This window comes from Ambystoma mexicanum, chromosome 6p (assembly GCF_040938575.1).
Source record: "Ambystoma mexicanum isolate Mex_15411 chromosome 6p, UKY_AmexF1_1, whole genome shotgun sequence".
Taxonomy (NCBI): Eukaryota; Metazoa; Chordata; class Amphibia; order Caudata; family Ambystomatidae; genus Ambystoma; species Ambystoma mexicanum.
The window spans coordinates 1,384,871,861-1,384,943,949 of NC_090935.1; the positions used below are offsets into that span (position 1 = coordinate 1,384,871,861).

A 72,089-nucleotide genomic window follows, 5' to 3' on the forward strand; every position below is an offset into this window, starting at 1 on the left:
TCAGGCTAATGGCAAATAGCCCTGACAGACCATGCCAAGGAGAAAACTGCATCATCAACCCCAGCAGGCCTCTACCAGTTTAAGGTTATGCCTTTTGGATTAAAGCATGCACCTGCTACATTCCAAAGGATGGTCAATCAAGTTTTGAATAGGATGGAGGACTTCTGCATGGCATACTTGGATGACATTGCAGTGTTCAGCCCTACTTGGAAATAACATGTTGATCACTTAGGATATGTTTTGCAGGCTCTTGAGCAGGCCCATCTGACCATAAAGGCAAACAAATGTCAAATTGGTCAGAGCAAAGTCGTCTACCTTGGTCATGAGGTAGGAGGTGGCGAAATAAGGCCATTGCCCAGCAAAGTGCAAGCTGTACAAAACTAGGCCACCCCTACTGCTCAAACCCAAGTGAGAACTTTTCTAGATCTCACTGCATACTACAGGAATTTCATAGAGAACTATGGGTCCATAGCTTCTCCCTTAAATGTGATCTCCTCTCCAAAATTCCCTAAAACGGTTAGATGGAATGAGGAGTGCACTAAAGCTTTTGAAAACCTGAAGAAAGCCTTTTGTCAAGCTCCAGTCCTAAGAGCTCCTGATTATCACCAACCCTTCATTGTGCAGACAGATGCATCCAATCCAGGTATAGGTGCAGTCCTTAGTTAACTGGATGAGAAAGTTAGGGAGCACCCCATTTTCTTCATCAGTAGGAAATTGAAGGAACCAGAAACAAGGTGGGCAACCATAGAGCGTGACTGTTTTGCCATTGTGTGGTTTTTTAAGAAGTTTAAACCATGCTTGTATGGATCTACTTTTGTGATTCAGATAGACCACCAACCCATTGAGATGGTTAATGCAAATGAAAGGGGAGAACCCAAAACTTCTAAGATGTTCAATCTGCCTGTAAGCGATTGATTTCACCATTGCGCACAGGTCAGGATGTCAACACCAAAATGCTGATGGTCTCTCTAGGATGTTTATAACCGACTAGAGTGAAGGGATTAATCCAGTAGTGGATTAAATCCTCCTGTCCCTTAGTCTTGGGATCTGGGGGGCGAGTGTTAGGGGGAATTCTCCAGAATGGCTAATTTCCCTTACCTACTGAGTCCCTCAGCAGCTTTGCTGGATTTCTATGATTTATTTTTTTCATCTTGTAAGAGTGTGAGCCTTTTTTTCCCACTCTTACATGTGTTTTGCTGTGTGTGTTCAACATTTTTGTGTTCATAGACTGTGGAGCCTCACCTACTCCATAGGCATCATCTTTTTACTGTGTGTTACACAGCACCTTCAGTTCAGTGACACAGGGCTGTCTTTTTCAGATTTCCCACTTTAAACTCCATTTTCTGGGACTGACTACTGTCTCCCAGAACATGTAAAGTTGCCATTGACTGTATTAGTCTTTTTAAAACCGCAGACCCAGTACAAACTATCTTACATAAAGTTCTGGAAACAGTTAATAATTATCCCTTTTTGTCTGTTTCTCATTGAACATTATTTTGTTCCCTTTTCATTAAGATTTGGCTGGTGGCAGTGTTATCTACCCTACTTTTCCTACCGTAGGCTATCTTAGTAGCCTCAAACTTAAACCCGCTGGACCACAATTACTTTTATTTTGTTCCGGCTGGGCTTATTCGCCATTTCTTTTTGTAAGTCTTTCTCGTGTTTTACTCTGCACGCCAAACCAGGTTTGGGTCCTTTGTTTGCCAACCTTTTTTAGGCTTCTGCAAAGAAGCCCTGCGTAGGCACCTGAATTTCTGAAGGGGACAAGATGTGCTGGAGGGGTTTGACACTCCCTGCACAGGGTCTCCTTGGAGGTCCATGTCGCACTCTGTGTGATTGGCTGTGCTGACTGCCCCACAGGGACAGCCACCCTGCTGTGTGATTGACAGCCAGGCTGTGTGAATGGGGGAAAACTGCATAAAAAGCAGGTCACTGGGACTGAGAGGGCAGAGTCGCCACTGGATCGAGAGACCCGAAGAGAAGCTGAAAGAAGAGGACCTCGACCACGACTGAACCTCCCGGTGAAGCCCTGCTGTGGGTCCGAATCTCCAAACTTTGACAACAGGTAAGATCTGCAAGGAATCTTCTCCCCTTGAGCTGGGGGGATCAACCAGTTCGACAAACTACAAGCCAGACCTCCCTCCTCTGGTCGAATTAGCTATGCAAAGTTACAGTGAACCGGATAGCCAGGAGGATCGGACCCTGCTTGGGTTTTAAGGAGCGCACCTTTGATTCATTGCCCTTGCTCTGCTGCTGGTTTCTTCCCTGGGCAGTGCATGATCCTCCAGTCTTCCTACTTCGTGTCAGTCTGACAATCACTTCAGGAACCGTGAGCCTGCAGGACCTGCCAGGAACGTCTGCCTCAGCTACAGCCTTCTTCTTCATTTAAAGTACTGTTCAAATCTGGTTGTTCGTTCCGTACGACCGGGATAAAAGTGCTTCAAATCTTTTGCCAATCTGAGGGCTTGTCCTTCTCTATTCTTTAAAGTAACTTTTCGTCCGACCAACTTCGTTCTGAACTTTTGGCAAAGAATTAACTGCAAACTACTCTGAACTGTGTGATCCTCTGCAAAGACTTTGGTCCAATGACTTTGGCCCTGGCCTCATGATTTGATTTCCTCACTGTAGATACTTTTTCTAGTTGCTTTGCTTACTTTTTTGTTGGTGCTGCTCAACTTTTGTCTAACTTTGTCTTTCCCTCCCTTTTAAATTACTGGAGTGCCATTTTGCTCACACTTCATATTGAGCTTAACTTGTCCAGAATCTATTTGGTGTGGTGTAGTGGCTAAGATCGTGATTTTCAACTGCTTGATAATAGTGAAATGTTTTTATAACTAATGTGTAAATAAATGTATATTGTTTTACTCAGAAACCTTGAGTCAGTGTTTGTTTGAACCATAGTAATTGCTGTCCTTTGTGTAACTATTGATACTGCTCGCTTTACTCTTGAGATAAGTCTGGCTGCTCAGCCAACACTACCACTTTACTGTGTAGTACAGGCTTGTACGAAATGTGACTTTGTACTGTCACTTGTAGTCTTAATTGTGTGTGGTGTTCCCAAAGGGTACTGCATATGATTCTGCCAAACATCCGCCACATGAGATCCCGGTGCCACCTGGACATTACAAGTCCCGGTGGCCCAGGATATCAGGCAGTGGAAAATGTTGTCCCCCATTCCCGTGGAGTCCCATATGATTCCATGTGAATGTGTGCACGGAAGCACCAGCACTGTTGTCAGCGGTGCCAGTACTTCCATGGCGACCCTACCTACTGGGGCCCAGGGGCGTTGCTGGGGGCGGGCTAAGGGGGCTATAGCCCCTGATCTTTTGGTTGTAGCCCCGGATAGAATCTCAGGAGCTACAGCCAAAAGACGAGCTAGCCCCCAGTCCCAACAGTTCGACATCAGCTTAGCCCCGGGTCTTTTCCAGATCTAGCAACTCCCCTGCTGGGGCCGATGCACCCGTCAAGTTAGACCAGAGTTGTAGTCTGCTGGTCCGGAAAGGAAACCGGTACGTTGCTACCCTTGTTTCGGGACCGGTTGACTCGTAATGAGGCCATTGTATTGATTGCTGAATAGGCCTTCCACCTTTATTGCAGCACTAAATAACTTTTGTCAAAACAATGCTGATGCATGGATTTGTGTGGTTAAGTTTGGATTTTCCACAAAAAGCACATACCAGTTGCACCAGCCTGACAAATAGAAACCAGAACACCTTCACAAGATTGTTCTTATTTTGTAAACACTACAAGAATGCTGAGACTGTGAGGGAATATCAAATCTAACGGGAGGTCATGTGTAATCTGAACACTGTCTGGAGTTGATGTAAATCCAGAACAGAACTGTCTTTTACTATGTTTTCCTGTCTAACCATTGACGGTTAACCTGTGTTGATCTCTTTTGATCTATAAACGGTTCCCACACATTTCGTTATTGAATGTGAGCCCCATTCCATTCTAGCTCTTGTAGATATTCAACTAACGTATCTAAAGTCAGATAAAGCACACCATTTTTGTTAACACAGTGTGGATAGTCCTTTACTCAATATTTTAAAGTGCTGCAAATAACCTCCCAATAGTTTTCCCTTGTCTGCTCGACCACAGCTTCCTTAGGAATGTCGTGGTCTTTCAAGGCGCATCACATCTTGCTAAATGCGGGGAGGAACCTCCGATGCAAATGAGCAGCCTATGGAGAGGTTCCTTCCATCAGTAGTCACCTGTTTGATTTAGTGGGTTTTTATAACTGCATATTTCATTTGTTAACATTAATGTCCGGGCCCGACCTTTCATTACAGATGGTACAGAGCAAAAGCCTGCCCCATTCTGAATACAGATACACAAATAAACATGGCCGCAGTACACAAAAAAGGGCTTTGGTCAGAAATAAAATTACACTGCACATCAAATAATGCTTTAGTTGAGCAGCTTCCACTTGCCCCTTAAAACACTATTGTTCTAATGTGTTCAGAAACCTTCCACTATTCTCAAGACTAAACATACATGATAGCCTCATGTTACAATTGAACACATTCTCACTTTGTTGAGTATGGATGACACTCATTGGTCCTCCCTCCCTACCTGCTTCCCTCCCTACCTGCTTTCTTTCCTTCCTCCCTTCCCTTCCCTCCCTCCCTCCCTCCCTCCCTCCCTCCCTCCCTCCCTCCCTCCCTCCCTCCCTCCCTCCCTCCCTCCCTCCCTCCCTCCCTCCCTTCCTTCCTTCCTTCCTTCCTTCCTTCCTTCCTTCCTTCCTTCCTTCCTTCCTTCCTTCCTTCCTTCCTTCCTTCCTTCCTTCCTTCCTTCCTTCCTTCCTTCCTTCCTTCCTTCCTTCCTTCCTTCCTTCCTTCCTTCCTTCCTTCCTTCCTTCCTTCCTTCCTTCCTTCCTTCCTTCCTTCTCAGCTTTACACGCGCATACAAACGGAATGTACATGGAGCATGTCAATTGACAGCCCCCATGTCCTGTGTGGGATCCTGGTCATCGGTCACCTCTCAATGTCCCTCTCTTTCTAAAGCATCCTGAACCATCTCTGCTCCCTTTCAATTACTGTGCTTTTGCACATCTGCGTATTAGTGTCCTGCCCCCTCTCTTTTTCCCCTGATCACCTGCATGCACTGTTTGCTTCACGGCTTCCACCCTACATGCAGTCTCAGGACACCCTACACCTTTCTTCCAAGGACGTGATGCTTCCGACCAGGACTGGAGTTCCAAAGTCAGTGACTCAGTCCAAAGACACCACCCCCAATCCCCCCCATTGCCTGTGTATCCTGAATATTGCTCTTGGTGAACAACCAGTTCTTCGACCTCACTTTTTGACTGCAAAGTCATCTCCAACTTGCCTGAGAAATCTGCTGACTTGAGTCCCCCTACAATAGTCTTCGAGCTTCAAGTCCTTTTGATCTTGGAGAAACGAAGCCCCTTTCCTCCTCCCCAGTGACATTATATCATTGCTTTTTTCCTAATTATTCAGCTCATGAGAGACTTGTTCCATTTCTCCTCAAATTGCAATGTATATGTATGTATGGTAAATCAAGGGCCTTCCCCTTGGAACGGCAAGTAACACATGAGTAACCACCTGATCCTTGACTGTAAACTCCCCCTGGCTTCGAAACATTGCAAAGCATTTGGAAAATCCTGCAAGAGTGGTGGCACGGTGGTGCGAATTTTTACTTGTTTTATAGCCTCACACCTGTATTTTAATTAGTGGTTATACCTATTTATTATTCCTTCTGGAGACGAGGTTGCCTGGGTCATCCTTGACTATTGTGGAGAAACAGGTGATGTAAAATTGCAACGAGACGAAATAATTACCGCTGCTTGTAATGCGTGCATCCTTAGCCGAGCTCCAATGGTAACACGCTGCGATGAACAGAACAGGTCACATAGATGTATAATAACTTCTCCTGAGTCATCTCACTGTTGGGGGGGGGGGTGAGTGTGTGCCATCAATAGCATTTTATATTGACGACAGCTACAAGAGGCAACCTGTCCAATGGAAGCTAAATCACAGCAGTGCAGTCCTTTACCATCTATTAGGGTGACAACCCCACAGATGCTAAAATGTGAGAGTGCTTACAGATCACATATTACAGTGTACGAATGCTTTGCAGGATCCATTATTGTCTGGTAAGCATCTGCTGCTGAGCATCACTTACATCCATTGTGTTGCTCACAGCTTTTGCTGCATTGCTATTCTCTGATTCCTTCTGAAATGCTGGGAAAACGTACTTTATAAATTTATGAAACGAAAATCGTATATGTATGCAATTTCTTCTGATTAACATGCTCAAGAAACAAAATTAACAATCAAAAAATAGTATCCTTCAATGTGATTTTTGAATGTTTAGTACATGTGATAATGTCCCGGCAAAAAGGCTGTGTGGCAAAAAAGTCGCTGCAATAAGGCTGTGGTTTGCGGCGACATTATCACTGTGAACCTGCGGGGAACATGACTGCAACCCCCGTTTTAAATTTTTCTCCACACAAATGGTCACCATACATAATGTGGCCACAGCCTTTTCCCGGTGACTATTGTGTAGGGCTAATATTATTGGATACCCTAATTGCTACATTATTCAACATTATATTTAGCGATACACTTTGGTTAACGGGACATTATGGGGAATATCAATTTAAGAAATATTAAAATCCAAGATAAAACCTTGGTAAATCGTTGTTTTGGTTGCTGCATAGAAGAGAAAAACCCTACTTTTCGCCAGTTATAGTTTCTAAAACAACCATAACTTTACCATAACCACTGTAAAAGAGTACAAACTCGCCAAGGCCCCTGCTCCCTGATGAAAAAGGGCATGGCAAGCGACCAGGCCTCGTGGCCACTTTGTGAGAAACAGGTACTTTGATCCTGCCTGGACCATAGCCAGATGCCTTATCATCCCCACAAGCACACAAAGAATACAATGAAAAAGTGCTTCTCTTATACTGTGTCAGACGTATCGATATCTAAAGGGTCGGTATCACCGACTACAAGTTTTACTCATCATGTTATGGGTTAAACTGATATTCAGAAAGTGCATACTTATGTATTCATTAGCTGAGCATTTTGAGCAGACATGCTGTACATGAAACTTAGTACTACCTGCAAACTAAAAGCCTTATTAGTGAAGAGTGGAACTGAGTGAAACAAGCACACTTATTACATATGTACTAACAAATGATCAAAATTAAAGACTACGGTGATCTCATGATATGCAATACTTGTCAACAGCATCTGTTGGATTTAACTGGTGATGTACCCTTTGCTACAATATGATACTCTGCATCCCAGCGCACCACATCCCACAGTTAACAACATGTGTTCTCTGATGTCCATATGCCTAAAAATAGGAATACCTAAATGCACAGTTCTGCTCTTTCCGCATTGTGGCCGTGCATGCAATGCACATTGCTCATGCACAAGGTTTTAGCCATACCCAACATATTGCATCATCTACAGTACTGCAATGTGGGCACTCATTGCCACCTTCAAGATGGAGACAGAAACATAGTGATGGATCATTGTGGGTCAAGTTTATATACACATTTTACATCTTAACCAAAATAAAAACAGCATTTCGTAATCCGATAAGCTTTGCATGTGTCTTATCTTCAGGAAATATTTGTGATGGCATATTGCATGCAATGATGTGACATGCTGTGTTCAAGCTTATATGTACATGGTCTATCTTCACAGGCAGGCAGAGAAATGTCAAGAATGGGAAACACTTTGAAGAAAGGGAGCAGCACTGGCAACTCAGTTCCAAACTCACTGCCAGTGCACTACCCTTTAAAAAAACTAAACGTGTATGAGTTAAAAAGGCATAAAGTGCACAAAATAAAGTACTATTATTACTACTACTACGAATAATATGAACATTTGTACAAAACACAATTTTACATCTTGACCATTGAACTAAGAAACTGGGTTCTAATATCTGCACCAGTGCACTTTTTCCCTCTTAGTTTCTTGAATGACAAATAAGTACCTATTATAGCAAACAATGATCTCAGGGAACATACTAGAACATATAAGCTACATGTTTTATTGGCTCATAAAGACACATCGTCGACGCCAAATTCATAAAAACCATATTAGCACCCGGGGAAGGGCGCTCAATCAATCAGGTGGCTGGATGTGCGGGTGAAAACCCATTGTTTACCACCCGCATTTTCCATGCACCCAATACCCTTCTCTGTATGGTGCCATCTTCATTGTGGGAGGCAACATAGACCCTCTCCCTGTTGCCTCCACCTGCTCCCACCCCCCTCACATCTCAGAGACGTCCAACACTCTTCCCCCACACCCTTCTCTCCCTCCTCACTTACATGTTGTAACAGAGCTTTGTGCTCTGGTCCAGGCACTCTTTGCCGTCCTCGGTACCCACCATTGAAATAGAAAAGGGACCAAGCCCCTTTTCTATTTACTACGCTGGGGGCCATCTTGAGCAGAGCGTGGTTCTCTCCATGAAAACAAACACATACAATCTATTTGCTGCCCGGAAGGTGGCCTGGGGTTCGATTCCCTATAACCCTCTTGTCATAGGGTGTACATGAGTAGTAACAGCGCACAGCCTTCGCAGAGTCCCTCACTTCACTCAGGCCTACCTATGCTCGGGCTGGCAGGTTATTACCGAACATGTACATTGCACGATGCGGAGGTGATAGCCATAATCTTTAAAATTCATTTTAAAATGCATAGATTACTAATTAGCACAAAAGCATGTATCTTCACGCATTTAATTTCAAATAGCATCCACAATAAAAAAAATCAATGAATTTCTAAACTATGAATGAAGCTTACATTTCTCACAAAACAATTCAAGAAAAACAGTAATAACAAAACCAACCCAGTGTTTGACCAAAAGATATTATACATAAAAATGACCACTATTAAGCAAAAAAAAGTTAATATTCTGCAGAGAATTCATAGAAAAAGTACTCGGTCTGACTGTATTTCTAACTGGTTTTGACTTCATCTACAGCATCACTGATCCCCATGAACTGGGGGTTAGCATGATGTCAATGCACGGCTTCAGAATTTACTTAAAGGAAGGTACCCAATGTATAACTGAAAAAGAGTCAAATAGTCAAAAACAAGGTTCGCAAAACAGGCAACATCTGCAGGAAATGGAGCCAGGATTAAGACCTGCTTAGCTGGGCCACATCAAATGCTGTATTTTTTTGCAGAGGAGACCATGAAATTCCGGTGACAGCCTAAGTGGGAGTGCATTAGATGTAGGTTTTGTACAACCAAATCAATCAACCTTTGCAGTCGTGAAAAGACAAGGATCATGTTAAAACAGACCCATTGTAAGGGGTCAATAACAGTGAGCCCATGCTGTGGTAATGTCATTCTGAGATAACACTCTCTTCTAAATCTTAAGATACAGACACGCTCTATGAAGGGGGACATTTAAAGATACTCAGGGGGGTCGATTCATGGAACAAACGTGTGCCAAAAATCCCAGCGCAAGCCGGCGCAAGGTGGCGCAAGCGTGAGAAATCAAGCGCGATACAAGGAAGGTGCTGCACCAGTTTCCCGCTGGTCGTGCACCAAATCCAGGCATGTCGCACACGGGCACACATGTCATCAAACGGTGTGCGCTACGCACACAGCAAAAGCGCACATAGCGCGGCACACACAACAAAAGTGGGCGGAACAGTGGGTGTAACACGCGGAACGGGGAACAACGTGTGAACAAGAAGGCGTAACTGGGGAAGTACTGCAGGGAACTACACGGAACGCCCACACGCACGCGAACAACCCGTATTCATGGATTTGAATGTGGGAAACCAGCGCATGGCAAAAGACGCGCACAGGCGTCAACGCGTCCGTCACACGAAGGCAGGCGGAAGCTTCCCCGTGCACAGTATAAAAGTGTGCGCAAACAACAAACACGTATATACAGCTACGATGAATTTGTCGCAGCACTGATCGTGGGACACTGCAGGAGGAGCAGAATAGCCAGGGCACGCATTTTCTCACCACAGAAAAGCCTTTTTGGGATGCCTGATGACCAGGTCTACGGCAGGTATAGGTTTCCACCCCTTATCATCCTAGACCTGGTCAGGGGGTGGGAAGATGACCTTACATCCGCCACCCTTTGCTCCCAAGCATTGAGCCCCTTGGAGAAGGTGCTCAATGTCCTGCATTTTTTGGCCACTGGGTCATTTCAGCAGACCACTGCCATAGTGGGGGGGTCTCACAGGCCACGCAGTCACGCTGCCTACACCAGGTCTTGGCAATCATGACAGCGCGCCCCTCAGTCCGCAGGCACATATACATGCCCAGAACACCCGCGGAAAGGCAGGCCATTGTCCTGGATTTTTACAGGGTGGCACACTTCCCCAAAGTGCTCGGTGCCATAGATTGCACCCATGTGGCCCTACGTCCACCTAGGGCCACTGAGCACATCAGGTGGTATGCGATGCAAAGGGAATCATCACCTCTGTCTATGCAAACTACCCTGGCTCCACCCATGACAGGTTCATATACAGAATGTCCGCCCTGAGCCGGGCCCTGGAAGCTGGGCAGCATGGTGACACATGGCTCCTAGGTGAGTACAAATGCCTTTGCACATGCATGCAAGTCACACACAGACAAATACCCAAACCCTAATAATCTCAACTATTATCACCTCCCCAGGGGACAGTGCCTACCCTCTGAGCAACCACATGATGACGCCAATCCGGAACCCCACCACAACACCCCAGGTAAGATACAACGCTGCCCATATTGCAACCAGGGCCATAGTGGAGCGCACATTCGGAGTGCTCAAGTCACGCTTCCGCTCCCTTGACCGCTCTGGCGGGCAGCTACTCTATGCACCCCCAGTAGTGTGCAGGATCATTGTGGCAGCATGTGTCCTGCACAATGTTGCAACACGGCAGGGCGTACCGGTGGACATGGTGGTGCCCCCACATCTCCAACCACAGGCACAGGTGCTGCCCATGGGAGGGGATAGGGCACGTGGCGAGGAAGCCCGGACCCAGCTTGTGGCCACATTTTTCACCTAAACTCCCACCCCTGCGAGTGCACACAGGCCTGGCACATACCAGGTGACAATCAATGATGACAAAGAGACAGTCAACTGTCACAACCTTACCACCCTGAGATTGTTGCCATGGAAGTGCCACCACATTGTGTGCATCCCTAGCTACTTAAACACAAGCTATCCTGTGTGACCAAAAGGCACACATATGATATATGATATGATATGATATGGCATTTGTAACGCGCCTATACACAAGTGTTGCAAGGCGCGACGAGGCAGGGAGGGGGGAACAAGGGAAGACAGACAACGATCCTACTAGGCCAGGTGTCATTTAGATCGCGCAAGTGCAGGTGTAGGTGGAAGGGAAAAGTGCAAGCGGAAGGGGAGGGGGGAGTGCAGTACAGGGTACATAGAATAAAGAATGAATAAATAGGCCAGCTGGTGGCAAGTGCAAAGGTAAGTGCAGACAAGTGCCGGGAAGGGGGGGCTGTAGGGATACAGAGACAGTCCCGCAGTGCAGGGGTTGCCAGGGAGGCAGTGCAAGTGGAGAGTGCCTGGGGCAGGCACCGAGGTCAGTGAGAGTGGCCCAGTTGCAGATTCAGTGCAGTTTCAGTGAAGAAATTAGCAAGGGAGAGGGAGAGAGAAAGCAGAAGCAAAGAGGAAGGTGTTGAGGTGCTTCCTGAACCGGAGATGGTTCTCCTCAAGTTTCAGGGAGGCAGGAAGGCTGTTCCAGAGGGAGGCCCCTGCCACGGAGAGAGATCTATCCCCAGCTTGTTGCTTCAAGAAGCGGCTGACCCTGACATGCAAGGTGTGAATCACACACCTGCAAAACAGGCCATGACCATCACCCTTATGTCACTCAAACCCTCCCAAACCACAACATGACATGGCAAGCAATAGCCATACACCAACACAATACCAATAAGGTACACATTGCCATGTGAAACATGTAAATTGGCATCAGACAATGATGCCTGACATGGAATCAGATGAAATGACTGACCAAAAACCTCCCACCCAAAATAAGTCATTCCCAAATGCATCACAAAAGTAGTAGCCACAACATAACAATGAATGCCTGTCTACATGCACATTGTGCATTGCAAAATCAACACTGCAGCTTCTGTGTGCTGTGTCCAACTCCTGCAACACACTGCTCAGCGCAAAGCACAGTGAACAGCCATTGTGTTTGATGTACACCCTGAGCATCACATCTAAGCGACAAACCACATCAAAAAGCAAAATAGGCATGTACAGGATCCATAATCGGTCACAGAACATGTGCTGCAGGGACACAGTGGGCAGCAGAAGGCAAACAGAGTGTACCTGTGGATATCGAAGGGTGGTTGTACATGTAGTGCATCATAGTGCGAGTGTGCGGGTCAGCAAGGACATGCACTTAACATATGCATGTGCAATCAAGTGACCATCAGTGTCCTCTACACATCACATGTGAACATTCACCATGTGTACACCCCAGCATGTCAAACCACAACTATCCCCTAACACCTGAAAGGTAAACACAACACATGAACATTCATTGATCAGCAGAACACATCATGTACATAGGATACCACAATTACAATGTCAGGGTTCCCATCACACTGCAGGGCAAGGCAACTATCAACAACAAAACACCCCCCCCTCCCTCACAAATGACCATGACCCACTGAACAACTGCACCTGGGTCATGGAGCCTTCAATCCTCAATTTCACCTGGCCACAGGATCACCCTTCCCCTTCGTCGCCATCTCCCACCTTGTGTGTTAAAAGTTGCCTGCACCCCCAGAGTCCACCTTCATTTGCAAAGACACAAAATCCAAGGCAGAAAAACAAACCAGAACAGCCTCCAGTAGATGACTTGAAGTAGCAGTACCTCGCAAAGTCCAAGTACTACCACAATGATGTAACAACCAAGGTAGCACAGTAAAACAATGTCACAACATGATGTGAACCATGTGTGGTACATAACATAGAATGATGCACCACGAATGGATGTGTACTGTCACAGCTCCCGTGTACAGACGCAGGAGTGGCACGAACCAACCACCCCCACCATGGCCTGGGTGCCTGCAAGGTCAAACTCACACAGGCCTCTGAGACCCGGTGGGGAAGGAGGGTCAGGGATATGCAGTCGGGACAGCCGTTGGCATACTGGATAACTGGAATGAGAGGCAGGAGAGGGGAGTAGGAATGACACGTGCAAGTAGGGAATGCACTAAAATGGAGTACTTGCATTAACACATACGCAATCATAACAAACTTGTACATCACTGACAGGGCCTTCCGGAGTCCAGACGCAGGAGTGGCATGAACCAACCACCCCCTCTAGGGTTTTGGCGCCTGCAAGCTTGGGACTTATACAGGCACCCGCAACCCCAGCGGGGAAAGAGGGTTAGGGAACGTTGGTTGGATAGCTACAGGAAGCAAGAACACCGGGTAGAGGGTACAGGGTTTGGAATTGGATAGGACTCGGGGTGATTATGGAGAAAAATTACACATTCATCCATGCATCAGTGCACCCACCCAGCAAGCCTGTGTAGAGCAGTTTGAAAGAAAAACAACAAGAAACTCAGCTCTGGTTTTGAGTGCTGGCCTCCTGCCTGCGGACTCTCAGGTCCAGTTACAGGAGCACTTCAATGCTGCAAAGAGAGCCACAGTTTATAATCTGTGTGTGCCCATAACACACAAACACACCACCAAATATGCCCCATAGCAATAAACTACTCTACAAACAGACAATCTGGTGTGGATGCTTCGTACCCATACGTAACATTCCCCCTGTGATGGTTCATACACAGTCAATGCAGTAAGTCAGGCGCTGGTGGGTGCGTGGCAAATGGAACACCAATGTGCCACGATTCACACGACATGCAATGTTCCCTGGGTAAGCAGACAGACGCATATAGCAAGGTATGACTTCAGAAAAAGTCGTGTCCCACCATGACCGTAAAAAAATAGGCAGTGCATGTTTCAAAATGTACATGGAAATGAAATGCACTGCATCCGAGTCTGTCCCTTGCTGTATGTCCCTGTGAGCTGCTCCTTTCCATGTCTCGGAAGGCTACATGGGTGACACAAGTGCCTCAATGGCCCATGGTGGACCAGAGGGTATGTGCCACTGCCCCTGCAGGTGCCCCAGACAACCTTACAATCAACTAGCTATCAGTCCACCAACACATCTGAGCTGTATTGTGCGCTTCAACACCAATATTCGTCCAAGCTCACCGTCAGTGCTGCTACTAAACATGCATGTGCAACTGGCCTGGTGGAAGCTTTGCTGTGCTGTGGCCCCCCTGTGCTGCTCACCTTGCCTGGAGGTCCTTGAAACACATCAGCAGTTCGAGGATGTATGTCTGCAATCCCTGTGCCTCTGCTTGCGCACACATGTGCATGTGGGCACCAACAAACGTGTCCAGAATCCAGACGTCCAATGGGCCATGTTGCTGGCAAAGGTGGTCTGGAGGCTCATCCCCCTGCAGAAAGGGCATGAAACACATGATTAATGCTTTAGAGTCATCTGTGTGTGTCTCTTCAGGCATCTCATTACTGAACCATGTCAGAGACGTACATCAGAAATCACACCATCAGTCCGTCTTTCACATCCAAAGTGTGGAACACACTATCTACGGCATGAATTGCAACAAGCATGTGTACAGTAAAGATAAGAAACATACTACACAATGCATAGCAATGAATGTACACATTAATCATGAAACACCCCATCTATCAAAAGCAGAACAGTGGTCATTAACACCGCAATCATCCCCACTGGGGGTGTTAACACAAGTTACACAGCACCAGACATGCCACAGATATGACAGTCCAAAGCCCTTGTGTAATAGGCTGTTACACCGAACATCCTTGTGAGCCCATGGATAAAGGAATAAGGGAAGCAAGAGTGGCATATGTGAGTCAAGGACCCCAAGCAGCAAACACATACACAAGACAAGCCTGAAGGGCCCAGCTGGAACAGACAGTGGATGCTTTCAAAAGCCACAAAGCACCACACCGTCACATGAAAGCACAATAGACAAGCAATTTTAAACTATATTAACTAATTACACTAACTATGAAAAACCTACATTACCTAATTAAACTAACTATCAAACAGAAACTTAACTAACTAAACTAAAAGAAAAATCAAAAATGGCCACATACGACCTGGGGGGGGGCACCGAGGAGGGGGGAGGTACAGGGTGCTGCTCAACACCCACATGCGATGATGCTGAGCCAAAATAAAAACTTCCATGGGCTCAACGCCTGCACAGCCCAACCTATGTGGGAGATAGATGGTTGGATGGTTGTCCGAGTCTGGCTCATCCTGGAAAGGAGGACGTGGCACAGTAGCCTGGCCACGCCTAGCCGCAGCTTGTCCCTCGACGGCAGCAAGTCTGCTGGACGGGTGGGCCTGGTTCTGTGTGGCGATGTGATGTAGGTCTGCATGCAGAACCTCACGTGATACACGTGCTTCCTCTTGCAAGGTAGCACGTGTAACACAGAGTTCCTCCTGCAAGGCCTGGCTGGACAACCGCTGCACCTCCCGGCAAGCCTGTAGCTCAGCCAAGATGGTACGCTCAAGCTGTGTAAACCTCTCCTCTGTCCGCTGCCTCTGGGACATCAGAAGGACACCCAGAGTGGATTTGAGGAAAGCATACTCCTCCCTCAGGGCATCCATGTGCGCCTCTGCGTGAGCAGCAATTGCTTGACACAGAGATGACATTTCAGCCTGGCGTGCCTTGTCTGAGGCCGCCATGCCCAGCCTGAGCGAGCGGGCCGTGGACCGTGCCGCCTGCTGCTGGAGAAGCACCTGTCTAGCAGGGGGGAGGACAGATCGGGCCACAAGCTCCATGCTCTCAGCGATGTTCTCCATTGCTGCCCCCTGCCGTTCTGAATTTGCAGTCATATCTTGCTCCCACTCAATATACTGCGGTTGCACGCGGCGACCGCGTTACTGGACTTGACCCCTGCGGGACCCAAGGAATGGGTGTCCTCGCTGTGTTGGCACCGCCCGCGGCTGCACGACTACATGCCCCCGTCGACGTGATGTCCCAGGCACATCAGTGACTGGTGTGGAGGGTGACCCTGTGTCCCGATCCACCACGGGCAGAGGTACCAAGACTGTCTGACCCCTCAGTGCAGGTGTCGCGGACAGAGGAGTGTCCACATCACAATCACTCACCCCTGACACATGGACTTGATGCTCATCCAACTCGACATGGACGTCAGAGTCATCAGGGCTGGACTCATAGGCAGCCAGAGACAAGATGGACTGTAGCACTTGGGGGTTTTCGTGGTCTACCACCCCACGACCCCCACTTGTGCCGGGTTGATGTAGTGGTAACAACCCTGTGTCTGGCATGACAACACCATCCTCCGGGTCCATTGCGTCATCATCGGAAAAATATAGAGAAAAAAGGTCACTACACATGTCAGAAGCACACAACACACACACACACACTGACAACAAACACATCAGGCAGACATGTGACACACAGAATAGAACCTGGCATGCATGCTGGGTCAACTTTGAATTGCTTCTGTGATCAGACCTGTTGAAAGGTGGCAGTTTGCATAGAAGTGGGTCTATGCAGTGCAGCAAATGTGTATGTCACTCACTACCTACATGTACAAGGACTTTATGGTGTGTGTCAGGAAATGTGAAGGCAGTGCAAGGTCAAATTCAGGCATCACGTTCAATGTGCATTCAATGGGTAGCATATCTACAAGCAAAGCACCCTTCCACCCAAGTGCAAAAGCAGGGATGCCTAGAATGGTATCAAAGGGCTGACCATAGACCTGTGTATTGACCGGCAGTGTTGACTGGCATCATCAGCTTCATGTGATTCAAGTGACAACACTGCAAATGATGATGGGACAGTAAGCAGGACACATGATGAAAACTCTGGAGGCCGCCCCCTTGTGAATAAGACACTACAACAGTCGGACAGAGTCATTGGCCATTAAACAGGCTGAGGCCTGTGACCCACACAGATTGTCAGACCCTAAACATGTGTGCAACGCAGTACTTAGCCACAGTTGACATTGGAAGGCTGATGAGATGCCATGCAATGTATGTCACCCAGGAGTTGTATTGCAGTGATCATCCAGTCAAGGACACATAGGGGCATGCGTGCAATGCACATGGAGCATGAATGGGCACTCATGTCCCTGCGGGGCATCTGACCTATGCACAGTACAAGTGAGATACCCTGCATCAAGTACTAAGGCTGTACCACACAGCATATGTCTGGCAGATTGTCCGCTGGAAGTTAGCATGTACACAGGACGCATGAACAGGAAAGTACCCAATGGCAAGATTGAAGCAGACCAGTGCAAAGGTGGAACTGGGGTGCAGAGTGGCGGAGGAGGGGCAAGGGAGCATGCCTACATGGAGTACCCGCATGCAGGCAGAGGACACATGCACGTCAGTCATGCTATGACATTGTGCCTGGGCTGAGAGGAATGTCACCCCATGCCACATGCAGAAGGGCCAGTGAGCTGGAACATGGACCGGAGGGGTATACTGGTAACCAGCATGTGAGTAGGGTGCAATAGTATTGATGCGGACAGTCCCCGTCTGCTCCACATGTCCACCATCCAGCAGAGCATTCATGCATCACACAAGCATTGCATTACTTGCACATCAGAACCATGTACACGTCACATGTAGTGGCAATCATGCACAACACATCCCACAAGTAAAACGCACACGTCCTCAACAAACACGCATCAACACTCACTGGACTGGGCATCAAATTCCAGCATCTCTCCCACTTCTTTGACCGATTCAGGTGGTATGAACTCTGCAACGAGTGACTCATGCAGAGTGAGCATTTCCTCCTCTGGTGCAGGCCCACCGCCAGTCACCAGAGTCAAGTTGTAATTTGAGGCACGCTTAGCCTTAGCGCTGCGTTTGAGGTCATTCCAATGCTTCTTGCACTCTTGCGCCGTGCGCACCTCATGGCCGAATGAACTGACATGTTCCGCAACTTGCTTCCGGTGGGTGTCACGGTGGGCAGCCGTAGTCTGACTATTGGCACCCACTACCATTTCATGGCTGTGGCCCCACACGTAGTCCACGAGGAAGTCCAGTTCCTGCTTGCAGAAAGGCTTCTTCCTCGATGTGCAGGAGGTCATGGCTGTGTGTGGGGTCCCAGCCTGTGCTGCAGGTGCAACCTTCCTCCTCTTGGACTGTAGCACAGACGCTGGCTTGCTAATGCCGCCCTGACCAGTATGGCCGGTGGGTTTGGTGGATTGAGCCAAGGGAGTGGCAGGTGGAGGGGCGACCAAAGGCCTGACTTGTGTCAGTGGCAGCGGGGTGCCCTCTAATGGACCCTGCGCAGCAACATCCGCTGTGGCAGGGTCATTGACCGAAACAGTCCTGGTTGGCAGACTCACAACCGGGGTGTTGTTGGGTGCATATGCCCCTGCACTTGCCAACACCTGGCTGTTCGGGGCAGCAGATGACATAACTGCCCCAGGGACACGTGTCTTGGTCAGAGCAGCCCTGCATGCCCCTACGGTTTCCCTCCTGGTCTGTTGGATATCTTCCAAGGGCTCCTCAAGTGCCAACGCAGCCTGCGCTGGCAGACCCTGAGCCTGGGTGGCGGTGTCCACAGCTGCACCTGCAGCTACCACTACCCTTGGACCCATGGCAGTTGATGGAACGGACTGCCGGGTCACACAACGCTCAGGCACCCCAAAACTGCAGTAAAACCGTGCACACAACCCTGCAGCCTATGTGCATGGAATCAACCTCCCACAGTACGCGGTGGCACCCAGTAACACGAATAATGCGTACGCGTGGGACACACAGGCTACTATGACCTCGAATATGGGTGCGATACACAGGGGCACCCGCAGTGGGAAAAATAGCGTGTGCGACTCATCGTCTGACTAGCGCGATGCAGAAAAACACGCGTAGCCAATACCCCAGCCAAAAGAAGAGATACGTCCTTGATAGCTGTGAAGTTGTGATGGCGTGCAAAACAACAGGAAGCAGCAACACACGTTGGTCTCCACGAAAGGCATGTACAGCGAACTGCTGCCCCTGCTCACCTTTAACCCGTGCTGGGGGAAAGGCCCGCGCACGTCACATCACTTACGCGCATGGGCCCTTTCCTCGGATTACACGCATTCACACGCGGACGTGCAGTTTTTTCACGCGTGCTGAACCACTATGCTAACGTCACGAGGGAAACGCCCATGCACGCCCGTGTGCGTCACATCACAGAGGCGCTTACGCTTGAAGGGCCTTTGGTCCAATGAAAGCGTGTATGAGTGCTGATGCGCTTACGCGCTAGGGGCCTTTCCTCGAATCACACGCTGACGTGCACATTTTCCACATGCCAAATCACTCTGTATCAAGCTGGCCACGGGAAAACACACAGAAGACCACGCTCCTGCCCAAAAGGCCGAATCACTGACCCCCAGAGCCGCAAGCACGCTCCCACCTGCCATCTGCTGCTGCCTGACTGCCTGCTGCCCACGTGCCCTGCTATTTGCTGCCTGCACATCAGCCAGGGGTGCAGTTGCTGTGACCACCCCTGCTGGAACTGAAGACTTCCGACTGGGATACCATCGCTCCACAGCCCAGCCCCAAGACCCAGTTGCCCACCCACACCTGCCTCTGGGGTTGCCATGTCGGGCACTACACCATCTGGCACCACTGGCAACCCCCAGACAGAGAGGCAGAGGGGCACCAGCTTCACTGCCACCGAAGTTGGTGTCCTGGTGGAGCAAGTCCTGGGTCAGTATGATGCCCTCTTCGGAACAAGACGCGCCAACAAGGAAGGACGGACTCGGATCTGGACGGACATCGTGACTGCCATCAACGCGGAGGGGGTGGCAGTCTGCGACTTCCAACAAGTCAAGAAGCGCTGGGAGGACTTCAAGTCCAGGACCCTCAACAAGGCTTTGCCCGTCTTGAAGGTAGCGGATGTTAAGGGGCGCCGGGGCCACCTGTCAGAACATCAGATGAGGGTCCTGGAACGCATATGCTCAGCGCTCCACGTCCAGGTCCTTGAGAGGCAGACCCGTCTGGAGTCGAGCGGTAAGTGTACATGCATACTGATTGGAAGCTGTGCGTGTGGTGGTGTGCCAGTAGTCTGCAGGTTGTACATGTGGTTTTCTAGGGCCATGTATGGATGTGTATGTACAGGGCTGTGAGGCTGACACATGCAAGTCCTTTCATGTGTGAGACACATGGATGGTGTATGTGTGGGTAAGCATGCAAGCCAAATGCAGATGTGTGAGCACACATGTTTGGATTACTGTGTATGTCAGTTGGCATGGTTGTGGTGTCACACATGGATGTTGGTTCCAGCTGCATGTATCTGCACCGTGCACATGTGCATGTGTGTCTATTTGACAAGGGTGCAACAGTGATGCAACATGGATGCATGTGACACTGATATGTGGAAGACTGATTGGCAGATGTGGCATGGATGCCGATCTCAACACTGCGACAGTTGGCAGAGGTGTACACATGCATGTAAGTGTGGTGGCGTGTGTGCATGTGTTGTGCACTCCTTGTGTTTCATGTGATGTCTGGCTCACCTTTGGCTGCTCATGCTGTTGTATGTGTATGAATGGTGCTGGCTGTTGCAATATGGCTGTGGAATAGCTCATGTGTGTGAGTCGAAATGCCATGTGTGTTGGGGATTGTGATGCCATGTCTGAAGTTTGACAATGCCACTCATGTATAACTGTCATGTGTGTATGAGTCCATTGTACAGTGCCCTGATGTCTGTGTTTTATTTCTCCCTGTCTACAGCGTCAACTGATGAAGAGGGTGGAGAAGGTGCTGTGGAGCACAGCGGCAGGGATCGCACCGCCAGCCGGAGACGCAAGGCACGGCTCCCCTCACAGGTTGTCATCTCGTCGGGGAGTGAGGAGTCCTGTGCTGCGTCCCAGGCCACAGCTTCCGAGGGGTGGTCCAAGAGGAGGAGGTCGGAGTTGGACTCCTCGGCAGCAGAAGGGGCAGCTGAGACCCCACAGGGCCCAACGGAGGAAGATGGCATGGAGTCATCCAGGTTGGTGGGGGGTTTGGTGGAGGAGGAGGCCGTGCAAGGGATGGGGTCTGGAGGTGGGGATTCCACTGGTGCTAGTGGTGCAGTGCAGGACCAGGGACAGGAGGCAGCACAGGCCGCCGCGGAGGTGCCTGTGTGCAATCCTGTCCCTGATCCTGTCAATGCATCCTCTTGCACCAGCAGGAATGCCTACGTCCAGACCCGTTCTCAGGGAGGGGATTGGCTTACACCAACTGGCCTTCCTCTCCCTGCGGATGTGACTATCCGGCACCAGGTTGAGCCTGTCCTGGGTGAGGCGGCGTTGCGTCAACGTGCCATGCGAGATGACCTGCAGTCTTTTCATGAGGAGACTGCACGTCTTCTCGCATGGCTCGTTGACCGTGGTGACCCACTGGGACAGCTCACCAGGGCCGGATTCCTCCGTTTCCTGGACCTTGTTCCGACCCCCTCCTCAACTGAACCCCCTATGCCCCAGTCGTCCTCCATGCCATCTTCCCAACCATGTATCACCTGGGTGCCCTGTGGAGCTGCCTCTGACCCTGCAGCCAGGCTGGTGGACAACAGATCCCTGCCACAGTCGGGAGTCAGACGTCCAGCAGGGGTGGCCACCTCAACAACTGCACCCCAGCTGGAGGAGGATGTGCAGGCAGCAGGAGCCAGGGCACAGGCAGCGGCACAGCAGCAGCAGCAGCAACAAGGTGGGAGCCATAATGGCTCAGGGCCTTCATCATCGGAGGGGCAGGCATCGGCCGGAGGGCAGGAGGACCCTGGACGGGAAGTGTCTTCTGTGTGGCAGCGGTTGGGCCATGCGATAGATGCGGAGCAGCAGCGGGCGGAAGAGACACGGCTCACGATGGTCAGGGCGGAGAACTCCATGCGTAGGGCCCTTAGGCGGGCCGAGTGCCTCGAGGCCATTCGAAGAGACCTGGAGTTCCAGGTGTCATTGTCCCTGTGAACGCTCGGGGCCATGGAAGAGGACCGCCTCTGGGACATCGAGCAGGAGTTCGATGATGCCCTGGCCCGGGACATCAACATGTGGGCCGTTGGACTTGCCTGCTGCCCTTGTAAATAGTTGGATAGTGTTAGGTTTCCTTTGGTTTTTTCTTTATTTTGGACGTTTTGGACAATGGACCACATTTTTGTATATAGTTTTTTTATTAGATAGGAGTTTTTGATAGGTTTCATTTCTTCAGTTGGGATCATGGACCCTGGATTGTTCATCTGTATATAGGTAACTGTTGGATTCTACATTTTTGTTTGGATTTCTCCATGGAGCAATGGTTTCACTTTTGTCTTTCCCTTGGATTTCATTTTTGGAACTGTGACTTTGGACACCTTTCCTTTGGATTATGATTTGTTGTTTTTCATTATTTTACAGACATGCAACTTTTCTTTTTTAATTTCCATTGTCGTTTGTTTGATTTTAATTCCATTCATGTTGCTTTTAATACATTTTTTTCTTCAAACTTCGATGTGTGGTATTATCTCATTGGTTTCATGCATGTCATGATATGGTTTTTGACATTCACTTGCACCCATTGTGTGTGTGTGACGGACATGTGTTCATTTAGATACTTGCCATTGGGGTTGTATCGTGTAATTAGCATTTCTATGTGGGTGGATGCAATAATTGGGTGGGTGTTTGGCATGTGGAGGCTGCCCATAAGGGCCAGGGATCTAGATTGTGATGACGTGTTGGCTTGGGGACATGTGTCGGGGCCTGCTGGCAGGTGCCCTGCACTGCTTGGGGGGTGGGGGTGCAAGGGGACATGAGTGGGGGCCTGCTGGCAGGTACCCTGCACTGCTGGGGGGTGGGGGTGCAAGGGGACATGAGTGGGGGCCTGCTGGCAGGTACCCTGCACTGCTGGGGGTGGGGGTACAAGGGGACATGAGTGGGATATGAGTGGGGGCCTGCTGGCAGGTACCCTGCACTGCTGGGGGTGGGGGTGCAAGGGGACATGAGTGGGGGCCTGCTGGCAGGTACCCTGCACTGCTGGGGGGTGGGGGTGCAAGGAGACATGAGTGGGACATGAGTGGGGGCCTGCTGGCAGGTACCCTGCACTGCTGGGGGTGGGGGTGCAAGGGGACATGAGTGGGGGCCTGCTGGCAGGTACCCTGAACTGCTGAGGGGTGGGGGTGCAAGGGGACATGAGTGGGGGCCTGCTGGCAGGTACCCTGCACTGCTAGGGGGTGGGGGTGCAAGGGGACATGAGTGGGGGCCTGCTGGCAGGTACCCTGCACTGCTGGAGGGTGGGGGTGCAAGGGGACATGAGTGGGACATGAGTGGGGCCTGCTGGCAGGTGCCCCACACTGCTGGGGCGTGGGTGTGCAAGGGGACATGAGTGGGGGACTGCTGGCAGGTGCCCTGCACTGCTGGGGGGTGGGTGTGCAGGGGGACATGAGTGGGACATGAGTGGGGGCCTGCTGGTAGGTGCCCCACAATGCTGGGGGGTGGGTGTGCAAGGGGACATGAGTGGGGGCCTGCTAGCAGGTGCCCTGTACAGCTGGGGCGTGGGGGTGCAAGGGGGTAATGCGTTGGTGATCACTAGTGCAAGGTGGCATGTGGCTTGGCTGGGGGTGCATGCCCATGGTGGATGGGCTGCCTGTGGGACATGCCCAGGGGTGCAGGGTAGTTCCCTGTGGTGTGGTCTGCCTGCAGGGGCTGTGGAGGGTGTAGAGGGAACACCTGGGAGGACCCACACTGCCAATTCACGTGTAGGAATCCCCTGCACCCCCGAAATACACGTACCCCACTCGCACAGGTCCTATCGCGTGTGTAACTTCCCCACACCCCAAGAAATACACGTACCCTGCTGCAATCGCGTGTGGAACTTCCCGCACACCCCAGAAATACACGTACCCTGCTGAAATTGCGTGTTAAACTTGCCCGCTCCCCAGAAATACACGTACCCTGCTGAAATTGCGTGTGGAACTTCCCGTGCACCTCAGAAATACATGTACCCTGCTGAAATCGCGTGTTAAACTTACCCGCACCCCAGAAATACACGTACCCTGCTGAAATCGCGTGTTAGACTTCCCCGCACCCCAGGAATACACATACCCTACTGAAATCGCATGTTAAACTTGCCCACACCCCAGAAATACACGTACCCTGCTGCAATCGCATGTGGAACTTCCCGCGCACCCCAGAAATACAGGTACCCTGCTGAAATTGCGTGTTAAACTTCCCCGCACCCCAGAAATACACATATCCTGTTGAAATAGCGTGTTAGACTTCCCCGCACCCTAGGAATACACATACCCTACTGAAATTGCGTATTAAACTTGCCCACACCCCAGAAATACACGTACCCTTCTGCAATCGCATGTGGAACTTCCCGCGCACCCCAGAAATACACGTACCTTGCTGAAATCGCGTGTTAAACTTCCCCGCACCCCAGGAATACACGTACCCTGCTGAAATCACATGTGGAAGTTGCCGTCATCCCAGAAATACATGTACCCTGCTGCAATTGCGTGTGGAACTTCCCGCGCACCCCAGAAATACATGTACCCTGCTGAAATCGCGTGTTAGACTTCCCTGCACCCCAGGAATACACGTACCATGCAGACATCACTTGTTAAACTTGTCCGCACCCCAGAAATACACGTACCCTGCTGCAATCGCATGTGGAACTTCCCGCACACCCCAGAAATTCACGTACCCTGCTGAAATCGCGTGTTAAACTTCCCGCACCCCAGGAATACACGTACCTTGCTGAAATCGCATGTGGAACTTGCCCGCACCCCAGAAATACACATACCCTGCTGCAATTGCGTGTGGAACTTCCCGCACACCCCAGAAATACACCTACCCTGCTGAAATCGCGTGTTAAACTTACCCGCACCCCAGAAATACACGTACCCTGCTGAAATCACGGTTAAAACTTCCCACAAACCCCAGGAATACACGTTCCCCGCTTGCCGTGTGCTGTGTGGCGGCCCTGTATACTGGTCCAGGGTTAGCGCAGCCCTTTGCGCTGGATTGGGGATTTTGATGGCTTTTCCTTGCGCAAGGGGCGTTCTTGGGGGCGTTACTGGTGCTGCTGCAGGGTCGCTGCACCACTCTGCGCTGCGGCTGCTTTTGGTGGCTAAAATCCATGAATACGCTGTGCGCCGAAATGGATTTTGGCGCATGCGGCTGGCGCAGACTATCGCACGCGCACACTGTGCGCCAGCCGCGTGCGCCACTTGTGCGCTTAATTCAATGAATTACCCCCAGAGTGTTTATTCGAGTAACTGAATCGCCTCTAAATTAGTCAACAATACTTGCTGTGACAAGCGGTGGCAGCAAAGTGATTTAAAACACAGGAGGGTTCAGCAGAAAGTGGGCAGAGGGAAAAAAAATAGTGGGCACAATTGTCCGTGGACCTAGTATGATAGCAACCTCGTCTGTCACCACCCCCTCCCCATACTTGCCCCCCCACACTATCTGAAATGTTGACAGGCCTAGTACAATAGTCACTTGTTTTTATTTTTCCTCCCCTCCCTTTCCCCACCCCTCTCCCTCACCTTTTGTTTTTCTCCGGCTCTACCAGAAATGTTGTCAGGCCTAGTACAGTAGTCGCCTGTCTGTTTCCATTTCCTTCCCACTCTCCCCCAACCTTCCTTATCTAAGTCTTAGCTCTTGCACTATCAGAAATATTGTCAGGCCAGGTACAATAGTTAATTTCACATCCTTACTGTTCATGGGCTGTAAGAATGTCATTGTATTTTCCCTTGTTCCCTCTCTTGCCTTGAAGTGCTGTCAAACACATTGTATATAGGCGCTATATAAATAAACTATAATATCATATCATATTATTGAACACCATTAAAAAGTTACCAAGAAATGGCAATATAGTCAAAGACTAAGGGAAACATAGTTTCCCAGTACCAACAGAACAGTCTGAAGGACGTGTACGTTTCACCATTGAAAGTGAGCAAACGCCCTGGGGAGCTGAAGGCTGAGCTCCACAGGAAAAAGTCAGGATAGGAAAGCCAAACAAAAGCTAAAAGTTTGGGGGGGTCCATAAATGGATGGAAAATTGCACAAGAATACAATATTTCCTAATAGTGCAAATTCATTTTTGCAGTACAAAATGAACTTTGCACTCACATTGCCGTGCAAAAGGAGGAAAGCCCTGCCATGCCCTGAAAGGAGGATAGCACAGGGGCAACACGCTGGTCTTGGAAGCATGACCACGCAGAGCAACAGTGGTTTGAATCTAGGATCTGCGCTCAGAAACCGAATTCAGGTACAGTATTAGGTGTGTTGTAAAAAAAAATAATAATAAATAAATAACACTTTTCACAGTTCCATGAATCAGGGTTTATGTTGGCAGTGAAAAGTCACTTTTCAGCAGTGCAAAGTCAATTTGAACCGGGCAGATAATTCCATGAATCGGGCCCTGTCTCCATTGTTTTAACCATGCCAAATACAGCTCTGCTCCCGGGCTGTGAATCACTGTCGCATAGTATTCTTCTCTCCAGAGGATGTTAAAAACATATCTTTTCTGTGTTGCCTTCCCTTCATTTTAGTACTGAGTTCACTAGTTTGGTTCCAATGGGTTTGCCGTTTCTCAATCATTTGTCAATAATACTTCTATAAATTTCTTTATGCCTGCTTTTCATCCTTTCATTTACTTTTTCCTTTGCTTTGCGTCATCTATTAATCGATCCCAGTCTGCAAATTGTCATTTTTTCTTTTTTCTTGTTTTCTTTTTTTTGAACTTCTCAAGTAATTCATTTTAATAAAAGCAGTAATTACATTAATTAAGAGGGGTTAATACTTTTCATAAGCACTTTAGAATGCGAACGAAAAGGCACCTATATATAAGACATGTCTTTCTACTTTACATCAGTAGCAAAAATAGAAATTGTTTCTTCATTTACATAGAATACATGAGCCATATGGCACTGGGTTATTTTTTCTTCCCGGCACTTTTTGCGCCCTTCGATTTCTGCGCTGATGGACTCTTATTCTCCACTTCTGCTTTTTGGGCTTCTTCTTGGGAGGCCAGAGCTGCTTGCTTTGCATTCTCTGACTCTATCAACTTATTGTGGTACGACTCACGGGCACTGAGAATCCGATCACGAGATGCATCTAGAGAGATCTGCAGATCTTCATACATTTGCAGCAGCCTTTGCTTCAGCAGCGCTCTGGATTTCTGCTCCTCAACTCTTTTCTGCAGCACCTGCTCCCGGAGCTCCTTGTACTGGCGGATCTCCTCAGCTTTTTGCATCTCTTGCTGTAGTATGATAGCCTCATCTCTTAACACTGGCTCTGGCTTTGTTTTCTTCATGAAGGGTGTGAGATCCATGGCTTTCCATTTTTTGGGTGGTGCTTCTACGTCTGTTTCTGGTTGCACTTCAGATGTTTCAGGAGGCGTAACTATTTCACTTTCTTCAGCTGTCGTTGGACCACTCTGAGGTTCTTCTTCAGGCTTAGGTGGAAGGCTTGCCAAGTGTTTGTTGATAAATTGTACACGTCTCCCAGGCTAGTTTCATGGCTTTGATTTCATCTTCTCTTTCTTCACTTCCAAGGCATTGGCTTCACTCTGATCACTAACCACACACAATTTCCAATGTGGTCTGAATGGATCTGGCAGTTGCTGTGCCCGAGACTCTGGCCTGGAGGCTGGGACAGACTGCAGTTTATCTTTATCTTTTCCACCCTTTTCTTTGTCGGCGGATTTCTCTTTCGCTTTGCGCAGGGCTTTGTGGGGGCGGCTGCTTTCTGTGCATCAGCATGGCCGTGTGCTTCAATGTTGGCCGAGACATTCAGTTCATCTTGTTTTGGTTATCAGTAGACACTTTGACTTCATTCTTTTCTGATTCTTTAAATCCTCTAGCATATTCCATCTCACTGTCAGTCAGTATCCAGCTGCCTGGAGGACTAATGCTTGTATTATATACTTGTGGCTAGGCTGCGGTGAAGTTAAACCATTCTCAGAAATGTTGTCAACTGTTATCTTGCTTGCACCAGCACTGCCTTGTTGCGAAGGAGGCTTTCCGCTTTTCTCCCCTCCAGGAGTGCTGGTTCGCCTATTTTTTGTCACACTTGGGTTTACCACTAGAGTTTTGCTGGACACAGAACTTGTGGGCCTCTCTGTGGGGAGGAAGGGAAATGCATGGATCATTGCCATCCCTTTTCAGGTCATTATCCAGGATTTGCAGCTTCACGAAGACATCAGATTTTGAGGTTTTCAATCGGATTGTGGTCATATGTTCACCTGTGAGCTTTACTGAAAACCTGAACAGAATATTGTCCTTATTTGGGATATAGTACTCCTGGAATTCCTTCACAGAAAAGAATTGTTTAAAATGTCACGGGCAGGATATGGAAGTGGATTGTAGGATGTGATGAGACGCATTTTCCATTTTCCAGCTGGCACTGGGACGTTACCGCTGAGTGCTTCGCAACAAACGTATATCCCTTCACATTCTTAGTATAGAAATAAGGTGCTACTTTGTGAAACACTGTAGGGATTTCTTTCAGTGTATCATTATCAATGACATGAAGAATGCAGTTGGGAATGGTGGTATATATTTTTGGTATTACCAGCATACCTTCGGCAACATGAAATGTTTCCATGAAAACCACAAACCAACAATGTCCTGGCTGTTCGGGATATGTAACCGTGTAATCGGCAAATGTAATCCTGCTCCGTTCATCACCATAGCATGGATAGATCTGCGCAGTCTCCGAACTATATTTAAAGATCTGCCTCAAGAGAGCAACACCGTAATTCTGTATGTTTTGCTCTAGTGTGGCCCATATCTTTTGGAAAGTTTCCTTCACCTTTGCATTTTCTTTGGTTCCCAGTTTTCTAGCTTGCATAATGGCCCATATCCGGATCCCTCGCCACCAGGCTTGAAGCTTTGCAATAGACGTTTCTTCATCTTGTTCCGGAATCCTGTTCAGCCAACTAGCAGGAGTTTCATATACGGCATCTGAGGAGAGACCAGCAACCGCGGGAGGACTAAACGATGACATGTCCAAAGTAAAGGCTCGATAGGCAAATACTAGATCGCCTGTAATTGGGTTTCGCAGTACATCAGTTATGAGATGCCATAGTGCACCATTGAAAGTCATGCGGTGCTTTTCTGCCATTTCCACAGGATATTTCTTGTCTGGATTGGAATGAAAGTAAGTTGATGCCAGTTGCTTTAATGCATCAAAATGTTCTTGCTCACTGAAATTATTTATCGCGTTTCCAATCGATTTCAGAATAAGAACACCCTGCTCTGTAAACGGAGACTTTCCTTGTCAAGATTCGGCATAACTGTTTCTTCATCGCCAAGGACAAACGGCACTGTGCTACACAGTTGGAGATGATGAGCTACAAGGGCACTTGCAGTGAAATGTAACACATGGCGCCCGGGTGGTAGGCTTATCATGGTAGCTTTTATGGCAGTTGTGTGCATTTTTAGCACCAGAGGTCCAATGATCATGCTTTTCCAGGAAAAATGTGTTGCTGTTAACTTGCCTTGTGGTAATGTTTCATCATTTGGTGTAGATGCAATCTCTCCCCAGCGTGCCAATGCGGAAAAGCAAACCAACAATTCAATAGGCCTCAAGTTGTCCACAAAGGGGTAGTAGGATCCGTGATCATCTGGACTCTTAAGATTGGATTTCTTTTGAGTGAAAGCATATGAATATGGCTTGTGGAAAATATACAAGGTCTGAAAGCTTTTGCAGAAATGTTCATAGTCAACCCAGGCCTCCGTGGAGAGGGGTTTAAGTTCAAACGGAGGCCTCTCCACAGGTAGATGTGCCAGTTGAGCAGACTGGCTACCAAGAACTGTGCTTTCTGCTGCATTATCTTTAGCAGCTCCATTTGAAGGTGGTTGTTGTTGCTTTGCACCCACCTGAGCAGTATTTTCTCCACTTGGTGGGTCTGTACTTTCTGTATCAACAGAACCATTCCCTGAAGGTTCCTCTTTCTCGCCAAGAGCTCCAATGTTGTAAACACTGATAGACTGTCCCTTTCACCAGAGAGCACAAGTCCCATTTCAGATGGCAAAGGAATTGCATCCAGGCTATAATGCATAAATGCACTATAAATCTCGAGAAACTCCTCTTTAATTACAAGTGGGTCTTCGGCTTCAGATGTCGGGTTGAAGTCTTTCTTTGGGCGAATAAGCTTCCATCGTGGAACTGGTGGAGGTTTTGGAGGTGGTATCAAAGGGCAGGATCTAATCCTGGTCACGAGAACAGGATGGCTATACATGTGGGAAAGGCCATACTGTCTCAGCTGCTCTGTAGAATCAGCCATTCTTCCCAATATAGATATCCTTTTTTCAGATAAATGAAGAGGCATGTAAGTGGCATAAACCACCATCTGCGGAGTTGGTGGGATCGAAGGGATTTCTGGAACCGGTGGCGGAGGATAATTTAAAGATTCTGAAGAGGGCCGTGCAGAGTGAGCACCAGAACGAGTTTTTTTCTTTATCACTTTTCTTCTTTGTAGGCTCCTTTGCATCAGACTTATCTTTTGGGGCTTTTTCAGGTTGCTTAACGATGGTTGGGGGCTCAATTTTTACCTACACTGGTGGAATTTCTTATTCTTAAATCCTTCACAGTTCCCAATTACCATTTGACTGTTAAAATGCCCTCTATACACGTGATAAATATAAAGCTTTTAAAATTGGTCCTCATCTTTAGCTGGCCCTGTGGTTAGAGTCCCGCCACCATAACTATTACCTGAAAGAGGGAAAAACATGCAACCAGGGAAAGGGGTTCTGTGATTCCAGACACAAAGATAGGCTATAGGCTGAACTAGAAACACGTGGACAACCAAGGCCTCCATTTAGAAGCAGGAGGGGTGAAGTGAGTCCCGCGCTCACCTTTTACACCATATTACCATGAAGGGATTTTGGAAACATAAATATTTAGGAACTAGAGTGTATTAAAGTGAGATGGAGGGAACACTGGCTTTTTCAGCACAAGTCTCTTAAGCCATTTCCCTGGCTAGGAGAGGAAATAGGTCAGTTTTCAACCAAAAAGAAGCTTGTACACATTGAGGGGTATTCAGCGGATATGAAGCAGCCACAAGATGTTGCTTGGAATTGGATTGCAGGTCCGGATGTGAGCGCATCCTCCCCATAGTTTTGCCAGTGCACTTGTGCCAAGAGGCAGATCAGGTGAACAAGAGCTTTAGGAATAGGTTTTATATAAAACTGCCAAAAAGTCAGTACATGTTAAAGAAATTGACAGGACAGAAACTGAATTGTGGATTTTCTGTGTGTGGTTCACTTTTATTCTATATATTTAGGTACAAATGTTTGGGATTCAATGGAAGAGAGTGTGTTTCATGATTATTAAAGATTAGGGAGCAACCACACTGGCAGGATAGTTTGAAACATCATCAAGTATTACCCCAGTTGCGCATAGAGGCAGATCCTGAACAATGTGATGACAGACTATAGGATAGTGACTGTAGAAATGTCTGAGAAGTGTCCATTAATTAAAATACATTTAAAAGTCTCCATGTTTACCCAGCAGTCTGAGGCTAGCAGAACACTGATGATGCCACTGGCATAGCTCTGTGATGTCACAAGTTGTAGAGGACATGAAGACATTAGCGGATGCACTTGAAAGACATGAACTACAGTGGAGGGAAAATCAGCATCACTGGGGCTGGATACAATGAGCGAGCACACCTTCTATTCAGTTTTAAACATAGCCTGATTATCTTCAATAGATTTGTCAGTGGTAAAGCCTCTTCTAGTCTTGCGATTTGCCCCTTCAACTAGGGGGCACATGGTATCATCCACACTGAAGTGATGTCATCATGACATGTGATACATTCCACATTGTGACAAATTCCTCTTATAAAAGTCTGGTCACCAGGGAGTTGCAGCATTCGGGACCAGAGACTTGGTCAGGAAGGATCACTGCTGGGCAAGCTGCATTGAGGTGACTAGGACCAATAACCTGAAGAGGGCAAGGGGTGGAGGGCAAGGGGTGGAGGGCAAGGGGAAGAAGGTAAGTATATAAACAAACGGAACCAAATGCAAATGTACTGAATACCAAATTGAATACCAACCTGAAACCTCCTTTGAACCCTACCCTGAAATTCTACTCCTCACTGAAACCACTCAATCCCCTAACCTAACCCTATTTCAGTATTATCTTTCTAATGCAATGTTCAATCTTCAATTCTGACATTTCAACCATTTTTAAACTCTCTCATTCTGAATGTTGACTTTTTCCTCCCCACCTCATTTCTCCAATCCTATCACTACCCTAATTCTGTCCTGCTCTTTTAATCTGTAATCCACTTCCCCTCAACGGCGTCCCCTCCAACTCACCCTTTTCCTGCCCTCCCTTTTCCCCACTGATTCCACTAAACCCAAACCCACTTCAATCTCTACACTCCCATCGCCTCTACACCCTAATAACCTTCATCCTCCCTCTCCCCATTCCCCCCTCTACCTACCCTCCTCATCCTGCTGCTCTATCCCACTCTCACCCTAACCACTAACTACCTAACCCATTGCATTATATCCATCATGTGCCTCTTCCAATTCCCCACCCCATTCATTTTTGCCATGAATTCCTACCCCTCTGCCTACGCAAACTCCACCACTCTCCCCAACCCCAACCACCCCCTCTCCCTACCTCCAACCACCACTTCTCCTCTCTCTACCCACCAAACCTCCTATGCCAAACCACCGCCTCTCCCTACTCCCAAAACCTCTACTGACCCCACCCCCTATTCCTGCCCCAAACCCTCTCCTGTCCTAACCCCCAACTATGCCCCTCCTCTCCCTACTCCCACTTATCCCCCACTCTCCCTACCCCCACTCATCCCCCACTTCCCCTACCACCACCCACACCCTCCTCCGCCTACCCCCACCAACACCCCACATTTACCTACCCCCACACACCTCTCTCCTCTCCCTACCCCAACCACCCCCTCCTCTCCCAATCCCCACCTCTCCCTATCCCCAGCCAACATCCACCTCCCCCCACCTCCACCCTCTCCTCACCCTACCCTGAACCACCCCCCTTTTCTCCCTACCACCATCCACAGACATCCAGACCTCCAATCCTCTGCCTACCCTCATTGACCCAGACTCCTCCTCCTGAACATCCCAAACCCCCTTCTCTCCCTACCACCCTCCTCTCCCTACACCCACCGAAATGCCTGCTCTCCCTAACATCACCCATCCCCCTCCTCTCCCTATCCCCACCCCCTCTCACTACCCCCACAATCCCCTTGTCTCCCTACAACCACCCATCCCCTCCTCTACCGGCCCCTCCTCTTCCTACACCCACCGAACCCCCTCCCCTCCCTAACCAAACCCACCAACCCCCTCCTCTCCATAGCACCAACCTCTCCATACCTGACTCTCCCTACCCTCACCCACCCCTCCCCCTCTTCTTACCCCCACCCAAGCCACTCCTCTCCCTACCCCCACTAACCTCCGCCTCTCCCTACCCCAACCACCCACCTCTACATCCTCTCTCTAACCCCCTCCTCTACCTACACCCATCCATGCCCCCTCCTCTCTCCACCCCCAAAACCTTCCCTCCCCAGCTCCTCCTCTCCCTATCACCACATCACTCCTCCTCTCCCTATCAAAACCCCCCCACCTCTCCTCTCCGTAGCCCCACCCTCCCCCTCCTCTCCCTACCCCCTCCTCTCCCTACTCCCCACCCCATCCTCTCCCTACCCCCCTTGTCTCCCAATACACACCCACCCTACCCCACCCATACCATTCTCCCTACCGCCACCCACCCCCTCCTCTCCCTACCTCCATCGACCCAACCCTCCTCTCCCTACCCCCACTCACCCAACCCCTTCTCTCCCTACCCCAACCCACCCACCCCCCTCCTCTCCCTAACCTCACCCATGCCCTCTCCCTACCCCCAGATAACCCCCTCCTCTCCCTACCCCACCCAATCCCTTCTCTCCCTACCCCCATCCACCCCCTCTTCTCCCTAACCCCACCCCCTCCTTTCCCTATCCCCACTCAACCACCTCCTCTTCCTACCCCCACCCACCCTCCTTTCCCTACACCCACCTCTCTGTACCACTCAAAACCCTCCTTTCCTTATGCTCCATCCACCCCCCTCCACTACCTACTCCCACCCTCCCCCCTCCCTACCCACACCCACCTCCTGCTCTCCCTACCCCAATCGACCCACCCACTCCCTACCCCCACCAACCACCTCCTATCCCTGCCCCCACCTGCTCACACCCCTCCTCTCACTACCCCCACCCACCCACCCACCTCCTCTCACTACCCCAACCACCCACATCCCTCCAACCCCTAACCCCACACACCCCATCTTCTCCCTACCCCCTCCTCTCCCTATTCCCACCCAACCCCCACTCACTAGCCCACCCACCTACCCCCTTCTCTCCCTACCTCCACCCAGCCCCCTCTTCTCCCTACCCTGCCCACTCACACCCCCTCCTCTCCCTACCACCTCCCATATCCCTCCTTCCCCAACCCGCTATACACCCCTCCTCTCACTACCCCACCCACCCATGCCCCTCCTCTCCCTACCCCCACCCACCCACTCCCCTCCTCTCCCTACCGCAACCCACCCAGTCCTGCCTCTCCCTAACCCCACCCACGCCTTCTCCCTACACCCAGACACCCCCTCCTCTCCCTACCCCCACCCAATCCCTTCTCTCCCTACCCCCATCCACCCCCTCTTCTCCTTACCCACCACCCCCTCCTTTCTCTACCCCCACCCAAACAACCTCCTCTTCCTACCCCCACCCACCCACCTTTCCCTACCCCCACCCACCCCCCTCTTCTCCCTATCCCCACTTGCCCACCCCCCTGCTCTCACTGCACCAACCACCCACACCCCTCCAATCCCTGAACCCCACCTGCCCCCCGATGCTTGACCCCAGCCGCCTCTCCCTACAACCACCCCTCCAACCCCTCCTCTCCCTACCCCCAAGCAACTATCCCCTCCTCTCCCTACCCCCACACCCTCCTCTCCCTACCCCCACACCCTCCTCTCTCTACCCCCACGCACCTCCTCTCCCTACCCCGCACCCACTCTAGCCTCCACCCACCCACACCCCCTTCTCTCCCTACCCCTAGCACTCCCTATGAACCCCCAGTCCCCTCCTCTCCCTACCACCCACCTGCCCCCTCCTCTTCCTTCCCACTACCCAACCACCAACACTTCTCCCCTATCCCCCACCCTGCCCCTCCTCTCCCTACCACCCACCAACCCCCCCTCCTCTCCCATTCCCCTACCCACCAACTCCCCTCTTCTCTCAACCCACACCTCCCCCTAACCCCCCTCCCCACCCCTCCATATCCCCACCCATCAACCCACCCTCCCTACCGCTTCCTCTCCCTACCCAGCACCCACCCCCACTGCATACCCCGACCCACCCATCCCTCCTCCTCACCCTAACCCTCATGCTCCCTTCTCTCCCTACCCCCATCCACCCCCCTTTTTTTCCTTCCCCCCAACCTACCCAGTGTTCTCCCTATCCACACCCACCCGTCCTTTCCTTACCACCCACCTAGCCCTCTCCTCTCCCTACCGGCACCCACCCACCCCCCTCCTCTCCCTACCGGCACCCACCCACCCCCCTCCTCTCCCTACCGGCACCCACCCACCCCCCTCCTCTCCCTACCGGCACCCACCCACCCCCCTCCTCTCGCTACCGCCACCCACCCACCCCCCTCCTCTCGCTACCCCTACCCACCCACCCCCTTCCTACCCCACCCAACCACTCCTCCCCCTAGCCGCCTCCACTCCCAAACCACACCCAACCACCCCCTTCCTCCCCCTAACCCTCTCCTCTCCCTACTCACTTTCTGTCCATACCCCCTCCCACCTCATCCTCCCCCTGTCCCCCAACCGCCCTACTCCTCTCCCTATCCCCACCCACTTCATCCTTTCTTTACCCCCACCCATTCCCTCCTCTTCCTACTGTTAGGGAGAATTCTCTGTTAAGGCTGAATTTCCTAATCTAGCGAGTCCCCCAGCAGCTTTGTTGGATTTCTGGAGTTTGTTTTTTTCCATCCTGCCAAGAGTGAGACTCTTTTCTCCCACTCTTGGACATGAATGTGGTTAATTCCTTTGAATGTCAATGTGTTCTATGGGCTATGGAGTCTTTTACTCCATAGGGTCTCATATGTTTTGCTATGTGTCTTACACCGCACCCTCTGTGCCGTAACACTGGGGTGTCCTAGAGGATCCCCACCATAGACTCCATACCCTGGGACTGACTACTGTCTCTCAGGGCATGTAACTAGACCTAAATCTACTAACAGAACTAGTACAAACCATCCTATTGTGGACTTACTGGTAGGGGTAATTCGATTTCCCCTGGGTCTGTTGTTCGAGCGGGCACTGTCCCATCCCCCCTCGTCGAGTGTTGGCTGGTGGCAGTGGAAACTACTTGTTATATTAGACCCCGAATATAATTCTATGGGATTCTTCCCATTGTTGGAGGCTAATACTTTTTCCCGTTAGTCTCTAACATACAGCCGGTTTATTTGTCTTAAATAAATCTACCGGTTGGCATTTTCTGCCAGAACTCGGTTTTTAAAATGACGTCTGTGTTTGCCTCTGTAACTCCGAACCAAAGGTTCAGCCCTTTGTTCCACTTTTGGCGGGCTTCTGCACAGAAACCCTCCAAAGTGGTGCCATTCTGTCTGGGTACCCCAGGTGGTGTGGGAGGGGGTTTAGGCACCCTGGACTGAGTTGCCTTGCCAACTCAAGTCGCACTCTGGTGTGATTGGCCCAAGTGATGAGCCACCCGGCTCACCACTTAGCGTGTTTTGATTGACAGCTAGGCTGAATGAATGGGGGTTTTCTGCATAAAAGCAGGGCTTTTGGGACTGGATCTTCAGAAGTCGCCACAGGATTTAAGAATCCGACGAGGGTAAAGCTGAGCCGACCTGCAACGACGACACCTCTGGTGGAGCCCTGCTGAACCGACTCACCACTTCCCAACGACAGAGGAGATCTCCCGGCCGGAGAGTCTTCTTCCCCTGACTGGTGGGAACAACCAGTCCCCTTTGCTTTTTCTTCGCCTCCAGGACGTAGTGGTCGAATTGCCCGTGCTGAGCACCCCGGCAACCGGATAGCCACTAACCACTGTACCGCGTCCAAAAGGTGGTGCCTGTGACAGAGCACTCCGCGGCCGGTCTCTTCCCTGGTGGTGCAATGATCTTCAACTTTCCTTCAACGACGAGAGCATCTCATCTCTTTGCAAAGCCCCAACTTGCATCCATCACCAGGAACAACTGCCCCCGCCAGAGCTGTCTCTGTCCATACAAGGTACCGTGTCTGCCTGTCTTCCCTTGTTACGGTTAGAGTGAGGTGTCTTAATCCTTGCCTCTCCATTGGGTCGCTTCCAAGCCTTCTTAACTTTCTGTTCTGAACTGGTCCAATCTTTCTGTGACAATTTGCGACAAAGACTCGAAGTGCATTTCCACTGTGATACTTTTTGGGACATATCGCCTTGCCTCTCTCCGAGTGGGCCTGGCCTCTGAACTTTGTAATCCACAGTAGACTCTGCCTTAGTTGCCTTGCTTTTGCTTCGTAAAAGTGTTGGTACCGAGTTGGTTTCATACCCTGCCTTTTCTCTCCCGTTCTAACGAATATTAGAGTGCCATCTAGGATAAAGCATTCACCTCTGTCTGCAAATAAGTGGTGTCGTTGAACCTAGACTTGTCAAACTATTGTTAGGGGATTGATATACTTATAGTAATTATAATTGGAGTTGTTTGCCGTATTAGTGCCAGTGTGTTTTTCATAGATGTGTTTTTATAAATAAATAACTATATATCTTTACACCCAAGCTCTGTTCCGTGTCTGCTTGTTCTACTGTGTAAATTGCCCTATTTTGTATACTCCACATACTGCCTACCTTTTCTTGAGAGAAGTCTGACTGCTCAGCCACAGCTACCAGGTGAATCTGTGCGGTACAGACGGCTACCAAGTGGGTTTACTGCCAAACACCTGTAGGCGTAAATCTTTTGCAGTGGTCCCAGAGGGAACTGCACAGGTTTCCGCTTAACACTGGTGTACAGCGGTGGGATTTGTATCGAGTATACAGTTTAGAGTGCTTTTCAACACTTTAGGATAACTAACCACAAAGCTTTGCACTAAAAAGCAACTTTCAAAAAACATGTCTACTATGGAAGTTTACAGTCAAGAGTCCTTGTCAGACAAAAATACTGAGAGTTTGAGAGCTCTCTGTAGACAAGAGAATCTTTCTGTAAGAGGCAAGAAAGTAGAACTGGTATCAAGATTGCTGGAAAACCAAAGTCTGGGTACTGGTTCAGAGGAACCAACTTCTCCAGAAAATGTAGATAACAGTGATGGTATTGATCTGAATCAAAGTCTTGATGATGAGTCAGAAGAGGAAAGTGAACCTAATGAAGTTAGCCACTCTGAGCCTCTGTCTGCCTTGCCTACTGTACCTACGGGGCCCATACCAGGTCCCACATGTAACCCTGCTTATTTTGAACTTGACAAAATGAAGCTCGAGTTAGAGTACAAACGTTTTTTAGCCCAATATGAAAGAAACCAAGAGCTAGAGTTCAGACGGATGAATGCCCAGGCTGAGCAGAAGCAAGCTGAGTTAAGGCTCAGAGAAATAGAACTTAATCATGAGTTAGAGATGAAAAAGTTGTCTGTAGAAAATGCTTCTCTCTCCTCTGGTTCCTCTAGAAGTTCCAGTCCCAAAAGACCCCGGATGCCTAAGGAATTAGTGGGTATGTATGAACCGAGATTGGATGTGTTGGATTGGTTAAAACTGTTTGAATATAATCATGGGCTCCAGGACATCACAGGGAATGAGTTACTTCCCTGGTTGTTCTCTAGGCTTCCCCCTGTTGCGACTGATGTGGTAATGGAGTTGGGGGAGGTGGATAAGGATTACGAAAGTGTGAAACTAGCTTTGATAGCTAGGTTCGGCAAGACCCCTTCCCAGTATCTTAAGCGGTCTAGAACCCTCAAAAAGCATGATGGTACCCCTTGGGCTACCTGGGTGAGTGAAGGGTTGAAAAACGTAGAGGGATGGATTAAGGTTACAAGGTGAACACTTATGAGGGTATGAAGAATCTTTTTATGTTGGAGTCTATTTATGATGCATGTTCTCCTGAGCTCAGACAGCACTTGGCTCATTCGAAGGAATTGGATTCCAGGGAGCTAGCCAAGGCTGCTGACTTATGGGTTGCCAACAGGGCTACTCATAAGGATTCTAGGGCAACTCAGGAAAAGGATGAGGGAAGACAGCCTAAAAAAGACTCAAAAGAGAATTCTAATAACTCAAATTCCAAAGAGGGCCCCAAACAAAACCATAAGGGTAAGCCACAAGGAAAACCGCAGCAGAATAGTGTACCTTCTGGTGCCAAACCGGAGGGAGGCCAGAACAAGCCATCATTCCAGACCATGTGAAAGGAGATCCCAGATGCAAGGGTAAATCTTCAGGGGTCCAGCTTGTCTCCTTAGCCTTCGCTCCAGAGGAGGAAGTCCAAATGGCAAGTGGAAACTTTCTACTACTGGCTGATGAACCCACTGGAGTCTCAGCCAGTGTTTCTTTAGTGTCTCTGGGTTTGTGGGAACAACAGAATTTAGATGTCTATAATTCTATCCCAGATAATACTAAAGAGTATTATAAGGACAGTGTCCAGGTGAATGGACAGGAGACTCCTGCCATTAGGGACACTGGGGCAAGCATAACTGTGGTGGATAAATCTTTTTTTCAGGCTGAGGATGTTGCTAAGGCACCCAAATGCCTCACCAAGTTAGCTGGAGGGCCTGTGCAGATGCTTCCCCAATTACCAGTTCTCATCCAGTGTAACGACATGACTGTGAAGATACCTGTCAGCATGCAGAGTGAGGTACCAGGACGAGTTCTGCTGGGTAACGATTTAAAAACTCTCGGAGTTGTGTCTCATAACCCCAGACCTCCTAGTAAACGGTTACAGGAACTAACCAGACCTGCAAGGGAGAGAACCATGAGAGGTACTCTCCAGGAGATGATGAAGAAAGATATCACTCCTGCTCCACTGGAATTGTCAGCTGCTGTCTCAAAGAAATCAGAAGCGAAAGGGAAACCTAAGATTTCTATACCGAAACCAGCAGCCAGCACTTCAGTGCAGCCAACAAGGACTTTCCCTCGGTTGTCCAAAGTTACACCGTAACTGCCCCTCCAGCTGAGGCTAAAAGGGAGGTACAACCCTGTGTGGTAGAATTAGACTCTGAAGAAGAGCTAATGGAAGGCCAGGAACTCATTGGAGATCTGCATCCTGTTGACCATCCTGAGCTGCAGTCGTTACTGGCAGAAGGTGGACCCAACAGGGCAGACTTCAGTAAGGGACAGAGGGAATGTCCAACTCTGGAAGGTCTTCGCCACCAGGCAGAAGCTCAGGCTGAAGGGCAAGAGCCTGGGAAATACAGGTTGCACTGGGAAGATGGCCTCTTCTACAGTGAACCGACCGAGTCTGCACCTGGAGACTACAAACAACTTGTAGTACCCCAAGAGAACAGATCACAGTTCTTGCAGTTAGCCCACGAGATTTCTTTGGCTGGTCACTTGAGTTTCAAGAAGACTAAGGAAAGGCTCTCTCTCTACTTTTATTGGCCGAAGATGGGGGACGAAGTAGATAAACACTGCAGGAGCTGCCACACCTGCCAGACCTCTGGTAAGGTTGGCTCCAAGAATGTGGCACCTTCAGTGCCTCTCCCAGTTGTGAGAGTCCCATTTGAGAGAGTAGGGATTGACATTGTTGGTCCCCTTGATCCTCCAACCTCCTCAGGCAAGAGGTTTATACTTGTTGTAGTAGACCATGCTACTAGGTATCCTGAGGCAATCCCTATGAGGACTGTTACAGCTCCGGCTGTGGCTAAGGCTCTCCTTGGTATTTTGACCAGAGTCAGGTTTCCTAAGGAAGTAATCTCTGACAGGGGGTCAAACTTTATGTCCCACTACATGAAAGCCATGTGGAAAACCTGTGGAGTTACTTACAAGTTCTCGACAGCTTACCAAACACAAACCAATGGGTTTGTAGAAACGTTCAACCGAATCATGAAGAGCATGATAGGTGCTTTAGAAGAACCCCTTAAACGCAAGTGGGACCTTCTACTGCCATGCCTTCTCTTTGCTTATAGAGAAGTCCCTCAGGTGGGAGTAAGTTATTCTCCCTTTGAGCTTCTCTATGGTCATCCCGTCAGAGGTCCATTGGCCCTGATTAAGGAGGGGTTGGAGAGAGCTCCTTCCCCCAAGCCAGTCAGAGTGACTGACTACGTGATAGGTCTCCGGAGGAGAATGTCGCACATGATGACAGAAGCAAGAGATAACTTGAAAGCTGGACAAGCATTGGTCAAGCACTGGCATGATCAAAAGGCTAACATGGTTGAGTTCACTCAAGACCAGCTAGTTCTTGTTATGATCCCAACAAGGCAGAGGGCCTTGCAAGACAAATGGATGGGACCCTTCAGAGTTGTGGGTAAACTCGGAGAGGTCAACTATCTGGTGGACTTGGACAATCCCAAGCAGGCTCCGACAGTCTTCCACACCAACCGACTCAAAGCGTATGTCTCAAGACCCGATGTAGGAGTGTTGCTTCTAGCATCATCAGAGGAAGAAGAAGAGAGTGAAGCTCTTCCTGATCTCTTCAGAGGCTTACCTTTAGACGAAAAAATTGAAGGAGTAAATCTCTCTTCAAATCTGACACCTGAGCAACAAGAAGAGTGCAAATCTATGTTAAATCAGTTTGCCTCTCTGTTTTCACTTTCGCCAGGCTTGACCCCTTGGGGTCAGCATCACATACTCACTGGTGACTGTCTGCCAGTCAAAAGCAGAGGATACCGAATGTCAGAAAACGTACAAACCCACATCAAAGGTGAGGTCAGCAAGATGCTTGATCTCGGGGTAATAGAGCCCTCTACTAGTCCATGGTCTAGCCCAGTTGTGTTAGTACCAAAGGCCGGATCTAAAGAACTTAGATTCTGCGTGGATTATAGAGCTCTTAATGCAGTCACCAAGACTGATGCCCACCCTTTGCCAAGAACAGATGAGTTGGTGGATAAACTTGGTTCCGCCAAGTTCCTCAGCAGATTTGACTTGACGTCAGGCTATTGGCAAATAGCCTTGACAGACCATGCCAAGGAGAAAACTGCATTTTCTACCCCCGTTGGTTTATACCAGTTTAAGGTAATGCCTTTTGGATTGAAAAATGCACCTGCTACATTTCAACGGATGGTAAACCAGGTTCTGAATGGGATGGAGGACTTCTGCATGGCATACTTGGATGATATAGCAGTGTTCAGCAATTCCTGGGAAGAACATGTAACCCACCTAAGAGATGTTTTGCAGGCTCTTGGACGAGCCAATCTGACCATAAAGGCGAGTAAATGCCAAATTGGTCAGAGTAAGGTAGTCTATCTTGGACATGAGGTAGGAGGTGGAGAAATAAGGCCTTTGCTCAGTAAGATTGAAGCTGTGCAAAATTGGACAACACCTACTACTCAGACCCAGGTGAGAGCCTTCTTAGATCTCACTGGGTATTACAGGAATTTCATTGAGAACTATGGGACCATAGCTTCTCCTCTGAATGTCATCTCCTCTCCCAAATTTCCTAAAAAGGTTAGATGGAACGAGTAGTGCAATCAGGCTTTTGAAAACCTGAAAAAGGCTCTTTGCCAAGCCCCAGTACTCAGAGCTCCTGATTACCACCAAACTTTCATTGTGCAGACAGATGCTTCAAATGTAGGAACAGGTGCAGTACTCAGTCAACTGGATGGGAAAGGTAGGGAGCACCCCGTTGACTTCATCAGCCGCAAGCTGAAGGATCCTGAAACAAGGTGGGCAACAATCGAAAGAGAGTGCTTTGCTATCGTATGGGCTCTTAAGAAGTTTAGGCCATACTTGTCTGGTTCTACTTTTGTCATTCAGACTGACCACCAACCCTTCAGATGGTTAATGCAAATGAAAGGGGAAAACCCAAAACTACTGAGATAGTCGATCTGCCTGCAGGGGTTTGATTTCACCATTGAGCACAGTTCAGGGTGTCACCACCAAAATGCTGATGGTCTCTCTAGGATGTATATCATCGACTAGAGGTATGAGATTCATCCAGGAGTGGATTAAATCCTCCTGTCCCTTAGTCTGGGGGGGCGAGTGTTAGGGAGAATTCTCTGTTTAGGCTGAATTTCCTAACCTAGCGAGTCCCCCAGCAGCTTTGCTGGATTTCTGGAGTTTGTTTTTTTTCCATCCTGCCAAGAGTGAGACTCTTTTCTCTCACTCTTGGACATGAAAGTGGTTAATTCCTTTGAATGTCAATGTGTTCTATGGGCTATGGGGTCTTTTACTCCATAGGGTCTCATATATTTTGCTATGTGTGTTACACCGCACCCTCCGTGCCGTAACACTGGGGTGTCCTAGAGGATCCCCACCATAGACTCCATACCCTTGGACTGACTACTGTCTCCCAGGGCATGTAAAGTCACCATTGGCTTTACTAGACCTAAATTTACTAACAGAACTAGTACAAACCATCCTATTGTGGATGTACTGGTAGGGGTAATTCGATTACACCTGGGTCTGTTGTTCGAGGGGGCACTGTCCCGTCCCCCCTCGTCGAGTTTTGGCTGGTGGCAGTGGAAACTACTTGTTATATTCGACCCCAAATATAATTCTATGGGATTCTTCCCATTGTTGGAGATTGATACTTTTTCCCGTTAGTCTCTAACATACCGCCGGTTTATTTATCTTAAATAAATCTACCGGTTGGTATTTTCTGCCAGAACTCAGTTTTTAAAATGGCGTCTGTGTTCGCCTCTGTAACTCTGAACCAAAGGTTCAGCCCTTTCTTCCACTTTTGGCGGGCTTCTGCACAGAAACCCTCCAAAGTGGTGCCATTCTGTCTGGGTACCCCAGGTGGTGTGGGAGGGGGTTTACGCACCCTGGACTGAGTTGCCTTGCCAACTAAAGTTGCACTCTGGTGTGATTGGCCCAAGTGATGAGCCACCCCGCTCACCACTTAGCGTGTTTTGATTGACAGCTAGGCTGAATGAATGGGGGTTTTCTGCATAAAAGCAGGGATTTTGGGACTGGATCTTCAGAAGTCGCCACAGGACCTAAGAATCCGACGAGGGTAAAGCTGAGCCGACCTGCAACAACGACACCTCCGGTGGAGCCCTGCTGAACAGACTCACCACTTCCCAACGACAGAGGAGATCTCCCAGCCGGAGAGTCTTCTTCCCCTGACTGGTGGGAACAACCAGTCCCCTTTGCTTTTTCTTCGCTTCCAGGACGTAGTGGTCGAATTGCCCGTGCTGAGCACCCCGGCAACCGGATAGCCACTAACCACTGTACCGCGACCAAAAGGTGGTGCCTTGTGACAGAGCACTCCGCGGCCGGTCTCTTCCCTGGTGGTGCAATGATCTTCAACTTTCCTTCGACGACGAGAGCATCTCATCTCTTGGCAACGCCCCGACTTGCATCCACCACCAGGAACAACTGCCCCCGCCGGAGCTGTCTCTCCACATACAAGGTACCGTGTCCGCCTGGCTTCCCTTGTGACGGTTAGAGTGAGGTGTCTTAATCCTTGCCTCTCCATTGGGTCGCCTCCAGACCTTCTTAACTTTTTGTTCTAAACTGGTCCAACCTTTCTGTGACAATTTTCTACAAAGACTCGAAGTGCATTTCCACTGTGATACTTTTTGGGACATATCACCTTGTCTCTCTCCGAGTGGGCCTGGCCTCTGAACTTGTGATCTACAGTAGACCCTGCATTACTTGCCTTACATTGTTTCGTAAAAGTGTTGGTAGTGAGTTGGTTTCATACCCTGCCTTTTCTCTCCCGTTCTAACGAATATTAGAGTGCCATCTAGGATAAAGCATTCACCTCTGTCTGCAAATAAGTGGTGCCGTTGAACTTAGAATTGTCGAACTATTGTCAGGGGATTGATATACTTATAGTAATTATAATTGAAGTTGTTTGCCGTATTAGTGCCAGTGTGTTTTTCATAGATGTGTTTTTATAAATAAATAACTATATATCTTTACACCCAAGCTCTGTTCCGTGTCTGCTTGTTCTACTGTGTAAATTGCCCTATTTTGTATACTCCACATACTGCCTAACTTTTCTTTAGAGAAGTCTGACTGCTCAGCCACAGCTACCAGGTGAATCTGTGTGGTACAAACGGCTACCAAGTGGGTTTACTGCCAAACACATGTAGGCCTAAATCTTTTGCAGTGGTCCCAGAGGGAACTGCACAGGTTTCCGCTTAACACTGGTGTACATCGGTGGGATTTGTATCGAGTATACATTTTAGAGTGCTTTTCAACACTTTAGGATAACTAACCAGAAAGCTTAGCACTAAAAAGCAACTTTCAAAAAACATGTCTACTATGGAAGTTTACAGTCAAGAGTCCTTGTCAGGCGAAAATACTGAGAGTTTGAGAGCTCTCTGTAGACAAGACAATCATTCCGTAAGAGGCAAGCACGTAGAACTGATAGCGAGATTGCTGGAAAACCAAAGTCTGGGTACTGGTTCAGAGGAACCAACTTCTCCAGCAAATGTAGATAACAGTAATGGTGTTGATCTAAATCAAAGTTCTGATGATAGTGATGAAGAGGCTGAAGAGGAAGGAGAGGCTAACATAACTGTCTCCCCAGCTCCTCTGTATGCCTTACCAGCTGTACCTACTGTTCCTATAGCAGGTCCCACACTAAGTCCTCAAGTCCTTGAACTAGAAAAAATGAAAATAGACTTGGAATTCAGAAGGATTACTGCTCAAACTGAACAGAAACACCAAGAAATGCAACAAATTCTTAGGCTCAGAGAAATGGAGCTCAAGCATGAGTTAGAAATGAAAAGGTTGTCTGTCGAAACTGCTTTTGTCTCCGGCTCCTCTAGAAGTTCCAGTCCCAAAAGACCCCGGATGCCGAAGGAATTAATTGGTATGTATGAACCAAAGTTGGATGTGTTGGATTGGCTGAATTTGTTTGAGTACAATCATGGGCTCCAGAACATCACAGGTAATGAGCTACTTACCTGGTTGTTCTCTAGGCTCCTCCCTGTTGCAACTGATGTGATAATGGAGTTGGGGGAGGATGATAGGAAAGAGTACGAAAGTGTGAAACTAGTTTTGATAGCTAGATTTGGGAAGACCCCTTCCCAGTATCTTAAGAGGTTTAGAACCCTCAAAAAGCATGATGGTACCCCTTGGGCTACCTGAGTGAGTGAAGGGTTGAAAAACTTATAGGGATGGATTAAGGGTTACAAGGTGAACACTTATGAGGGTATGAAGAATCTTTTTTATGTTGGAGTCTATTTATGATGCCTGTTCCCCTGAGCTCAGACAGCACTTGGCTGATTTGAAGAATTGGATTCCAGGAAGCTAGCTAAGGCCGCTGACTTGTGGGTTGCCAATATGGCTACTCATAAGGATTCTGGGGCAACTCAGAAAAAGGAGGAGGGAAAACCGCGTAAAAAAGACTCAAAAGAGAATTCTAATAACTCAAATTCCAAAGAGGGCCCCAAGCAAAACCAGAAGGGTAAGCCACAAGGATAATCGCATCAGAATAGTGTACCTTCTGGTGCCAAACCGGAAGGAGGCCAGAACAAGCCACCATTCCAGAAAGCTTTCGGGAAATGCTTTGTTTGTGGCTCGACTGACCATGTGAAAGGAGATCCCAGATGCAAGGGTAAACCATCAGGAGTCCAGCTTGTCTCCTTAGCCTTCGCTCCAGAGGAGGAAGTCCAAATGGCAAGTGGAAACTTTCTACTGCTGGCTGATGAACCCATTGGAGTTTCAGCCAGTGTTTCTTTAGTGTCTCTGGGTTTGTGGGAACAACATAATTTAGATGTCTATAATTCTATCCCAGATAATACTAAAGAGTATTATAAGGACAGTGTCCAGGTGAATGGTCAGGAGACTCCTGCCATTAGGGACACTGGGGCCAGCATAACTGTGGTGGATAAATCTTTTTTTCAGGCGGAGGATGTTGCTAAGGCACCCAAACGCCTCACCAAGTTAGCCAGAGGGCCTGTGCAGATGCTTCCCCAATTACCAGTTCTCATCCAGTGTAACGACATGACTGTGAAGATACCTGTCAGCATACAGAGTGAGGCACCAGGACGCGTTCTGTTGGGTAACGATTTAAAAACTCTCGAGTTGTGTCGCATATCCCCAGACCTCCTAGTAAACGGTTACAGGAGCTTACCAGACCTGCAAGGGAGAGAACCATGCAAGGTACTCTCCAGGAGATGATGAAGAAAGAGATCACTCCTGCTCCACTGGAATTGTCAGCTGCTGTCTCCAAGAAATCAGGAGCGAAAGGGAAACCTAAGACTTCTATACCGAAACCAGCAGCCAGCATTTCAGTGCAGCCAACAAGGACTTCCCCGTGGTTGTCCAAAGTTACACCCGTAGCTCCCCCTCCAGCTGAGGCTGAGAGGGAGGTACAACCCTATGTGGTAGAATTAGACTCTGAAGAAGAGCTAATGGAAGGCCAGGAACTCATTGGAGATCTGGATCCTGTTGACCATCCTTCGCTGCAGTCTTTACTGACAGAAGGGGGACCCAACAGGGCAGACTTCAGTAAGGGACAGAGGGAATGTCCAACTCTGGAAGGTCTTCGCCACCAGGCAGAAGCTCAGGCTGAAGGGCAAGAGCCTGGGAAATACAGGTTGCACTGGGAAGATGGCCTCTTCTACAGTGAACCGACCGAGTCTGCACCTGGAGACTACAAACGACTTGTAGTACCCCAAGAGAACAGACCACAGTTCTTGCAGTTAGCCCACGAGATTCCTTTGGCTGGTCACTTGAGTTTCAAGAATACTAAGGAAAGGCTCTCTCTCTACTTTTATTGGCCGAAGATGGGGGCCGAAGTAGAAAAACACTGCAGGAGCTGCCACACCTGCCAGACCTCTGGTAAGGTTGGTGCCAAGAATGTGTCACCTTTAGTGCCTCTCCCAGTTGTGGGAGTCCCATTTGAGAGAGTAGGGATTGACATTGTTGGTCCCCTTGATCCTCCAACCTCCTCAGGCAACAGGTATATACTTGTTGTAGTAGACCATGCTACTAGGTATCCTGAGGCAATTCCTATGAGGACTGTTACAGCTCCGGCTGTGGCAAAGGCCCTCCTTGGTATTTTTACCAGGGTCGGGTTTCCGAAGGAAGTAATCTCTGACAGGGGGTCAAACTTTATGTCCCACTACATGAAAGCCATGTGGAAAACCTGTGGAGTTACTTACAATTTCTCAACAGCTTACCACCCACAAACCAATAGGTTGGTAGAACGGTTCAACTGAACCATGAAGAGCATGATAGGTGCTTTAGAAGAACCCCTTAAACGAAAGTGGGGCCTTCTACTGCCATGCCTTCTCTTTGCTTATAGAGAAGTCCCTCAGGAGGGAGTAGGTTATTCTCCCTTCGAGCTTCTCTATGGTCATCCCGTCAGAGGTCCATTGGCCCTAATTAAGGAGGGGTTGGAGAGTGCTCCTTCCCCCAAGCCAGTCAGAGTGACTGACTACGTGATAGGTCTCCGGAGGAGAATGTCGCACATGATGACAGAAGCAAGTGATAACTTGAAAGCTGGACAAGCATTGGTCAAGCACTGGCATGATCAAAAGGCTAACATGGTTGAGTTCACTCAAGACCAGCTAGTTCTCGTTATGATCCCAACAAGGCAGAGGGCCCTGCAAGACAAATGGATGGGACCCTTCAGAGTTGTGGGTAAACTCGAAGAGGTCAACTATCTGGTGGACTTCGGCAATCCCAAGGAGGCTCCGACAGTCTTCCACACCAACCGACTCAAAGCGTATGTCTCGAGACCTGATGTAGGAGCGTTGCTTCTAGCATCATCAGATGAATAAGAAGAGAGTGAAGCTCTTCCTGATCTCCTCAGAGGCTTACCTTTAGATGAAAAAATTGAAGGAGTCAATCTCTCTTCAAATCTGACACCTGAGCAACAAGAAGAGTGCAAATCTATGTTGAATCAGTTTACCTCTCTGTTCTCACTTTCACCAGGCTTGACCCCTTGGGGCCAGCATGACATACTCACTGGTGACTGTCTGCCAGTCAAAAGCAGAGGATACCGAATATTAGAAAATGTACGAACCCACATCAAAGGTGAGGTCAGCAAGATGCTTGATCTCGGGGTAATAGAGCCCTCTACTAGTCCATGGTCTAGCCCAGTTGTTTTAGTACCAAAGGCCGGATCTAAAGAACTTAGATTCTGCGTGGATTATAGAGCTCTTATTGCAGTCACCAAGACTGATGCCCACCCTTTGCCAAGAACAGATGAGTTGGTGGATAAACTTGGTTCCGCCAAGTTCCTCCGCACATGTGACTTGACTTCAGGCTATTGGCAAATAGCCCTGACAGACCATGTCAAGGAGAAAACTGCATTTTCTACCACCGTTGGCTTATACCAGTTTAAGGTAATGCCTTTCGGATTGAAAAATGCACCTGCTACATTTCAACGGATGGTAAACCAGGTTCTGAATGGGATGGAGGACTTCTGCATGGCATACTTGGATGATATAGCAGTGTTCAGCAATTCCTGGGAAGAACATGTAACCCACCTAAGAGATGTTTTGCAGGCGCTTGGAAAAGCCAATCTGACCATAAACGGGAGTAAATGCAAAATTGGACAGAGTAAGGTAGTCTATCTTGGACATGAGGTAGGAGGTGGAGAAATAAGGCCATTGCTCAGTAAGATTGAAGCTGTGCAAAATTGGACAACACCTACTTCTCAGACTCAGCTGAGAGCTTTCTTAGGTCTCAGTGGGTATTACAGGAATTTCATTGAGAACTATGGGACCATAGCTTCTCCTCTGAATGTCATCTCCTCCCAAATTTCCTAAAAAGGTTAGATGGAACGAGGAGTACAATCAGGCTTTTGAAAACCTGAAAAAGGCTCTTTGCCAATCCCCAGTCCTCAGAGCTCCTGATTACCGCCAAACTTTCATTGTACAGACAGATGCTTCAAATATAGGGATAGGTGCAGTACTCAGTCAACTGGATGGGAAAGGTAGGGAGCACCCCGTTTGCTTCATCAGCCGCAAGCTGAAGGATCCTGAAACAAGGTGGGCAACAATTGAAAGAGAGTGCTTTGCTATCGTGTGGGCTCTGAAGAAGTTTAGGCCATACTTGTATGGTTCTACTTTTGTCATTCAGACTGACCACCAACCCTTGAGATGGTTAATGCAAATGAAAGGGGAAAACCCAAAATTACTGAGATGGTCGATCTGCCTGCAAGGGTTTGATTTCACCGTGAGCACAGGTCAGGGTGTCACCACCAAAATGCTGATGGTCTCTCTAGGATGTATGTCATCGACTAGAGGTATGAGATTCATCCAGGAGTGGATTAAATCCTCCTGTCCCTTAGTCTGGGGGGGGCGAGTGTTAGGGAGAATTCTCTGTTTAGGCTGAATTTCCTAACCTAGTGAGTCCCCCAGCAGCTTTGCTGGATTTCTGGAGTTTGTTTTTTTTCCATCCTGCCAGGAGTGAAACTCTTTTCTCCCACTCTTGGACATGAATGTGGTTAATTCCTTTGGATGTCAATGTGTTCTATGGGCTATGGGGTCTTTTACTCCATAGGGTCTCATATGTTTTGCTATGTGTGTTACACCGCACCCTCTGTGCCGTAACACTGGGGTGTCCTAGAGGACCCCCACCATAGACTCCATACCCTGGGACTGACTACTGTCTCCCAGGGCATGTAAAGTCACCATTGGCTTTACTAGACCTAAATTTACTAACAGAACTAGTACAAACCATCCTATTGTGGACGTACTGGTAGGGGTAATTCGATTAAACCCCTGGGTCTGTTGTTCGAGGGGGCACTGTCCCGTCCCCCCTCGTCGAGTTTTGGCTGGTGGCAGTGGAAACTACTTGTTATATTCGACCCCGAATATAATTCTATAGGATTCTTCCCATTGTTGGGGACTAATACTTTTTCCCCGTTAGCCTCTAACATACCGCCAGTTTATTTGTCTTAAATAAATCTATCGGTTGGTATTTTCTGCCAGAACTCGTTTTTAAAATGGCGTCTGTGTTCGTCTCTGTAACTCCGAACCAAAGGTTGAGCACTTTGTTCCACTTTTGGCAGGCTTCTGCACAGAAGCCCTCCAAAGTGGTGCCATTCTGTCTGGGTACCACAGGGGGTATGGGAGGGGGTTTAGGCACCCTGGACTAGAGTTGCCTTGCCAACTCAAGTCGCACTCTGGTGAGATTGGCCCAAGTGGTGAGCCACCCCGCTCACTACTTAGCTTGTTTTGATTGACAGATAGGCTGAATGAATGGGGGATTTCTGCATAAAAGCAGGGCTTTTGGGACTGGATCTTCAGAAGTCACCACAGGACCTAAGAATCCGACGAGGGTAAAGCTGAGCCGAACTGCAACGACGACACCTCCGGTGGAGCCCTGCTGAACCGACTCACCACTTCCCGACGACAGAGGAGATCTCCCCGCCGGAGAGTCTTTTTCCCCTGACTAGTGGGCACAACCAGTCCCCTTTGCTTTTTCTTCGTTCCAGGACGTAGTGGTCGAATTGCCCGTGCTGAGCACCCCGGCAACCGGATAGCCACTAACCACTGTACTGCGATCAAAAGGTGGTGCCTTGTGACAGAGCACTCCGGGGCTGGTCTCTTCCCTGGTGGTGCAACGATCTTCAACTTTCCTTCGACGACGAGAGCATCTCATCTCTTGGCAAAGCCCTGACGTGCATCCACCACCAGGAACAACTGCCCCCGCCGGAGCTGTCTCTCCACATACAAGGTACCGTGTCCGCCTGGCTTCCCTGGTTCTGGTTAGCGTGAGGTGTCTTACTCCTTGCCTACCCATCGGGTCGCCTCCAGACCTTCTTAACTTTTTTTCTAAACTGGTTCAACCTTTCTGTGACAATTTTCTACAAAGACTCGAAGTGCATTTCCACTGTGATACTTTTTGGGACATATCGCCTTGCCTCTCTCCGAGTGGGCCTGGCCTCTGAACTTTGTAATCCACAGTAGACTCTGCCTTAGTTGCCTTGCTTTTGCTTCGTAAAAGAGTTGGTACCGAGTTGGTTTCATACCCTGCCTTTTCTCTCCCGTTCTAACGAATATTAGAGTGCCATCTAGGTTAAAGCATTCACCTCTGTCTGCAAATAAGTGGTGCCGTTGAACCTAGACTTGTCGAACTATTGTTAGAGGAGTGATATACTTATATTAATTGTAATTGAAGTTGTTTGCCGTATTAGTGCCAGTGTGTTTTTCATAGATGTGTTTTTATAAATAAATAACTATATATCTTTACACCCAACCTCTGTTCCGTGTCTGCTTGTTCTACTGTGTAAATTGCCCTATTTTGTATACTCCACATACTGCCTAACTTTTCTTGAGAGAAGTCTGACTGCTCAGCCACAGCTACCAGGTGAATCTGTGTGGTACAGACGGCTACCAAGTGGGTTTACTGCCAAACACCTGTAGGCCTAAATCTTTTGCAGTGGTCCCAGAGGGAACTGCACAGGTTTCCGCTTAACACTACCCCTGCTGCCCACCCCCTCCTCTATCTAACCCCACCCATCCCCTCTCTTCCTACAACCACCCACACCACTCCTCTCACTACCCCCACCCACCCACTCCCCTCCTCTACTAACATGCACCCACCCCTGTCCTTTCCTTACTTACACCCACCCATCCTCTTCTCCCTACCAATACCCACCCACCCCCTCCTCTCTACTAACATGCACCCACACCCCTCCTTTCCTTACCTGCACTGACCCACCTCCTCTCTCAACCCCCACCCATCCCCTCACTCCTCTAACCCCACCCATACCCTCCTCTCCTACCCAGACACCCTGCTGCTCTCCACACACCCCATCCATCCCCCTCCCTGCCCATCTCCTCTCCCTATCCCCACCTACCCCCTATCCCTACTCCCACCCAACCCCCTCCTCTCCCTACCACCACCCAACCCCCTCCTCTCCCTACAAACATCCAACCCCCTCCTCTCCCTACCCCCACCCAAACCCCTCTGCTCCTTAACCCCACCCTCCCTCCCTCGTCATCCCTAACCCCACCCACCTCCTCCTCTCCTTAACCACTACACCCACCCACCCATCTCCTTTCCCTACCCCCACCCATCCCCCATCTCCCTACCACCACCCACCACCTTCCTCTCCCTACCCCCACCAACACTGATCCCCTCCCTAACCCCTCTCCCTGCACCCACCCATACCCCTCCTTTCCCTACCCTCACCCAAACACCCTCCTCACACTAGCCCCCACCCGTCCCCTCCTTTACCTACCCCCACCTGGCCACTCCCCCTCCTCTAACTATTGCCAACCACCCATCCCCCTCCTCTCCCACCCCCTCTTCTCCCTACACCCACCCACCCCATCATCCCTACCCCCAACCACCACCAACCTCTCCCTAACTGCAAGCACCCACCCCTCCTCTCCCCACCCCCACCGACCCCCTCCACTCCCTACCCCCAACCACTTGACCCCTCCTCAACCCCACCCATGCCCTCCCTCTCTCCACCCCCACACACACCCCTCCTCTCCCTACCCCCACCAACCCACCATGCTCCTCTCCATACCCCCACCCACCCACCCCCTCCTCTCCCTACCCCCAATCACCCTCCCCCTCATCTCCCTACCTCCTCCCACCCCCTCATCTCCCTACCCCCACCCACCTACCCCTTCCTCTACCTACCCCCACCCACCCCCCTCCTCTCCCTACCCCACCCACACACATATTCACCTCCTCTTCCTCTCCCACCTATTGCCTCCTCACCCTCCTCCTCTTCTCCCTATCCCCCACCCACCGCTCCTCTAACTTTGACCAACTCAACCCCCTTTCCGCACCCACCCACCCACCCTCCTCTCCCTACTGCCCTCCTCCCTATCCCCCCACCCCTCCTCTCCTCCACCCACCCCTCCTTGCCCTCCCACCTTCTCTCACTACCGAAATACCCACCCACCCTTCGTCTCCCACCCACACCCCTCCTCTCTATGGGCCCACCCAGCCCCTGTCCTCACCCTACCACCCTCCACCCCTGTTCTCCCTACCCCTAACCACCCACACCCTCCTCTCCCTACACCCACCAAACCACCCTCCTCTCCCTACCCCCAACAACCCAAACTCCTCCTCTCCCTAACCACACCCCCCTCTACTTCCTAACCCCACCCAACAACCCCCTTCTCTCCCCACCCCCACTCACCCATCCCACTCTCCCTACTCCCACCCACCCTCTCCTCTCCCTAAGCCAATACCACCCCCTCCTCTCCCTATCACCCACCCAACCCTCATCTCCCTACGCCCACCCACGCACCCCTCTCCTCTCCCTAACCCCACCACCTCCCCTCCTCTCCCAAAACTATCCGCCCTCCCACACCCACCCCTCCTTTCCACCCCCCTCCTCTCCCTACCCCCACCTACCCCCTTCCTCTCCCAAAACCCACTCACGCACCCCCGTCCTCTCCCTGCCCCCTTCCACCACCTCCTCTCCCTATCCCCACCCAGCCCCCTTCTCTAGCTAAAAACCCCATCTCTCCTTAGCCAAAACCACCCACACCCTCCTCTCCCTACCACCACCCACACCCCTCCTCTACCTACATCCGGTTACCCATCCTCCTCTCCATACCCCCACCCACCCCTTCCTCTCCCTACCCCCACTCACTTAAACATAAGTTTAACAACCATAAGTTTAACTTTCAGTTCTTAAACTTTCTTTTTCCCAGGTGGGCATATTCTTGATCTGTAACCAAGGATGATTTTTTGGCCACCTCGTGAGCCTTCTGACCACTTTTCTGCAGGTGACCAGTTCCGAATTGGAAACATGGAGATGATTCACAGAGAGCCATGCCCTCTTACTGTGCTTGGAAGAGAAGGCTTCCAGGAGTGGGGTGTACTTCACTATAGAGCCAGCCAATTTGAAGTCCGCAGAAAGTTTGTTAATATTGTCATTTGTAGGTTTTAGGTGCGATCCACCATTGCAGACAGATACTTTCAAGGGCATCCTCTGACGGTATTAGCAGACAAGCCCGTCCATTCTATGCATAGCATATGGTGGTCACTGTTCTTTGAATAAAATAACCAGCAAGAGAGACAAAGGTAGTCTATCACAGAGGAACTGTCCATGCTCTCCCATGTAGCCTGAGGTGGTATTTCTTCCTTGAAATTGCCATTCAGCATGTGCTTGTCCTTTGCAGCCTTTGCAGCCATAAATGAAGCTCACATAGCACCTCTGATGTGTTGGGGACTCCTGTGGACTGTATCTTGGTAGTGGGAGTTGCTGATCAAACATGATGTATTTAATTCACCACAAATGATCACGTTTTTTGTCTGTTGGTTTATGTACTTGTTAGGCAGAATCATATGTAGTACCTTTTGGGAACACAACACACAGTTAAGACTACAAGTGTAAGTACTATTTCACCTTTGGTACAAAACCTTTACTACACAGTAATGTGGTAGCAGTGGCTGAGCAGCCAGACTTATCTCAAGAGTAAAGTGAGCAGTACAACAGGTTACACAAAGTACTAGCAAATACAGTGATTCAAACAAACACTCAAGGTTTCTTGGTAAAAGAATATACATTTATTTACACAGTCATTTGGAAAACATTCCACTAGTAAGAGCAGCTCAATATCACAATCTAATATACTACAATACACAACAATTCAGTTCCCCTGAAGTGGGAGCAAAATGGCACTTCAGTTACTTTAAAAAGGGGGAAAAAGACAAGGGTATAAGACTCAACAGCACAAATACTTTCATAGGCAGGGCAACGGGTTTCAATTCCCTACAACCAGCAATTCAATTCAATAGGCCTGGGCCAAAGTCAATGGTTCAGAGTCTTGTATGGGATATCACAGTTCTGGTAGTAAATGGTTAAGTCTTTGCCACAGATCTTAGAAGAATTTGGTCAGACGAAAAGTTAGTTGTTTTAGGGAAGGGCAAGCCTTCAAAGTCAGGAAAGTTTCACAAACTTTCACCTCGGCCAAACTGAGTTCTGCACTGCACTTGCACAGTACCTTGTAAGTGAAGAAAAGCTGTAGCTGAGGCAGTGTTCCAGGCAGTTCCTGCAGATCTCACTGTTCCTGAGCTTTTGTCATGGGGACAAAAAGGCGGACGTCGAGAGGTTCCTGCACTGCCCAGAGAAGAGGCCACAAGCTTGGCAAAACGTCGGTTTAAGGTGTGAGTGCCTTAAAGTCCACAAACTGGTTTCCTTCCCCCTGGTTATCCGGTTTACAACAGCACTCTGAAGACAATTAGACGAGGTTGGGGACGGTGTCCAGGTGGCTTACTAGTTTGTTGTTCCCACCAAACTCAAGGGAAAAAGTTAACCTTGAAGGGCTTCTCTGTCGATGGAGTTTCAGGCAATTCGAACCTGCAGCAGGGATTCACCGGTGGACCAGGAGTTGCAGCAGTCGTCTTCCTTCAGCTCGTCTTCGGTTCTTTCGTTCCAGTGGTCGACTCTGCTTTCCAAGTCCCAGAGACCTTTTTTTAAACAGTTTTCCAACATTCATTCCAGCCTGGCTGTCACTCACACAGCAGGGTGGCTGTCCTTGCCGGACAGCCAGCCGGCCAGTCACCCCAGAGTGCATTCAGGTCTCCTAGGAGACTAAGCACAGGGAGTTTTGGGCACCTCCCTCACATCCTGTCCACCCAGACACTCAGGCGCAAGAGGAGGGCCTCAGCACTGAAGCCCGCCAAAGGCCAATGAACAAAGGGACCAAACATTGTTTGGCGCGCAGAGACAAACACAAGAAGGACAGTTCCAAAAAGAAATGGCAAAAAAAGTTGACCGGAGTCTGTTTTTACAGATAGGTCTTGGGCGCCATATTGGAAAACATGGCTGATCTGATTTTTAGCTACCGGTGTTCGCGGTCTGGAAAAATCATGGTAGTTTGTTTTAAACCACTGCCACCAGCCATTTCAAGTGGAAAAGGGTAACATTTGTCTGTTACATGAGTGTTTAGACTCAGGGGAAGCTAGGCAACCCCTCCGGCACTCTATAGGAAGATAGTGTGTGATGGGTTTGTAAATGTAAAAAGACTAGTCAAGTCAATTTAACTTTACATGCTCTTGGAGACAGTAGTCAGTCCCAGAGAAGGTATTTAAACCTTGGGAAGTCTGAAGGACACCGCTATGCCACTGCACTGAAGGTGCTGTGTGACACAGAGGAAAAGATGATGCTTATGAAGTTGTTTTAAAACTCCATACCCAAAGAACACAAAAGTAAAACACACATCAGAATGGAAGAGTGGGAATAAAAGGCTCACACTCTTCCCAGGAAAAAAACAAATCCTAGAAATCCAGCAAAGTTGCTGGGGGTCTCAAAAGGTAAGGGACATTAGCACATTCTTGAGAATTCTCCCTAACACTCTCCCCACCCCAGATTAAGGGACAGGAGGATTTCATCTACTCCTGGATGAATCTCCTTAATCCAGTCAGTCAAACAATTTGGAGAGACCATCAGCATATTGGTGGTGACAGCCAGACCTGTGTTTAATGGAAAAATCAAACCCTTGCAGGCTGATTGATCATCTCAGTACTTTAGGGTTTTCTCCTTTCATTTGCATCAACCATCTCAAGGGTTGGTGTTTGTGATGCTGGAAATGCATTGGAGGGACAAGGCCTCCGTATCCTTGTCCTTTACGGCTTTTTTGTGTGTTCTGTTGGGTTTTCCGTGCAGGAGTTCAAGTGGGACTCCTGGCAGTGCAGCTCTCTCTTTTGGTTTGGTGTACAGACCCATGGGATACCCTTATGGCACCCATGGGTGGAGGTACAACCCTGTGCCCCTAGTGTATGTTTGTGGGCATATGTGTGTGGCCCACAGAGCAGGGTATGGGCTGGTGGCAGCTCCATGCTGAATATGACAGGTGTTCTGAGTATCCTCCATTTTGGGATACCCATGCCCTGCCATTGGAATCAATTGATTCCTGATAAGAAACAAGATGGCCCCTGTGGCCTCTTGCTTTCTATTTCCCATTGTTTTCCCCACATCCTGGGAAGCCCTGACTCAGTCCCTTACCCCTGACTGGCTGTTGGGTGGAAGTTACATATATGGTGTTGTTGTGAAGTCTAGGCCAGACTGGCTGGAGCCTTCCCAGTGACTGTATGTTGTGGGTACGCCCTGTGTGTGGGACCTGAGTGAATGGAGTGTGTGACCAATATGCACTTCTTGTTGTGGATGTCTGGTTTCTTGTGTTTGACACAATGACTGAGACAGCCCTGCCCAAAACTGGTATGAATGCAGTGTGGAGTGTTGAATGGCTGGGTACTTGTCCCAATACACATCATTTGTGAATGTCTGCAGAGAAGTGAATGGCCTGAATGCACTATCCACCTGATTGGCTGCCTGCCTGCATGAATGCCCTTCTGACCGATTGGTTGCCTGAGTGTGACCCAGCAGAATGAATGGGAGACAAACTAGTATATCTGGGGGCCTCTCACTGCTAGAATGTGTGTTCAGAAGCTGAAGAGAAACTGGAGTTGAAACTGAAGCTTAACCTTGAAGCCCTGCTGGAAGAGAAGTCTTGCTGCTGCTCTACTTCATCAATCGGAAAGCTGCTCTGTCTCCAAGGACTGACCCAGAGAGGACCTGGTAAGGCGCCCTCTACCCGAGCTATGAGGGACCACTGAGCACCAGCTGATCTTTGCCAAAGCTCCCTGGTAGACAGACCTACGACAGGCTGCCGACTGGAGATGGGGACCGCCGCAGAATCACAAGGAGAACTGCCCAGATACTGTTGTCCATCATCGTCGACGACCGCCGTCGCCGAACGGAGCCGCTGTACTCCCTTTGCCTAAGTAACATTTGATCCAAGGACACTCTCGCCTGCACCGTCGACCGCTTTGTCCCGCCAGAGAAAGTCGATGCCGCTGACGCACCGAGGAGCATCCGCAGGTGGATTCCTGCCACCTGACGACCGTAGAGACGCCGGACGACTCGACGCCCTTGCTGGGCCACAGTTCTTCACAATCTCTTTGCGGTCCTGAACTATCGTCACCGAGGATCCCCGCATGCCTCTTCCTTGCAGGACACCAATGCTCCGTCGTCAACGAGCACCACTAGGAACGAAGCTGCCACTTCACCGCCGTAGTTCACCCTGTTCATCGCCGGACGTTTGCTGACCGTGACTCCTGCCTTAAAGGAAGTGCACTCAAGAAGGGCCGTCGATTTCCCGATGAGGGACTCTACAACACCAGATACTTTGGGGTTGTAGAACTATTTTAGAAGGAAATAAGACTTCTAGAACAATATATGGTCTGGAACAATATATGGACTGGGCTTGTGATATATCTTTACTTTACAGGTTGCCTAGGTGGGGGGATCTCCACACAGAACTGTGTCTAGGTAACAGGGCAAGTGTTCTGCCAATTGTTCTAACCAACTGCTTTCCTCCTAAACCTATTGTTGGTTACCTTTATTAAGTGATCTGTGTGACATTTAACCAGAGTACAGTTGATGCACTTTAATGAGATCTGCTAATAATTGCGGTACCACTTAGAACTGTATATATTTGCCATTATAGATTAACTAAGCACAAAGTGATAGCAATATAACCTTGAACTTAATTATATAAAGACTGTGTTTTAACTAATACAGTGTGCGGACAATCCTTTGTGGGTGCTTGGGGACTACACTGTACTTAAGAACCAGCCAGCATCACCTCTTTAGAAGCTAGGCTGTGATTGCTCGTCCAGCGCTACCGTATAGAGAATCTTGGCTGAGGTCCTCTGTGCCTCTCCTCTGCCATATAGAGAGCAGAAGTACAGACACGCCCCTCCAGTCTTTACACTGGTGGCAGCGGTGGGATGCTTATGGTTTTAAGAATCAGCGTATAACTGTGCCACTTACAAAATATCTGCACTTTGTTAAAATGAGGTTTAGTTGTGTACAAGATAACTGCATTAAAAGCAATGGAATCTATTGCAAATGCTAAATTGACTAGGATGAGCTTAGAGGCTCTGCCGGCTTCTTGTGAAGCCAGGGAGTTAGACTTTGTGGATAAGTCCAGGGCTGAGCTCATAGCTGCCCTGGTGGACTACCAGACTGATGGTGAAACTCTTGAAGGGAGGGATGCAAACAATGAGGACTCTGCCCCGAGGGTTGTCGCTGAATCATTTTCTGGGAATGCCACCATTCCTGCTGCCTCTGTTCCAAACCCCAGCAATTCCTTGGAGCTTGAGTTATTAAGGATTGGCCTTTGAATACTGCAAGTTGGAAATAGATGCTGAGCTTAAGAAAGAGGAGTTGGCACAACAAATGGAGATCAAGAATAGGTATCTCGAACTCAAGAACCGGAATACTGAGTGTCAGATAATCCAGCTAGAGAAAGATAGAGTGGAGACTTCTGCTAAACCCGTTGAGAGTGTCATGTCCCCAGCCACCAAGTTTATGAAATATTTGGTTGGTGTGTTTGTGGCGGGTTCAGATATCCTCCAATGGATTGAAGCATTTGAAATGGCTTGTGCAATTCATGATGTTGATAAGAGAGATTGGGCTAAGTGTTTGTTAAGCAGAGTGCCTCAGACTGGATATGATGGTATTCTGAAACTCAGTGTGGAAGAAAGGGGTCAGTATGAGTGCATGAAGTCTGCTTTGATTGCCAAGTTTGGCAAGATACCTACCCAATACATTAAAAGGTTCAGGGAGTTTCAGAAAAGAGAGAATGTGTCTTGGTTGACTGGGTGAGTGCTGAGCACATGAACATGATGGGGTGGATTGATGGTTACAAACTGAAAACGTTTGTTGAATTGTCTGTCCCGCCTTTTGTTTTTTGAGCATTTTTCTGAAGCCTGTTCACCAGAGGTGTGTCAGTATGTTGCTGACCAGAACATTTTAGATCCCTTTAAGGTGGCTAGGTTAGCTGACAAGTGGGTCTCCCACGGGATGTCCCCTAAGGACTCCAGCGGGAAGGACAAGGACAAAGAAAAGGGGACCTCTCAGAAATCTGAGTAGTCCCAGAAGCAATCACAGTCAAATAAACCATAACCTTCAACTCCTAAGACCCACAAATCTAGGGGGGATAAGTAATCTGTGGGTGGGAATGAGAGTAGTGGTCCACCTGCTGCAAAGCAGGCTTCCAGTGGTTCCAGTACCGTACCCCGCATTGCTGGCACTTGTTCAGACTGTGGGGCTCTGGATCATAAGAGGGGTGACCCCAAGTGTAAAGGTAAGGCACTTGGAGTCCAGGCTGCCAGCCTGACCTACCCTTGCCCCATGTCTGAGGTGGAGGCCACTGTCCTCTCCTCCTCTACAGGGATCACATTTGGTGCTCCTGTAGAGATTTCCTTAGTGTCCCTTGGGGCCTGGGACCAGTAGGCAGAAGTACTAGTGACTATCCGACAGAACATCTGTATGTTTTTGAGAAGTGTCCTCTTGAATGGCCAGCCTTCTACTGGCTTGAGAGACACTGGGGCAAGCATGACAGTGGTGGACAGGACCCTGCTCAAGCCAGAGGACTATGTAGGTGCTCCTCTGAGAAGCACCAGGTTAGCTGTAGCCTTAGGCACACTCATGATTGGAGACAAGACAGCAAAGCTTCCTGTCCTGGTTCCGGACAATGTCCCTGCTAACATTTTGCTAACATTTTGTTAGGTAATGATCTAGTAGAGTTGGAATTGATCTCTGATGGTCTCCCCATAACTGCTGCTGCATTCACTAGGTCACAGGTGACACAGGGTCTGGCTGTGAGTCAGGTACCCAAGCCAAAGGCGAGGCCTAAGGCAAGAAGATGGAAGAACAAGAAGGCCACCTCTGTGAAGGGGGGGCCTTCTCTTCCTGCTGTTCCTACAGCACCCATTGGGATCCATGCTCCAGACGGGCTGGGTCCAGTGGAAAACCCAAACTCAATTCCTGAGGGAGAAGAGACAGAAAACACTCCTGTGGAAGAGGTTGTCAACCCGGAGGACCCCCCCAACCTTCAATGCCTGTTGGCTGAAGGGGGACCCTCCCGGGTAGACTTCTGTAAGGGACAGAGAGAGTGCCAGTCTCTCGAGGGCCTGAGGAAACAGGCCCTGTCCCAGGCACAGGGAGAAGTGCCTAGGACATTCCGGATCTATTGGGAGGGTGAGCTCCTTGTTAGTGAGCCCACTAAGCCTGAACCTGGTGCCCTCAAGAAGTTGGTGATACCCCAGGTTTACAGGCCCTTCCTGCTGCAGTTGGCGCATGAGGTGCCCTTAGCTGGTGTTAGGCAAGATTCTCTTTACTGCACCTTTCCTTCCATCTTTATGGAACCCCCAAACTTTATGCTTTGATTTTTCAATCTGACCTGTACTTTTTGAAATACAGTGAAGCCTTAAGCTTCACTGTACTGGCCTTTGCTCACATGTTATGGGGAAACTGATATGCCCTTAAGGCTATCAGTACTGGGAAACAGTGTTTCCCTTAGTCTTGTGACTCTGTTGCTACTTGTGGTTACTTTTGTATCACAGGTGGTAACTTTTTATCATTGCACACACCAGCTTACACTGCAGTGCAATGAGGTTCATTTTTGTTTTGCCCTAGACTAACACTCAAAGGATTTTTTGGTTATTCTGAGGTGCTTAAAAGATGGGCTGGTGGCAGCAGTGACTTTTCCCCACTTTTTGGAGAATTCTGTGTTAGCCTAACCGCGTTTACCACGTTTGGCTACTTACTGTGGCTACTGTTCAAACATGGCCGGGCCACAAGGTTTTTCGTCCATTCTTTTTGCATCTTGTTGTTTACCCTTCTTCCTGGCCTCAGAGGTCAGAAAGATCCTTATAAGGAATTCCAGTGCCCGGGAAAACAGCAACTTTTGGCGGGCTACTGGAGGGCTTTGTGTGTTTGCAGGCAGCATGTGGGCTGGGTCAGTCTGACCCCAATACACATCCTGGTTTCTGTGTGTCTAAGTGGTATGCATGAGTGTTCCCGCCAGTGATGCTGATTGGACCACTGTGGGGTGTGTGTGTGGGCCAGTTCTGCCATTGGCTAGTAGGAGTTTCGACTCCTACCTGCCTTTAAGGATAAGAAGAGGGCCCCTGCATGCAATTCTCAGAGATCCTGGAAGAACCTGAAGGAGCCAAGAATCCGTCCAGCTGAGAATACCCGCAAAGAAACCTTTAACCTGTCTGAAGGAGGTCTGGCAACCAACTTCTGCTGCAGTCCTGGTGGAGCCCTGTCTGTCTCTTGATCTCCAGTAGGACTGCGAAGGTGCTACGACCCCTGGATTGGAGGGACCATCCATTCCCGAAGCCGACTCGGTGCCCAACGCAAAAACCGCATTCGGAAGTGCCTGGGAATCGTCCTGTGGCTGACCAACTTCGTTTTTGGGCTACCGGGTTATCTTTGTTGCCGTTCCGAGTTTCCAGCTGAATCTTGGCGCACCCTCTGCTGCCACTGCAAGGACACCCTCTGCGAATGTTGGCATTCTTGCTCCAAGGGGACCCGAGAAAGACCGCAAAGTCAGAGCGCGGCAACTGAGTCCTGCTGCATCGGTGTGCTCGGCAGGCACGGTCCGAAACCTGCTTTTCTGACCCGCCTCCAGTCCCAAGAAGGGCGCTGCATCGTTTGTTTCTGCATTTCTTCATCAAGAGTCCATGCACCAGCAAAAGATCCTAACCGGAGAATCACTCGAACCTGCAACCCGTGAAAATCGTGGACGGCGGAATTCAGCCGGAAAAGCAAGCCAGGACACCCTGCCTTTGTTCTGGAAAGTCTTGGGAAGATTCGGAGTGAGGGGGGTAAGTTATTGAGCTTTTAACATACCCCTACACTCGCATTGTAAGTCAATGGACTTATAATACTTTTTATCTTAAACCTATTGGCTTTGCCCATACTTGCCTTGGCAAGACTTCTAACTGTAGGGGGGAATTTTGGACACTGTCTATCTTGAACCCTGGCTCTAAGAATCCATTACTGGACCCCAGAGACCCTACCTACATTTTCTCCTGCCTCCTTATTGCTGTATCTTTGTATCCTGAACAATAGGGCACAAAGCCCCAGGCAACTTAGGGTTGGACAATATTAGTTAAGAGTAAATTCTCTGTGGACCTTTTTGTGTTTAATACTCATCTATTCATTCCCTAGCAGGAGTATCTTGAGTTGTATTATGCACTTGAACCTGTGACTGTATATATGTATTTTAGTTTGATGGTATTGGTTGATAAGTCTACATGTTTGTGTTCATTTTTCTTATAGTGTATTTGGCCATAATTAAATAACTGTATTTTTATACATCCTGTCTAAGGGATGTATAAAAATACTCCCATTATCCCATTATGTGACCTCATTGTGGACCCTTTATAATCTCAACCCTCTGAAGATCTTAGCCTAGACCACCTGTCACTGCTACCTTAAACTGGTTTGGCTACAGCTTCCCAGATGTTCCCCTGTCACAATATAGGTTGGCCTTCTATACATCTCTCCACCAGGCCAGAGTATAGGAAATCAGTCATAACACATTGGTGTACAGCTGTGGGATGACCCTCTCCACATAACATCTGGGTGTTTTGTGAACAGGATCAGTATTGGGTACCACAGTGTAGATCACTGGTGGTGTGTCCAGATAATTACTTAAACAAGACACTATATTTGATTGCCTTGTGGATATAAGTCACTTACTAAACTAAGTATCATGGAGGCAATCACTTTCACCACTTTGAGTGCCTTAAAAGTGGAGCAATTGAGAAAGTTATGTGTTGATAGAGGCTTGACAGTCTCTGGTTTAAAAGCTGAGTTAATTGGCAAAATTCTAGATTTTGAAAGAAACAATGTTGTGCCTATCTTAACTAGTGGTCCTAATAGTGGAGCTGGGGGTAGACCCAGCACCAGTAATGTCATTACTGTCACTCCAGTGACTGATGTTGTAGATGAGGAGGGAGAAAGTGCATCCTCTGAACTTCTGGTTGAGGCCTACTCTAATGCTAAGGCATTGTTCAATTTAAAGAAAGACACCCTCAGGTTCAAGGAAAAAGAACTTGAGTTTGCCATGGGCAAATTGGAACTGCAGAGGGTTGAGAAGCAGAAAGATAGGGATCACCAGCTGGAGCTTGCCAAGATTCAGGCTTCACAAGGTTCTTCCAGAGGATCTGAAAATGGTCTGGGTCCTCTTCACATCCTAAGTTTCGTAAAAATCTCCTGAGTATGTATGAGGAAAAGAATGATACAATCGACTGGCTTGTAACTTTTGAATATGCCTGTGAGGTACAAGGAGTGAGTGATGCTGACAGAATTGCATGGTAGATCAGCAGACTGCCCCATTCTGGCTGTGTGCCCTTATGGAAATGTCAAAGGCTGATAGGTTAGACTTTGTAAAACTTAAGCAATCTCTTATCCTCAAGTTTGGGAAGACTCCTGCCCAATACTTGAGGAGGTTTAGAGAATATAGAAAGAAAGAATGTATGGCCTATGAAAGTTTTGTTGGAGATTCTCTAAAAAACTTGAGTGGCTGGATAGAAGGCTATCAGGTAACCACCTTTGAGGGCATGATTCATTTGGTCATGCTTGAACATATTTTTGCCTCTTGTTCCCCAGAGCTTAAGCAGCATTTGGCTGACTCAAAGGAGTTAAATCCAAAGAGGCTAGCCATTGCTGCTGACGTATGGGTTTCACATAGAGTGTCCCATAAGGACAAGCCTGCTCAAGTAAGCCAGAGGAGGGAAAGAAGCAGAAAGAGAAAGAGGGTGGGTATACAGATAAATCTATGTCCAAGAAGGCCCACAAAACGTTTAATAAGTTGAAGTCATCAGAATCAGGTCAGGGTAGTGGGACTAACCCTCCCAAGCAAGTAAGTGGCTACTCTTAGCCTCCCTATCTGTCAAGTGCCAGTGGGGCTTGCTATACTTGTGGAGCTAGTGACCACAGGAAGGGGGACCCCAAATGTAAGGGTAAGACCTTGGGGGTCCACTCTGCTAGTCTGACCTCCTCTCAGTATGAGGAAGAAGGGATAGCAGGGGTGTCCTTCCCTTTAGACTCCATTCCCTCAGAGGAAGAGTCTGAAGTTTGTCTAGATTCCTTGGAAACTAGCAGCGCTGGAGCCTTGGCTCCCATTCCTGTCCTATTGCATAGTAATAATTCTGTTGAGGATAGTGTTCAGGTAGTAGGTGTAAGTACCTCTACTGTTAGGAACACTGGGCCCAGTTCTACTGAAGTAGCTTCCTTCATGGTAAACCCACAGGTTCTTGCCAGAGTTCCTGTGGGGGATACTCAGTTGGCTGGTAGGCCCGCTCTTAATGTTCCAGTAGCACCTGTCATTCAAGCTGTGAATAGGGAAATGGTCAGGGAATCTGTCAATGTCAGGAGAGTGGTTCCTAGAAGAGTGCTGGGCGAGTTGAGTCTTCAAGGTCCTGTTAGGCTCTCACCAGACCCTTCAAGCACTATGTCTCAAAATCAGGCTGTCTTAGCCAAGCCTAAGGGAAAGCCTAGGCCTAAGGGGAAACCCATGGCACGTGGAGTCAGAAAAACAGGCAGAGGAAAGGAGAATATTCCTCCTGCCTTACCTACAACTGATGTTGAGGTAGTTGTAAGTGTCCCCACTCCTAGTTTGGAAGAGGGATCCTGTGATGAAATGCTGGTTAACAGAACCTAATAATCCATAAAAGACATGGGTATGTTTACATTTACAGTGAAACGCTTATGTTTGTAAACAAAGAAGGCCTTCACTAGGTGCCCTCTTCTAATCTGGACAGCTTGCTTTCTCTTTGCTAGGAAACAAGGGAGGCGACAGAGGAGGCTGAAAAGGACAGTTATAGCTGAGCTTACTGAAGGAGACGACTGGGGGAAGAGCTTGACAGCTCACAGCTGATGGAGTTGCGCCGTTGCGCTCAAAGGAGAAGCTTGACATTGAAATAACGAGGCGATCGTTGTCGCCATACGAAGACAGTGAGTGATTGCGCTGTTGCACTCAAAGGAGAAGTTTGTCATTGAAATAACGAGGCGATCGTTGGCGCCATAGGAAGCGGGTGACTGATTGCGCAGTTACGTTTAAAGAATAAGTTTGGCATTGAAATAACAAGGCGATCGTTGTCGCCATTTGAAGTCTGGGGAAAAGTGGCACCTTTGCGCTTTATGACGGGGATGTCTTATGAAAAGGAGGCGATCGTTGTCGCCATTCGAAGCCAATAAGTGAATGCGCCATTGCGCTAAGTAATAGGCTATAGACCTGGAGTGTTTGTTGAGTCCGGGATCCGGAGTCCGCTTAAAACAGCAACTGATCGAAACCCATAACGTATTACGGAGCTGAATGTGATGTCGGCAATTCGTACTAGCAAAGATACAGTCGAACAGAAGACTGAATAGGAACATGGAGAGAGAAAGGAAGTGACCACATTAAAAGTGAGCTGACGCTTGGATGAGGGTCACTGAACAAGTTTATGTGCTCATTCAGAAAGAGTCATTAGAGGCGAAAAGGGACTCATTTGCGTAACATTAGAAAACGTTGCTTGGACATTATCATTATATTTTATAATCCAGTCCTTATCTAAATTTATCCAAGAACAAGAAGAAAAGAAATAACAGGACAGCAGGTCTATAAACAAAGGACAGATATAAAAGGCAAGAATAGAGAAATGAGAGAAGGAGAAAAGAGAAATAACTTTAGAACTCTCTGAAAGTAATGAAAGAGGGAAGCAGAAAGAATGAACGGAAGAGTAAAAGAACATTAAATTGACTCAATACTTACCTGAACGTATCCTGAGATGACATCCTGTTAAAGAAGACTGAAGAACCAGAAAGAAGCTGTATCCTTTACTTTAAACCTTAAAGAAAAGAAAAATTCTCTTAATAAAATTTGGGTTCTCTTCGTAATCCATACAAACTACTCAGTGGTTCAGAATTTTATTTACTCATTATTAAAGTGAACATTTACATTTGGTGTCAGAGTGGGATAACGAGAGAGCCATGGAAGACCTCATTAAAACTTTGAGTGAGGGGAAACAACTCCTGCAGCAAGCTTTACAAATACAGAGCCAGCAGGTTCAAGCGGACAGGCTAGCTATTCAGCAAGCCCTACAACTAGGCCGATTCATGGAATAATTAGCGCGGCGCAAGTGGGCAAAAACGTGCGAATCGCAGTGGAATAGCGAAAATCGCAGTGCAAGTGCGAAAATCGCAAGAAAAGCAGCGCACGTCGATTCATGGAAGGCCGTGCGCGAGAAAACCAGCGGATGTGCGATAAAAAAGTGCGCGGCGCATGTTGGCGCACAGGCCATCTAACAGCATGCGCCAGGTCACAGCGAAAATCGCACAGGCCACAGCGAAATTCGCACATAGCGTGGCGCACGCAACAAAAGTAGACGGAGCACGGGCATAACACTCGGAATGGGGAACAACTTGCCAAAACGTGGGCGTCACGGGGGAAGTACAGGGCACAAGTGCGCGGAACGCCCACACGCTCGCCTACAACACGTATTCATGGAATAGAATAGGGGAAAAAAGCGCACGCTCAAACCAGCGCACAGGCACAAACACGACCGCCACAAGAAAGCAGGCGGTAGCGTCTCTGCAGCTGTAAGAAATGTGCGCCAAAAGGTGCGCCAACAAATAGCACCTATATACTGCCATGATGAATGTCCCATACTGTGGCCCTCCAGGAAATATGACGTGCAAAGGGGTACCCACAAACACGGACACCCGCTGACAAAAAATACGTGTGCGTGTATACCGGGGTGCGCGGGAAGTCTCACACGCGATTTCAGCAGGGTACGTGCATCACAGGGGTTCGCGTGAAGTTATTCACGCGATCGGGCCTGGGGGAGCAGGCTACGTGTATTTCAGGGGTTCGCGTGAAGTTTCTCACGCGATCGGGCCTGGGGGAGCGTGCTACGTGTATTTCAGGGGTTCGCGTGAAGTTTCACACGCGATCGGGCCTGGGGGAGCGGGCTACGTGTATTACAGGGGTTCGCGTGAAGTTCCTCACGCGATCGGGCCTGGGGGAGCGTGCTACGTGTATTTCAGGGGTTCGCGTGAAGTTTCACACGCGATCGGGCCTGGGGGAGCGGGCTACGTGTATTACAGGGGTTCGCGTGAAGTTCCTCACGCGATCGGGCCTGGGGGAGCGGGCTACGTGTATTCCAGGGGTGCGTGAGAAGTTCCACACGCGAATAGCCTGGGCGCGTGTATTTCAGGGGTGCGCGGGAAGTTCCACACGCGAATAGCCTGGGCGCCTGTATTTGAGGGGTGCGCGGGAAGTTCCACACGCGAATAGCCTGGGCGCGTGTATTTGAGGGGTGCGTGGGAAGTTCCACACGCGAATAGCCTGGGCGCACGCGAATAGCCTGGGCGCGTGTATTTCAGGGGTGCGCGGGAAGTTCCACACGCGAATAGCCTGGGCGCGTGTATTTCAGGGGTGCGCGGGAAGTTCCACACGCGAATAGCCTGTGCGCGTGTATTTCAGGGGTGCGCGGGAAGTTTTACACGTGATTTCTGCACTGTACGTGTATTTCAGGGGTGCCGGGGAGTCCCACATGTGATTTGACAGTGTGGGTCCTCCCAGGTGTACCCTGTACACCCTCCACGGCCCCTGCAGGCAGCCCACACCACAGGGGACTACCCTGCATCCCTGGTCATGTCCCGCAGGCAGCCCACCCAACATGGGCATGCCCCCCAGCAAAGGCACACGTCTCCTTGAACTAATGAACACCAACTCATGTCCCCCGCCACCCCCACCACCCCAGCACTGTGGGGCACCTGCCAGCAGGCCCCCACCCATGTCCAACTCATGTCCCCCACCACACCCACCCCACAGCACTGTGGGGCACCTGCCAGCAGGCCCCCACCCATGTCCAACTCATGTCTCCCACCACCCCTACCTCCCAGCCACCAGGGTCACCCTCCACCAGGCCCCCACTCATGTCACCCACCACCCCCACCCCCCAGCCACCAGGGGCAGCCTCTACCAGGCCCACACCCATGTCCAACCCATGTCTCCCACCACCCCCACCCCCCAGCCACCAGGGGCAGCCTCCACCAGGCCCCCACCCATGTCTCCCACCACCCCCACCCCCCAGCCACCAGGGTCACCCTCCACCAGGCCCCCACTCATGTCACCCACCACCCCCACCCCCCTGCCACCATGGGCAGACTCCAGCAGGCCCCGACTCATGTCACCCACCACCCCCACCCCCCAGCAGTGCAGGGGCACCCTCCACCAGGCCCCCACTCATGTCCCCCACCACCCCCACCCCCCAGCACTGTGGGGCACCTGCCAGCAGGCCCCCACCCATGTCCAACTCATGTCTCCCACCACCCCCACCCCCCAGCCACCAGGGTCACCCTCCACCAGGCCCCCACTCATGTCACTCACCACCCCCACCCCCCTGCCACCAGGGTCACCCTCCAGCAGGCCCCCACTCATGTCACCCACCACCCCCACCCCCCAGCCACCAGGGTCACCCTCCACCAGGCCCCCACTCATGTCACCCACCACCCCCACCCCCCAGCCACCAGGGTCACCCTCCACCAGGCCCCCACTCATGTCTCCCACCACCCCCACACCCCAGCAGTGCAGGGGCACCCTCCACCAGGCCCCCACTCATGTCTACCACCACCCCCACCCCCCCAGCCACCAGGGGCACCCTCCACCAGGCCCCCACCCATGTCTCCCACCACCCCCACCCCCCAGCCACCAGGGGCAGCCTCCACCAGGCCCCCCCATGTCTCCCACCACCCCCACCCCCCAGCAGTGCAGGGGCACCCTCCACCAGGCCGCCACTAATGTCACCCACCACCCCCACCCCCCAGCCACCAGGGTCACCCTACACCAGGCCCCCACTCATGTCACCCACCACCCCCACCCCCCAGCCACCAGGGTCACCCTCCAGCAGGCCCCCACTCATGTCACCCACCACCCCCACCCCCCAGCCACCAGGGTCACCCTCCATCAGGCCCCCACTCATGTCTCCCACCACCCCCACACCCCAGCAGTGCAGGGGCAGCCTCCACCAGGCCCCCACTCATGTCTCCCACCACCCCCACACCCCAGCAGTGCAGGGGCAGCCTCCACCAGGCCCCCACCCATGTCTCCCACCACCCCCACCCCCCAGCCACCAGGGGCAGCCTCCACCAGGCCCCCACCCATGTCTCCCACCACCCCCACCCCCCAGCCACCAGGGTCACCCTCCACCAGGCCCCCACTCATGTCACCCACCACCCCCACCCCCTGCCACCATGGGCAGACTCCAGCAGGCCCCCACTCATGTCACCCACCACCCCCACCCCCCAGCAGTGCAGGGGCACCCTCCACCAGGCCCCCACTCATGTCCCCCACCACCCCCACCCCCCAGCACTGTGGGGCACCTGCCAGCAGGCCCCCACCCATGTCCAACTCATGTCTCCCACCACCCCCACCCCCCAGCCACCAGGGTCACCCTCCACCAGGCCCCCACTCATGTCACCCACCACCCCCACCCCCCTGCCACCAGGGTCACCCTCCAGCAGGCCCCCACTCATGTCACCCACCACCCCCACCCCCAGCCACCAGGGGCAGCCTCCACCAGGCCCCCACCCATGTCTCCCACCACCCCCACCCCCCAGCCACCAGGGGCACCCTCCACCAGGCCCCCACCCATGTCTCCCACCACCCCCACCCCCCAGCCACCAGGGGCAGCCTCCACCAGTCCCCCACCCATGTCCAAAGCATGTCTCCCACCACCCCCACCCCCCAGCCACCAGGGGCAGCCTCCACCAGGCCCCCACCCATGTCTCCCACCACCCCCACCCCCCAGCCACCAGGGTCACCCTCCACCAGGCCCCCACTCATGTCACCCACCACCTCCACCCCCCGGCCACCAGGGTCACCCTCCAGCAGGCCCCCACTCATGTCACCCACCACCCCCACCCCCCAGCCACCAGGGTCACCCTCCACCAGGCCCCCACTCATGTCCCCCACCACCCCCACCCCCCAGCACTGTGGGGCACCTGCCAGCAGGCCCCCACCCATGTCCAACTCATGTCTCCCACCACCCCCACCCCCCAGCAGTGCAGGGGCACCCTCCACCAGGCCCCCACCCATGTCTCCCACCACCCCCACCCCCCAGCAGTGCAGGGGCATCCTCCACCAGGCACCCACACATGTCCCCCTGCCCCCAGGTCCTGACGATACTCAATCATGGCAGTAATGGGCAGCATACCCAGCACAAACACCCAGGCAAGGATTGCATC

The 72,089-nt window shown here is 49.8% G+C and overlaps 1 protein-coding gene and 1 pseudogene across 1 annotated transcript; both read right to left on the minus strand.

The window, feature by feature from the left end:
* Positions 1 to 26,913: 26,913 nt before the first annotated feature.
* Positions 26,914 to 27,473, minus strand: LOC138511045 (androglobin-like). The gene has a single exon (XM_069626559.1). It carries the CDS (start codon positions 27,317 to 27,319, stop codon positions 26,921 to 26,923), a length of 399 nt encoding a protein of 132 aa, XP_069482660.1. The 5' UTR covers positions 27,320 to 27,473; the 3' UTR covers positions 26,914 to 26,920.
* A 43-nt stretch (positions 27,474 to 27,516) lies between these two features.
* LOC138510831 (uncharacterized) lies at positions 27,517 to 54,974 on the minus strand (annotated as a pseudogene).
* Between the last annotated feature and the right edge of the window lie 17,115 nt (positions 54,975 to 72,089).

What these genes read in the sequence shown, in the direction of transcription:
- LOC138511045 (XM_069626559.1), bottom strand. Translation starts at nt 27,319, where the DNA reads ATGGATCTCACACCCTTCATGAAGAAAACAAAGCCAGAGCCAGTGTTA.